Source organism: Canis lupus, chromosome 27 (genome assembly GCF_003254725.2).
Source record: "Canis lupus dingo isolate Sandy chromosome 27, ASM325472v2, whole genome shotgun sequence".
Taxonomy (NCBI): domain Eukaryota; kingdom Metazoa; phylum Chordata; class Mammalia; order Carnivora; family Canidae; genus Canis; species Canis lupus.
In genome coordinates, this window is record NC_064269.1 from 6,129,841 (window position 1) to 6,201,929 (window position 72,089).

The 72,089-nt window shown below is 38.0% G+C and overlaps 1 protein-coding gene and 2 pseudogenes across 3 annotated transcripts; all 3 read right to left on the reverse strand.

Moving 5' to 3' along the window:
• Nucleotides 1–1,410: 1,410 nt before the first annotated feature.
• LOC112678169 (olfactory receptor 8S1-like) lies at nucleotides 1,411–2,885 on the reverse strand (annotated as a pseudogene).
• A 17,423-nt stretch (nucleotides 2,886–20,308) lies between these two features.
• LOC112678167 (glutamate dehydrogenase 1, mitochondrial-like) lies at nucleotides 20,309–23,862 on the reverse strand (annotated as a pseudogene).
• Nucleotides 23,863–29,633: 5,771 nt separating this feature from the next.
• On the reverse strand, nucleotides 29,634–56,404 carry C27H12orf54 (chromosome 27 C12orf54 homolog). 3 transcript variants are annotated; one of them, XM_025477446.3, is made up of 9 exons: nucleotides 56,274–56,404; nucleotides 55,510–55,619; nucleotides 49,604–49,634; nucleotides 49,094–49,132; nucleotides 45,648–45,680; nucleotides 43,554–43,578; nucleotides 41,833–41,881; nucleotides 30,914–31,084; nucleotides 29,634–29,838 (listed from the first exon to the last, which is right to left on the reverse strand). In XM_025477446.3, the coding sequence occupies exons 2-8, from the start codon at nucleotides 55,560–55,562 to the stop codon at nucleotides 30,991–30,993; spliced, it is 324 nt and encodes a 107-aa protein (XP_025333231.1). In that variant the 5' UTR covers nucleotides 55,563–55,619; nucleotides 56,274–56,404; the 3' UTR covers nucleotides 29,634–29,838; nucleotides 30,914–30,990. The 3 variants fall into 3 exon arrangements, with proteins under 3 accessions (XP_025333231.1, XP_025333230.1, XP_025333232.1); XM_025477445.3 differs by having other exon boundaries at nucleotides 56,016–56,399; XM_025477447.3 differs by lacking the exon at nucleotides 49,094–49,132 and having other exon boundaries at nucleotides 56,016–56,402.
• Nucleotides 56,405–72,089: the final 15,685 nt, after the last annotated feature.

The window sequence follows — 72,089 nt, forward strand, 5'->3', positions numbered from 1 at the left end:
ACTGAATATTTACCAATGACTTCCAGCTTTGGCCTTATACCCCAAAGTCTGACCTTGGATCACTCATAGGACTTACTAGGGTTGCCCAGCCAGTTTCTTGTCCTGACCATTCCCAGTAAGTCCAGAGGTCAGCCAAGGGAAAGTTCTGATTCCATACTTAGTAACTCCTTAGCCATAAACCCAGCCCAAAATCCTTCCCATACACTAAATGCACGTTACCTGTATATCCTGTTCAATAGGGCAATCTGTTCTCCAACTTGGCTGTAGATTCATTTAGGGAGAAGGAAGATGACCTGGAGAAAGCATTTCTACATCTGGTGTCTTGGCAAAATTTATAAAATCCTATTGATGATAGAAAGCTTTACTGAATCTACACTAATAAATTTATATAGCCACAGGAAAGTTCTTTTTTTCAGAGTCTCACATACTTAGTTTTTCTTGTTTCTAACATCATATCTGTTACACAAAGCATTGTTTGGTTTTAATGAGTCCACAGAGCAGCCATGTTTAGGCAGCTGGAGGGTGTGATTCCCTGACCTTGGCAGGCTAGGCATGGTGAGGGCAACACCTTTTATATTCTATGGTCATAACCTGAAGTCATACTTAGTAGTAAAAATTTTTTTCAACATTGATTTTTATAAAGATGAGTGGGGATCAGTTAGGTGTGGCCTTCGGAACATTGAGGTGATGCAATGACCTTTAATCATTAATTCTAAACTCTTCTGAGTCTCTTGGGAGTTGAAAATAGAAAGAGTGGCCAAAGGGGTATTTGCCTGATTTCATAAGCAGGAAGAATAGTTTTCAATTGATAATCTAAGAGCTCTGTCTTCTCTTTGGGACTTCTCAGGCAAAATCAAGTCTACTCAAATTTGGTGTGTAAAAGTGATTTGTTATCAAAGAAGTAAAAAGGCTAAATAGAACAAGCACAGTTCTCTGCTTAAACTGTCTATCCAAATCCATTTCCTTTAGGTATGCATCTAGAGGCCTATACTTGGTCCTGTTACAGTTTGAATACTCCCATTTAGGAGTATTTAGGGAAGCATTGTGTAAAAGTTTATAATATTCTTAAGTACAAATAGACTGTTACAAAAATCAAAATTTTTATTTATTTATTTATAATTAACTATTAGAATTTTAGTCAAAGTAGACTGTTCTGGTCCCCCATTGTTACTTGTCAAATAAATAACCAAAGGAAACATAATTCAAGGATGTTTGGAATAATTAAGAACACTTTTCTAAAAGAAAGTTTGCTTTCTTTGTTAACCTATATGTATTCTAAAGTATTTTGTTTTTAATTATTGTTATGATCATAACATCCATTCACACATGTAGCTAAGAAATTATACATATATGAAATTATATATACACATATATGAACACACATATACATGTTTAAGGGTTCTATAAAAAGATTATAGCAAGAAACAATAGGGTTTTGGAAGGTTTACTTGAGTCTGTCCTCTGTCTCAGTATATAAACTCACTTTCTTCAGCATCTTCAGTTCTTTTTTACCTACATCCAAGAATCACTCAGCTCAAGTTCATTATTTTCCTGCCACATAGCTGAAGTCTATTACTGTTTTTACTCAATCATCGAGAACCATCACTTAAGAGTAAAATATGGCTTTGCCTTTTCCTAAACTCAATTACTAATGATTGAAGACACTTTTTACATTTATTTTACTAATAAAAAGACTAAGGTAAATATTTGGGGAGTGGTGAGAATAATGAATGAACACTTTTATGACCACATTTTCTGAATTGAGATAGTTATTTAACCCATTGTTTCCTTCTATTTAGACTAAAGTAACACCTTTCTAATACTTCTATGTTCATTTCCTATGCACTGCTTACTTATAACATCTCACATAGTATAGACCTAGAAAGTTTTTTTTATTAAAGTCAGCTCATACAATGTGTGGCTGGTATCATATTATCCTCTAGCTTTCCTTTTGCACCTAGAATATGGCAAATAGGTTGCAATTTCCTTCTCACAGCTGCCTTCACCTCCTTGTTCTTCAGGCTGTAGATGAGAGGATTCAGCATGGGAATGACCACACCATACTGTATAGAGATCAACTCTAGGGGGTATCCAGAATTTGGCATGAGATAGCTGAGAAAAGCAGATCCATAGAAGAAGCTCACCACAATGAGGTGAGAGGGGCAGGTGGAGAAGGCTTTGCTTCTGCCTGAGGAGGAGCTGATGCTCAGGATGGTGGAGACAATGCAGGCATAGGATGAAATGATTGGGAAGAAGGTCCCAACCCCATGAAGCAGAGTGGAGCAGAACAGCACTATGAGGTTGGTGAAGACATCAGAGCAAGACAAAGGGAAGAGAGAGGGCACCTCATAGCTGTAGTGGCTGGTGGTATGGCTCTCACAGAAGTCCAAGTTGGTAGCTCGGAGGATGTTGATGAGCGTATTCAAACCACCCACGACCCATGAGACCCACACAAGCTGTACACACAGCTGTTTCCTCATCATCTGTCCATAGAGCAGAGGATGGCGGATGTCAGCAAAGTGGTCATAGGCCATCACTGAGAGTAGAAAGCCCTCAGTTCCTGCAGGGATAAACACAAAGAAACCTTGAGCCAGGCAGCCCCTTACTGAGATGGTTTTTATCTCTGCTAGGAGGTCTTTCAGCATCTTAGGCACAATAACTGAAGATAAACAAAAGCCCAGGAAAGAGAGATGACAAGGAAAAAGTACACGGGCACGTGGAGGTGAGAGTCAGCTCTGATCACCATCAGCAGCAGCAGGTTCCCCATGATGGTCAGCAGGTAAATGTTCAGGAACAGCACAAAGAGTGCAGCCTGGGCATGGGGGGTCAGTAGATAGCCCAAGGAGAAGGAATTGGGTGATGGTTCTGTGGTTCCACAAGCCCATTTATGAAGGCTTTTTCCTAAAAAGTATATGAAAAATCATGACGGTGAAGTTTTTTCTTTTTCTTATTTTTAAAAATTTTATGTGGGGAATGAACTCAAGACCCTGAGGTCAAAACCTGAGCTGAGATAAGTGAAGTTTCTTCTATCTTCTAATTAGATTTCACATTGGACTGATTCTCTTATATTATCACTATTAATCAGAAAATAAATTTTTAGCTTCTACACTAGGCTATAAGTTTTATGTCAGTCACTTTAAACGTAATGGGGAATAAGGCATGGTCTCTCTCATTTTAAAGGTCCCGTTTCAGTGAGATGTATATGTAAAGACAAGCAATTAGAAACCATGGTGATGGTGCAATGGCAGTTCTAAAAACGAATTTTGGAAGATTCAGTAATGAGTTAATATTGAGGTATTTGAACCAAGATTTTAAAATGTAAGTTTTCTCTAAAGAGACATGTAAATATACAGAAAAGTATGCTCAAAGGACAAGAATTAGGAAACTGGATAGTTCTTTATAGCTGTACCCTAGAGTATGATTGAGCAGCATAGGTCGTCACAGGTGAGTATCAGCCCAGGTTCATCCTAGCTCCACCACTAATTAACTATGAGACCTTATACAAGTGACATAATTGTTCTGTACCTCAGTTTTACTGTCTATAAAGTAAGCTCATAACAGTAACAACCTTATAAGGTTTTGCAATGATAAATAGAATATATGTATTTAGAAACATGCCTACACAGAAAGCTCATGTATTATTTTTATCAGTATCATTACCATGGGCTACAACTGTAGGAAGAAGTCAGATAGCAAATCACTCTCACAAGGTGATGTGCTATCAGGAATTAAGTTTTTGCTGTAATAATCACTGCACTTGTTTCCCAAAGGAGGTGTAAGAAAATCATCTAAAGATCACTAAAGTGGCTTAACATTGACATTTTGAAATCACTCTGGTATTGTTCCCTCCAAAGTTAAACCATTTTACAATTGCAAGGGCAATTTCACTCAGAAGTGGGAGGGTATTGTGACTGCTTTCAAAAGGAAGAGCAGCTGTAAATGAGACAGGAAATATTAGGGACTCTGGGTATAAATTTGGTACTTGCACTTACATTATTCTCTGGGATAGATGCATATGTCAGTTGGGCAGAGAACTCTGGAAAAAGAAGAAACCAAAGTATGTGAATGGAAAATCATGCTAGTGCTTGAAAGAACACCTAGAAAAGGAGACCCTCCCTAGAACAACACTCTCTGAACAATTCCCCTAGACAGAGTAGGACAGAGAGAAGGAGAAGAAGATTGGAGCTTATCCTCTCAATTCTGTGACAGCTTGAGCTTGACAGGGCCCTGTGTTCAGTTGAAATCATCAGTTGCTGCTCACTCCTGCCCCAAAGGATGTAGATTTCACCTTTCTTGTCCAGTCTAGAAGAGCTGCTTATAAACATTCAGTCCGGTATATACCACAGTACCACAGTTGTGTACCTCTTTGATCTTGATCCTTAAACACTTTGTCAGTGTCTAAGTTCCAAGTCCCATTCTCACGCCCAGATTATGTTCCTGTATTTATATTCCACGTTTTTTCTAAGATTCTGTATCTAGTTTATAACTCAGGGAGTGCAGTTAAACAAACATTGCCTGTCCTTTAGGAAACTTTTAGGATTCACCATGGTTCCCCAGCCTGATTCCTGGTTTTAGCTAATATTGAGTTGCTTGGTGGATGATAATGCAAGGTCTAGCCCAGTCTTAATTTTCCAACAAGGGTGACTCAGGAGCCCATACTTATCAATTCTTCATCCATGATCCTAGCTGCAAAGCCCTTCCTAGAGCCCAAATCCTGATTACCTATAAATTCTGTCTAATAAAACAATCTGATGCTCAAGAAGGCTATAGGAGTATGATTTAAATCCAGCTTCTAAGAAGATGAATGAACTCAAAAAGGTAGTTTATGCATCCTGGAACATGGTTAAATTCATAAAGTCCTATTGATAACTAGATGCATTACTAGATTATGAACTAAAAATATGAAATAGTCACAATACAATTGCTTCTTTCAAATGATATTCAAATGCCCTCATCCAGGCATCTCTTCATTTGAATTTCCACATGTTACTTTATAACATGTCTCAGCCACTCATTCAGTTTTCTGGTCTAAGTCTCAGAACAGCTATGGTTAGACAGCCTGAGCATTAACTCCCTGGCTAAGAAGCTCAGGGGAATGACAACTCTGTTATTCCCAATAGTCACAATTTGAAGTCAATTTTATAGTCAAGAACTTTAGCAACTGTACTCAAGAATGTAGGCAAGTTTATCTGCAAATGACATATTTGATAAAGGGTTAGTATCCAAAGTCTATAAAGAACATATCAAACTCAATAAACTCAACACCCCAAAAAACAAATAATCAGGAAATGGGCAGAAGACATGAACAGACATTTTTCCAAAGAAGACACACAAATGGCTAAGAGAAAAGATGCTCAACATCACTCATCATCCGGAAATACAAATCCAAACCATGATGGGATACCACCTCACATCTGTCAGAATGGCTCAAATAAACAATACAAGAAACAACAGGTGTTGGCAAGGATGTGGAGAAAGGGCAACCCTCTTGACTCTTGGTGGGAATGCAAACTGGGGTAGCCACTCTGGCAAGTAGTTTGGAGCTTCCTCAAAAAGTTAAAAATAGAACTACCTTGTGACCCAGCAATTGAACTACCAGGTATTTACCCAAAGGATACAAAAATACAGATTCAAAGGGATATAGGAACCCTGATGTTTATAGCAGCACTATCTACAATAGCTGAATTATAGAGAAAGCCCAAATGTCCATCAACGAATGAATGGATAAAGAAGATGTTGGTGTGCCTGAGTGGCTCGGTTGGTTAAGTGTCCAAATCTTGGTCTTGGCTCAGGTAATGGTTTTGAGCTCTGCATTGGGCTCCATGCCCACCATGAGGCTTACTTAAAAAAAAGATGTGATATCTATATCTATATATCTGTATCTCCATTATATATATTGGAATATTACTCAGACATCAAAAAAATAAATCTTGCCATTTACAACAAACATGGATGGAACTAGAGATTATTATGCTAAGTGAAATAAGTCAGTCAGAGAAAGACAAAGATCACATGATTTCACTCATATGTGGAATTTAAGATGGTAAACAGATGAACATAGGGGAAGGGGGAAAAGAAAAAAAGGAGAGAGGTAAACAAGCCATAAAAAACTCTTAATGATAGAGAATAAAGTGAGGGTTGATGGAGGGAGGTGAGTCGGGGGCTGGAATGATGGGTGATGGGTATTAAAAAGAGCATGTGTTGTTATGAGCATTGGGTGTTGTATATAAGTGATGAATCACTGAATTCTACTCTAGGAAACAATATTGCACTAAATAAGATATGAACCAGCATTATTAGCATCATTTGGAGAGTGTTAGAAATATAGACTATTGGGGACACTTGGGTGGCTCAGAGGTTGAGCGTCTGCATTTGGCTCAGGGCGTGATCCAGGATCGGGTCCCACGTCGGGCTTCCTGTGAGAAGCCTGCTTCTCCCTCTGCCTTTGCCTCTACTTCTCTCTCTGTGTGTCTCTCATGAGAGAATAAATAAAAACTTAAAAAAAAAGATTTTTGAACTTCGCCACAGCAATTTCTTGCAAGATGCATCTACGAAGGCAAGGGAAACAAAAGCAAAAATGAATCATTGGGACTTCATCAAGATAAAAAGCTTCTGCAGAGCAAAAGAAACAGTAAACAAAACTAAAAGACAACCTACAGAATGGGAGAAGATATTTGCAAATGATATATCAGATAAAGGGCTAGTATCCAAGATCTAGAAAGAACTTATTAAACGCAACACCCAAGAAACAAACAATCCAAATCATGAAATGGGCAAAAGACATGAACAGAAATTTCACCAAAGGCATACACATGGCCAACAAGCACATGAGAAAATGCTCCGCATCACTTGCCATCATCAGGGAAATACAAATCAAAACCACAATGAGATACCACCTCACACCAGTGAGAATAGTGAAAATTAACAAGACAGGAAACAACAAATATTGGAGAGAATGTGGAGAAAGGGGAACCCTCTTGCACTGTTGGTGGGAATGTGAAATGGTACAGCCACTCTGGAAAACTATGTGAAGGTTCCTCAAAGAGTTAAAAATAGAACTACCCTATGACCCAGCAATTGCACTGCTGGGGATTTATCCCAAAGATACAGATGCAGTGAAATGGGAGGACACCTGCACCCCAGTGTTTATAGCAGCAATGTCCACAATAGCCAAACTGTGGAAGGAGCCTTGGTGCCCATCGAAAGATGAATGGATAAAGAAGATCTGGTATATATACAATGGAATATTACTCAGCCATTAGAAAAGACGAATACCCATCATTTGCTTCAATGTGGATAGAACTGGAGGGTATTATGCTGAGTGAAATAAGTCAATCGGAGAAGGACAATCATCATATGGTTTCATTCATTCAGGGAATATAAAAAATAGTAAAAGGGAATAAAGGGGAAAGGAAAGAAAATGAGTGGGAAAAATCAGAGAGGGTGACAGAACATGAGAGACTCCTAATTCTGGGAAATGAACAAGGGGTAGTGGAAGGGGAGGTGGGTGGGGGGATGGGATGACTGGGTGATGGGCACTGAGTGGCGCACTTGATGGGATGAGCACTGGGTATTATGCTATATGTTGGCAAATCAAACTCTAATAAAAAATATACAAAAAAAGAAAAGAAATATAGACTTAAGACCTGTGCCTGCCTTACTGAATTAGGATATATATTCAACCATATTTCCATTTGTACATAAAAGTTTGGTAAAGAGTGGATTAAATCCAAATATAGTTTAGTCACATTGTTCTTTTCTTTCTTTCTTCTTCTTCTCCTCCTCCTCCCCCTTCTCCTCCCCCTCCCCTTCTCCTTTCTCGTCTTCTTCTGGACACAGGGTTGGCAGCTCAAGAGGAGTGCTGAATTTTTACTGCACATGCTTAAAAATTCAGAGAGTAATGCTGAACTTAAGGGTTTAGATGTAGATTCTCTGGTCATTGAGCACATCCAGGTGGACAAAGCCCCCAAGATGCAACGTAGAACTTAACAGGGCTCATGGCCGGATTAACCCATACATTAACCTTGCCACATAGAGATGATTCTTACTGAAAAAGAGCAGACTGTTCCTAAACCAGAAAAGGAGGTTGCAAAGAAGAAAAAGAAGAAGAAACTGAAACTGAAGAAACAAAAACTTAGGCCCAGGAGTAAATTCTGCATAGAATAAATTCAAATAAAAATAAAACAATAAAAAATAAAGCATATGATTATACTTACTTTGTTAGATTTTCATCTATATTAAACATTAGTAGTATACTTTACCTTGCACATTTATTGGCTAAAAGTTAGATTTTATTTTATATTCACTAGTGTGAATAAATTTTGAATACTTACTAGACAATTCTATTTCTCCTATTGTGAAGTGCATACTTCATATTTTGCAAACATCTGATTGGTATGTCTGTATTTCTGAATGGTTTGTGAAATTTTCCTCAAAGTTTTCAATCCAAAACCAGAAAGGGCCAAACACAAAAAGGAACCTGAGCTGGAGAAGAGTTAAACATCAACTAAGAGTATTACAAAATAAATAGAAACAAATAGAATTTGAGTAGGTAAAATTAAATAAAAAATTTACTGAAATAAATCACATTTTAGAGTTTTAGAATAAAGTAAAGAATCTTTCTGGCATAGTGAAATTGAACTAGAGATCAATACAAGAAAGATAAATTGAAAAGTTTCCAAATACATTTCTAAATGTGCACAGGTAAAAAGAGACATTGCAAAGGAAATTAGAAAATATTTTGAATTGAAAGAAAATGAAAATAACATATCAAAATTTGTAAGGTGCAGCTACAAAAGTGCTAAAAGGGACAAGAAATCTTTTAATATACCTATTAGAAACAAAAAGATTGGGCAGCCCTGGTGGCTCAGCGGTTTAGTGCTGCCTTCAGCCCAGGGCCTGATCCTGGAGACCTGGGATGGAGTCCCACGTTGGGCTCCCTCCATGGAGCTTGCTTCTCCCTCTGCCTGTGTCTCTGCCTCTCTCTCTTTTTCTCTGTGTGTCTCTCTTGAATAAATAAATAAAATATTTAAAAAAAAAGAAACAAAAATTTTTCAATTTTTTGGAATTCAATTTTCTAAGCTTGCACCCCAAGAAGCTTGGAAATTCAATTCAATATTCTAAGCTTGCACTCCAAGAAGCTTGGAAAAAACTAGCAAATTATGTACAGAGAAAGTGGAAAGAGGAAAATAATCAAGAGCAGTAAACATAAAATAGAAAGCAGATGTACAACAGAGAAAATAAGCAAAGCCAAAGTTGATTTCTTTAAAAGATTAGTTTAAGTGATAAACTTGTAATACTGACACCCCGCCTCCCCGGGGGGCAAATTAGTGATACCTGAAATGAAAAGGAAGAATTACTACATTCTTAAAAGCATTAAAAAGTTATCAGAAGGATATCATACACAAATTTACCAAATACTCTTGAAAATATAAGTAGCAAACACTTATATTAAATATATAAATTCCTTGAGAAATACAACCTAGCAATTCTAACTTAAGAGGAAAATATGATTTGAATACTCCAATATCTATTAAATGGATTAAACATGTAATTACAAAATTTTCCATAAAGCAAACTCCAGCCCACATGGCTTCACTGGTGAAGAAATATTACCAGCTTTACACACAAATTCATTTAGAGAATAGAGATAGTAGGAGGAGTTCTCAACTTGTTTTATGAAGTTAATAATGATTCTGATACTAAAATCTGATGAAAATGTGACGAGAAAATAGTCCAATAATTATTATGAACATAGATGGAAAGATTGCAAACAAAATATAGCGAATATAGTCAAACAATTTATTAAAATATAATATACCATAATGAAGAGAGTTCATTTTGGGAATGCAAAATTAATCTAATGTCAAAAAACAATCAATGGAAAAGACAAGTCTAAATCACAATGAAATAATATTTTACACCCATTAACATAGCTATTATAACAACAGAAACAACTGCAAAAACCCAAAACAGAAAATAACAAGTATTGGTGAAGATGTGGAGAAATTGAAATCCTTGTATGTTGCTGGTAGAAATCTAAAATAGTGTAGCCACAGTGGAAGATAGTATGAATCATGTATGATAGTAACCATCATAGTATGATGGTTACTCAAAAAATTAAACACAGAATTACCATGTGGTCCAGCACTTCCACCTGACTATACCTGAAAAAATTGAAAGCAAGGACTCAAACAAGTGCTTGTACGTTACTATTCAAAGCAGCATTATTATTCACAACAGCCAAAAACTGGCAACAACCCATACCCCACCAAACCAAACAGATGAATGGATGACCAAAACATGGTCTATACCTACAATGAAAGATTATTCAGACTTAAAAAGGAAGGAAATTCTGATACATGCTACATTATGTTAAGTAAAATAAACCAGACACAATTATTATGTGATTCCACTTACATGAGACACCTAGAGTAATAAAATTCATAGGGACAGAAAATAGAATGGTGGTTTCTAGGGGTTTGGGGAAAGGGAAATGGGAGTTAGTGTTTAATAGATACAGAGTTTCAGTTTGGGAAGATGAAGATGTTCTGGAGATGGATGATACTCTAAATATTGTAGTCTCAACTGGTGAAATTCCAGACTGCAAATGGAGTAAGCCACTCCCAAAGGAAGTTCTTGGCAATTATAAAATTCTAGACGGTAAAGAGCTGGCCAAGGGTGAGATGGCTGACAGAGAGCTAAGCTCACTGAGACAGTCACTAGCACCCAAAGATGGCTGACAGAGAGACTCAGAGAGAACCATCCTTACAACCTGAAAATAACTGCCAGTGAGAGCAACACTTTAAACTGGACTTTATTAAAACTCATCCACTATATCCCAGCCTTTGCTGAAGATCTTATTTTGGAAATGCTCTTTTTCTAGAGTGCTATTTCTTTCCTAAATACTGTAAATCATAAAGGCACTTCTGTGGCAGGTTAAAAAAAATCATACTTGCAAATACTGATAAAAGATTAAAATAGCTAGAATTATAACTTCCACGAATAGCTAAGACTAAACACTACTGGAGGGAGTGCCTGGCTGGCTCAGTCAATAGAGCATGGGACTCTCCTCAGGGTGGTGAGTTTGAGCCCTGTGTTGGCTGTAGAAATTACTTAACAAAATCTCCAGTAGCAGAATCAGAATTACTGATCATATGACAGCTCTTTTTATAAAGTTTTGAGGAACTTCCATACTATTTTCCATAGTGGCTGTATCAACTTACATTCCCACCAACCATGCACAGAGATTCCTTTTTCTCCACATTCTTGCAAACACTTGTTTTTCTAGTTCTTTTTTTTTTTTTATTTTTTATTTTAGCCATCCTGACAGGTAAAAAGTGATATGTGGTTGTGGTTTCGGTTTTTGTTTCCCTGATGGTTGGTGATGCTGAGCATCTTTTCATTTGTCTTTTGGGCATCTGTATACCCCCTGTGGAAAAATGTCTATTCAAGTCCACTGCCCATTTTTTAACTGGATTATTTGTTTTTTTTTTTGTGTGTGTGTGTGTGTGTGTGTGTGTGTGTGTGTGTGTATTGAGTTGTGTGGGTCCTTCTCCCATTCTGTAGGTTGCTTTTTTATTTTGTTGATTTCCTATTTATCCATTTATTATTTTTTTATTGGACTTCAATCTGCCAACATATAGCATAACACCCAGTGCTCATCCCGTCAAGTGCTCCCCTCAGTGCCCGTCACCCATTCACCCCCAACCCCCACCCACCTCCCTTTCCACCACCCCTTGTTCGTTTCCCAGAGTTAGGAGTCTCTCATGTTCTGTCTCCTTTTCTGATATTTCCCATTCATTTTTTCTCCTTTCCCCCTGGAATATTTTTTATATTCCCCAAATGAATGAGACCATATAATGTTTGTCCTTCTCCGATTGACTTATTTCACTCAGCATAATACCCTCCAGTTCCATCCACGTTGAAGCAAATGCTGGGTATTTGTCATTTCTAATGGCTGAGTAATATTCCATTGTATACATAAACCACATCTTCTTTATCCATTCATCTTTCGATGGACACTGAGGCTCCTTCCACAGTTTGGCTATTGTGGACATTGCTGCTAGAAACATCGGGGTGCAGGTGTCCCGGCGTTTCATTGCATCTGTATCTTTGGGGTAAATCCCCAGCAGTGCAATTACTGGGTCATAGGGCACATCTATTTTTAAATCTTTGAGGAACCTCCACACAGTTTTCCAGAGTGGCTGCACCAGTTCACATTCCCACCAACAGAGCAAAAGGGTTCCCTTTTCTCCACATCCTCTCCACCATTTGTGGTTTCCTGCCTTGTTAATTTTCCCCATTCTCACTGGTGTGAGGTAGAATCTCATTGTGGTTTTGATTTGTATTTCCCTGATGGCAAGTGATGTGGAGCATTTCCTCATGTGCGTGTTGGCCATGTCTATGTCTTCCTCTGTGAGATTTCTGTTCAAGTCTTTTGCCCATTTCATGATTGGATTGTTTGTTTCTTTGGTGTTGAGTTTAATAAGTTCTTTATAGATCTTGGATACTAGCCCTTTATCTGATATGTCATTTGCAAATATCTTCTCCCATTCTGTAGGTTGTCTTTTAGTTTTGTTGACTGTATCCTTTGCTGTGCAAAAGCTTCTTATCTTGATGAAGTCCCAATAATTCATTTTTGCTTTTGTTTCTCTTGCCTTCATGGATGTATCTTGCAAGAAGTTACTGTGGCCAAGTTCAAAAAGGGTGTTGCAAAAAGGGTGTTGTGTTCTCCTCTAGGATTTTGATGGAATCTTGTCTCACATTTAGATCTTTCATCCATTTTGAGTTTATCACGATTTCCTTTTCTGTGCAAAAACTTTTTAGTTACATAAATTTGAAAAGATATATGCAAAAAACCCCACCCTTCCCATTAGATAAAAAAACTATATCCATCCATTACAAACCAACTTTACCAAATAAGTATTACTCTAGAGACTGAAGAGATGACTTAGTATTGGGAAATAAATTAATAAATATATGTTAATTAGTTAAAACAGAAAACGTGTAACAACAGATGAATAAAAATATTCAATAAAATTTTAAAACCAAAAGAAAATTTGAAAACCATTTCTCACATTGTCTAAGTATCTAAAACTAGAGGGCTACTTCGGTAGCACTTCCAAAATCCTTTCTCAACCACACATGATGTGCTTTATGTTCAAGTCAAGCACCATCAAAATACAGGTGTGATAGCTTAGTCTCAGAGAAATCAGAAAAGGTGTTCCACATCTCTTTGGTCACACAGTCCAAAACAAGCTGCATGACCTGTTCAAGAACAGAAACCAAGATAACAGAAACTATGTGCTGCAGGCCATTAATCCATATATTTTCCATAAACAATGCTGACAAACTGACCCAGGGTTCCCCTAGTATATTCTGAACTTAGCACAGATGGGGATTAAGGAGTGCTCCTCATGATGAGCATAGGGTAATATATGGGAGTGTTGAACTACTATATTATACACCTAAAATTAATATAATGGGGTATGTTAACTAACTGGAATTAAAAACTAAAAAAAAAAAAGAAACATAGGCTGAAAAAAATAACTTGGCACAGAAATACACCAATCATGGGTTAATATATTCCTTTTAGATTTGGTTAAGGGTCAGCACTTTTGCTCCAAGCACCCCTGGAAATAAGCACAGGGATGCAATATTCTAGCCATGATTAACTCTGAACTTATATACTGCATTATTATTTACATATTTGAAAATTCTCCTACACTTGAGGTAATTTACATTTGTGGTAGATATGAGTCATTACTGACAGCTCACCATTTTTTAACATCCTCTCTAAATTTTGATGATTTTTGAGTCTTGCCTTCCCAAATTGTAATATAAAAAACTATATTATCTAACCTCTTTTGAAGCTAGATAGGGATCTAACTTCGACCAATCATTTTGATTCAGAAATGAAGATGATGAAACCTGGGTACAAGTTCTAGCAGAGATAGTGTGTCAGAAATACTGTAAGGTGACCCCCAATAAGTCATTCCCTTGGATAATTTCTCCCCCTGAGTGGAGACAGAATGTACATGACTTCTGGAATATGGTAAAGGTAAGGGGTGTCACTTTCCTGATTTGGTAATGCTATAAAGCACAGTAAAGAGATTTTGCAGAGGTAATAACGGTTCAAAACTACCTGAGTTTGAATTAATCAAAAGGATGGTTATGCTGGGAGAGTCTGACTTAATCAGCCATTAAAAGGGGGGCTTGACCGTTTTGTGCAAAGAGATGATCTTCCACTGACATTGAGAAAGTAAAATGTCATGTTGTGGCAGGTCTCCAAAAGCTGAGTGCAGCCAAAGAAGCTGAGAGTAGCTACCAGTGACTAAAAAATCAGGGCCCTCCATCCTCCTCCTCCTGAAAATTTGAGTGAGCTTGGAAGAGGAATCTCATCCAGTAACCTCCAGATGAGGAGGCAGCCTGGCCAACATCACAAGGGCAGCAGAGGACCAGCTCAATTGTGACTTCACTTTTGACCAACAGAAATTGAGACTTATACAGTGTGGTACAATAAATGTGTATTGTGTTAAGCAGCTAAGTTTGTGGTAATATATCTTACAGCAAGAGAAAACTAAACTAAACGGTGCTGGCAGGAGAGGCAAAGTTGTGGGAATGGCAGTTGGGATGACTGCTTTTTGATGAGGGTAGAGTTGCAGATTAGTCCTAAAAGTTGTTTTGGAAGCTTAACTGTCTTAACCTGATTTTTCCAGTCAAGTGCCAGCTTCTATGAACTGGCTAATGAATGTTAATAGATTTCATTTCTGCTTCAACTAACCAGAGAGAATTCTGTAGTTTTACTAACACATTAACTACCACAGTTTACAAACGGATATCAATTATCCTTACAACCCAACTTCAAAACTCCTCATTGTTTCTAAATCTACAAATGTACTCAAATCCCACAATGATTTCAGCTTGGGGAGTGGGGCATTATAGAGTAAAATATGAAAGAAGAGGGCTTACAGTCAAAGGGAATGGCATGGTTTTGCAAATATACATGAAAGTAGACACTGATGATACAGGACCAGGGAGGGAGGGAGAATGTTAGATTAGGCTATGCTAATTGATATGGCACCTTTACCCAGGATTCTTTATTAAGAAAAAAAAATTTCTTTTCATTTTAACCATATGGCTTAAAAATTTATTTAAATTCAAGTTAGTTAACATACAGTGTATTATTAGTTTCAGTGGTAGAATTTAGGGATTCATCAGTTGCATATTAACACCCTCTCATTCTAACAAATGCCTTCCTTAATGCTTATCACCAGTTACCCCATCCACCCACCCACCTCCTCTCTAGCAACCCTTTTTGTTTGCCATAGTTAAGAAAGTCTTATGATTTGCCTCTCTCTCTGTTTTTATTTTTTCCTCCCTTCCCCTATGTTCATCTGTTCATTAAATTCCACATATGAGAGAAATCCTATAATTGTCTTTCTCTGATTGACTTATTTTGCTTAGCATAAAACCCTCTAGTTCCGCCCACATAGTTGCAAATGGCAAGGTTTCATTCTTTTTTTAAATTTTTTTTTGGATTTCATTCTTTTTTTAATGGCCGAGTAATATTCCACCGTGTGTGGGTATATAACTTCTTCTTTTTCCATTCATCTGTTGATGGATATCTAGGTTTTTTCCATATTTTGGCCATACTGGTTCTTGATGCTATAAATATTGGGGTGCATGTGCCCCTTCAAATCTCTGTATCCTCGAATAAATACCTAGCAGTACAATTGCTGGGTTATAGGGCAGTTCTATTTTTAGCTTTTTGAGGACCTCCCATCTTATTTTCCAGAGTGGCTAAACCAGTTTGAATTTCCACCAAGTGTAAGAGGGTTCCTCTTTTTCCACATTCTCACCAACATCTGTTGATTCCTGAGTTACTAAGTTTAGCCATTCTGACTGGCATGAGGTGGTATCTTATTGTGGTTTTGATTTATATTTCCCTGATGATGAGTGATATTAGCCATTTGTAGGTCTTCCTTAGAAAAATGTTTGTTCATGTCTTCTGTGCATTTCTTGACTGGATTGTTTGTCTTTTTGGGTGTTGAGTTTGATAAGTTCATTATAGATTTTGGATACTAACCCTTTATGTGATAAGACATTTGCAAGTATCTTTCATTCCATAGGTTGCGTTTTAGTTTTGTTGTTTCCTTTGTCGTTTAAAAGCTTTTTATCCTTATCAAGTCCCAATGGTTCATTTTTACTTTTGTTTCCCTTGCCTCTGGAGATGTGTCTAGCAAGAATTTGCTGTGGCTGAGGTCAAAGAGGTTGCTGCCTGTGTTCTCTTCTAGGATTTCGATGGATCTTTGTCTCACATTTAGGTCTTACATCCAATTTGAGTTTATTTTTCTGTATGGTGTAAGAAAGTAGTCCCACTTCATTCTTCTGCACATGGCTGTCCAGTTTTCCCAACACCCTTTCTAAAAAGATTTATTCATTTATTTTTTAGAAAGAGAGAGCAGAGGGTGGAGGGGGAGAGGGAGAGAGAATCCTATGCAGGGCTTGATGTCAGATCACCATCTAAGCCAGAACCAAGAGTCTGATGCTTAACTAATTGAGCCTCCCAGGCACCCCTTGTCTTGGAAACTCTTTATTTCTCTTTCTATTCTGAATGACAGCCTTGCTGGATAAAGTATTCTTGGATTTATATTTTTCCCATTTAGCACATTGAATATATCATGCCAGTCCTTTCTGGCCTGCCAGGTCTCTGTGAGCAGGCCTGCTGCTAGCCTTATGTGTCTACCCTTGTAGTTTAAAGAACTTTTCTTCCTAGCTACTTTAAGAATTCTCTCTTTATCTTTTATTTGGCAAGTTTCACTATGCTATGTTGTGGTATTGACCTATTTTTGTTGATTTTGAGGGGAATTCTCTGTGCCTCTTGGCCTTGAATGCCTGTTTCCTTCTGCAGATTAGGAAAGTTCTCAGCTATAATATATTCAAATAAACCTCCTGCCCCTTTCCCACTCTTCTTCTTCTGGGACTTCTAGGATACAGATTTTTTTTTTCAGACAAATGCCTCTAATTTATTTGCCACACTGTAAGTCAAAGTGACCTTTAGGATACAGATATTAATGCACTTTGTGGAATCGCTGAGTTCCCTAAGTCTATATTCGTGATATAATAGTTTTTTCCCTCTCTTTTCAGCTTCATTGTTTTCTATAATTTTATCTTCTATATAACCTATCCTCTCTCCTGCTTCTTCAGTCCTCATAGTGATTATATCCTGTTTGTTCTGCTTCTCAGTTATAGCATTTTAAAATTTCAGCCTGACTAGTTTTTAGGTCTTTTATTTCTGCAGCAAGGGTTTCCCTGGTGTCTTCTATGTTTTTTTCAAGTCCAGCAAGTAGTCTTCTGTCGATCTAAGTTCTTCTTCAGATGTATTGCTTATATCTGCTTTGAGCTGATATATCCCTAGCTATGATATCTTCCTGGTCTTTCTTTTAGGAAGAATTACTCCATGTTGCCATTTTAACTAAGTTTCTATCTTTTGAGTGTTATGAAAGCTTGTTATGTTTCCTGTACATCAGAGTAATGATGGAATAAGAGATCATATACGGTCCAGGGCCTGGCACTAAGTGTTAATGGTATACGTTGTGTACACTTTTTGCTGCATTTTGGCTGCTCTTTCCCACTGCTCCATCCTCGGCAGACTTTCTCCTTGCATGAAGTGGGGTGTGTTTATAAGTGATCTGACTTTGGTACAGCTGTGTTACAGGGCTGGGGAAAGCCCAGAGTCCCCCTACTACTTTGCCATCTTAACTCCTCCATTAAAACATATGGTTGTTGAAGACAACTTGTCCTGGAAGATCTTATTATAGGCATGGAGAACTTCATTTCTAACCTTTTGGATCTCATCTTTTAGGTTTGTCCATGATTACTCTTACTTTAGTACCATCATAACCTCTACGCTTTTTAACACTGAAGACATTATTTTCCCTAGAGATTCTGGTACATGATGTCTATTATATTTGCAGGGAAATCAGAAAGCAACATTAAGGGGCTAAAAGTAAACCTTGTGGTGGTATGCTGATTCTATGGCAGAAGGTACCAAGATTAGGTAAAACTGTAGATAATCGAAAGAATGAGAGATATCCAGTGGAAGTATCATGTTGTCCCAAATATATATACAGAAGACAGACGATGCATGAATAGAGAGCATTGCTATTACCAGCTTGTAGCCAAATGTTGGGCAAAATCACCCTCTGCCTGGTTCTAATTACATGCTAAATGAGGTCCATTAGTATTGCCTGCACCCTCTTCTTAGTAATTAAGCAGTATCTGAGTACCAGAAGATAGTAAACCTCAACTCTTATTAAGAAAGCAGAATAGAGTGAAAGTATCCTCTAATTCTCTGTATAACATTCTGATATGGCTAATGAAAAAGCTTGCACAGATGACTGTTGACTACTCAATTTTTTTTTTGACTACTCAATTTTAAAAGGACTTCCATTGATAGCCTTTGCTAGGCCAGACATGAAGAAAACATTTCAAGAATTAAGCAAGTTAAAGAGGACCTATTTGCTAAAGTAAAGGTGACTTGGCTTTTGTATCCCATTCTGGAAAGCAGGTCAGGTACAGTTCATCTTCATGTGAGATGGACTCCATTTTGCAATTACTGTTCTTCTGTAAGGGTACCTGAATTCTCTGGCATACTGCCACAACCTGATAGGATGAGATTTAGATACGACCACTTTCAAAATACGTTGATTCATTACATTGATAATATGATAATTTACTCTTTGGAAGAGGAAGCCAAGGGTATTTGTTTGTTTGTTTGTTTTTTCCCCAAGGGTATTTGTAAATTACAATGTGCAGAAGTAGTCAAAGATAGGTGATTTAGGGCAGAGAACAATCAAATATCCAGGAATATCCCAAGTTGAGCCCTCTAGGGACATTTCACAAATAGTAAAGAACAAATTACTATCCTTCTGGGTCCCACTAATGAGAAAAGGACACAAGGTCTTATGGAGCAATACAGATTCTGGTAGATACATATACTGAATTTGGGTATCCTATCCTCTCTAATACAGAGTGACTAGGAAAGAAAAGACTAAATTCAAATGAGCTGGAAACAAAGGAAGTCTCTGAGGATCTGCCAAGGGTAAGAGTATAAGCAGACTATATAATCCTAACAGACCAATGATTTTATATGGGTATATTACTAAAACTCAGACAGACTGGAGTTATTAGTTTTTAGCTGACACCAAAAGGCAGTTACTGGTATTCTGAATTAGAAAACTATGCTATGACTAAGTACAAACCACTTGAGATACAATTACTAAGACACTTTATTTTATTTTGTTTTTATTTTTTTTACTAGTACACTTTTAAGCTCTAGTGGAAACAGCCCATATGACTGGCTGAAAGACAAACAATTACCAATATATATATATTTTGATATGAGTGATGTCAAAAGACATTCAATTAAAGAACTGTGCAGCAAAGTTCTTTGGTAAAATGTAAATGTTATATACTCCGGAATATGCTGAAATGGAGTAAGTGCATTCTATTCATGAGCAGGTAGTCTCTCTCTCTCTACCTGTAGGTTCTAAGATAGAACACTTTCTCTTGTTGGTCTAAATTTTGTGTCTTCCCACTGAAGTAGTCTGCAAGTAGTCTGCTTGCTCCATGAGTAGGAGCTCCTGTATTGAAAAAGGATACTTCATATGGTAGTCTGCTGTTATGTGCCCAGCAGATAGGAAAGGCACAGACAATTTAATAAAATTTATTCTCCTAATCCATAGGTACAGAAGGTCTTTCCATTTCTTTGTTTAGTCTTCAATTTCTTTCATCAATGTTTTATAGTTTTCAGACTACAGGTCTTTTACTTCTTTGGTTAAGTTTATTCCTAGGTACTTTATTACTTTTGGTGTGCTTGTAAATGGAATTGTCTTTTTAATTTCTCTTTCTGCTACTATGTTATTAGTGTATAGGAATGCAATAGATTTCTGTATGTTGATATTGTATCCTGTGACTCTACTGAATTCATTTATTAATTCTAGTATTTTTTGGGAAAGGGTGTCTTTTGGATTTTCTATGTATAGTATCATGTCATCTGCAAATACTGAAAGTTTTACTTCTTTACCAATGTGGATGCTTTTTATTTCTTTTTGTTGTCTGATTGTTGTGGCTAGGACTTCCAATGCTATGCTGAATATAAGTCATAAGAGTGGACATTCCCTGCAATCCAGTAAATGCACTTCTAGTATTTACCCCCAAAATACAAAACACTATTTCAAATGGCTACATGCACCCTTATGTTTATTGCATTATTTATAATAGCCAAAAACTACAGAAGCAGTCCAGTGTTTATCGACAGATGAATGGGCAAAGAAGATGTGATAAATATATCACATCACATATATACTATTCAGCCACAAAAAAGAAGGAAATCTTGTCATTTGCAACAACATGGGTGGAGCTAGAGAGTACAAAGCTAAGCAAAATAAGTCAGTCAAAGAAAGACAAATACCACATGATTTTACTCGTATATGGAATTTAAGAAACAAAACAAAGGAGCAAAACTGAGTGAGTGAGACGTGTGCATAATCCTTAAGACATTATTGTTACTATACAGACCAATATTCTTAAACTCACGTTAAACTTTCAGTTGCTCTTAATTTATCCCTCTATTTCAATGTTTCCATTTAGGAACATATTCCCTCTATATAAGCAAATCCTTCCAGTATTTCTGTTGTGAAAGTATACCGGTGCTAAATGTACTTAGCTGCTGTTTCCCTGAAAATATTTCCCTTTCAATTTTTCTTGAAAAGGTAGACTTTTAACAACGTTTTTTATTACCAGGTTAAGTCATGAAGTTACAAAGTAGTTAGCAATTTCTGAAAGAGTATTATTGTTTTTTTTAAAAAGTCTCATTCATTACATACCTAATGTCTAATATTTCATTGGTATACCACTGTTCAATAGGTCTTGGGCAAAAAAATTGTAAACACTCAATCCAATGTTTTAAGCTCTACTTTGTTATTTAAGCTTTGTGAATTTGGAGCCTCTAAAAGAAAAGGGAGATGGAATAAGGCAGGGCTGGAGACATTGGCAATGCTTAAGCTGTCAGCCAGACTCCAGACACCAAGACCAAATAGTTTTTTCCTGGGTTATTCTACTTGAATTATTGTTCAATTACTTAGTGCAATAGATCCTTAAAGAAATGAAAAATTAACATGATAAGGAGATTATTGCATTATTTGGACTACATGTCATAATTATATTTAGCAAATTCAGATAGCCACAATAAAAATAGTCTCCATCATCTGTAGTTATGAAGATAATGATAATCCATCTGGATTTTTATTTTTGCTGTACAATAATACAGTATGGATGAACTACAAATGATACTATTTTATGTCATAAAATATGAGTTTTTCATTTATGTCTATAAGCACTTACTGCTTGAGTCAAGGTTAGGCTTTTTAAATGACGCAAGGCAATTTTATTACAGCGACATGTACTTCTATCATTCTAAAGGAATGAAATGCATATGAGAAACAGTTTTTATTTTTGTTTGTAATCTGTGAAATTGAGTTATTTTGCTGATATGAAATAACAATAAGTAATTTTAGGACAATACTACCTTCTGAAAATGCCACACATCCACTTCTTAAATTGTATAAAATTTATAGTATATCCAATCTCAGACTTGGCTGGAGCAAAATTATGTAAATGCTGAGCTGAAACAAAAGGTAATCAACATGTTGGGAACAGGCTATGGAGCAAGGAACCATATAGTTAGATGAAAAGACTTTTTATTTAAAGGCAAAATATCCAAAGTGGCCCTCTGGCACAGTCATTTCCACTTTCACACTCATCAACATGTATGTGATGACCCTTAATTTCTTTCTTCTTAAAAGGCTGATTTGGACGGAGTTATTGAGAATGATGTCCATAAAAGAAAAATCTTTCTGTAGTTACGTTTAACTTGTGATAAGTCAAAGGTAAAGAGGATAGTGAAGAAGTCAGCTATGATTCATTTATTTGAAGGTCAAACCAGCCTCACTGTACACATTGAAGACTTTCTCAGTGGTGCTGACACAGGCAGCTGTTCTCAGGTCCAATCTTAGATTATACGTTGTGGCTGTGTACATTATTTCCCTGGCAGAAAACTCTATAGTGTAAGCTAAACCAGAGAGTACACTGCCTTCTGGATATTGTTTTGGAACCCTGCTGTGGATACAATGGGGAAAGTTCGATGGTGTTTTATAAATTTTCTTTCTAAACTACCTTGGACAGACACGAGAAAGCAGTGGTTAGAATCTCTTTCATACTTGAAGATCAAACAGCCATAGATGATATGATTTATATTCTTTAGCCACTCAAAGTAAAATACTATCACTCCTTCAGCATTCAAGTGTAGATGAGGAATAACCATAATGTTCCTCTTCAGAAACAATGAGTATTCCTCAGCCATTAGAAACGACAAATACCCACCATTTGCTTCGATGTGGATGGAACTGAAGGGTATTATGCTGAGTGAAGTAAGCCAATCGGAGAAGGACAATCATTATATGGTCTCATTCATTTGGGGAATATAAAAAATAGTGAAAGGGAATAAAGGGAAAAGGAGAGAAAATGAGTGGGAAATATCAGAGAGGGAGACAGAACATGAGAGACTCCTAACTCTGGGAAACGAACAAGGAGTGGTGGAAAGGGAGGTGGGCGGGGGCGGGGGTGACTGGGTGACGGGCACTGAGGGGGGCACTTGATGGGATGAGCACTGGGTGTTATGCTATATGTTGGCAAACTGAACTCCAATTAAAAAAAAAAAAGAAAAATCTTATCAGTTTCTGGAGTTGTTAGCTTGTTCGCAGCTTCAGCAATAGTCTTGGCTTTGACTGGGTGCACTGGATTTGGTCACCTGCTTTTCTCATTGGCAACAGGGATGAATATTTTGCTCAAGGAAGTTGGCTTGCAGGATGCTTCTTTCCCAGGGTTTAGGCTTGGAGAAACTCAGGACTGACCCATGTTGCAATCTGAATTCCATATGCTCCCATTAGATTCAGCAACACCAACACATTTAGCAAAATTACACTGTAAGCAGAGAGTCCAAAGCTGCCAAATCCCTAAAAAGCAAATATTTTATCTCCAAACCCTGGTGTCATTCCTGAAATGCTCATTAAACAGTCTTCATTAAGGAAGTTTTCAATACCATGCAAAACATTATTGCCAGTAACAGAGGGACGTGGGTGGATGTGACCCAGATTTACCAGGATGGCAGGCATGTGTTTTAATTTACATGCCCTATGGTGCTGGCATAGGTGTCAGCAATCTTAGACACCTCTTGCTCACGTGTGCCCATGTCTGGGGAAGGCACATCAACGCCAGGACCAATAAAACGCCTTTTTGTCAGTTCCCTGATGATCCCCCTTGTGATCTTTTCCAATTCATTACTGGTGTGGTTCTTGGTATAAATCTTAACACCAGCACTCGCACCCCCCAAATGGCACATCAACCACAGCGCATTTAGATGTCACAAGGGAAACCAAAACTTTACTTTATCTTCACATCTTTGCTGTAAAGGGAGCATGCAGTGCTGGCTGTGTTGGGCCCCATAACCTCAGATGACCTCCCCGCCGCTGTTGTCACGTGAGACGGGGAAGCTCAGGCTCAGCAGGGGTTGCAGGACTTGAGGATTCGCAGGATGCCACGCCCCCCCGCTCAGCTTCTGCTCCTCACTCTCTTCGTTCTGGGCGTGTGCCACCAGCTTGTCCTCCAGGATGCTGGCCTCGTGGCGGAAGAAGCTTTCCACCACCTCGAGGATGGGGTTTCCTCCCAGAATACCACGCCGTCCTGCAGCAGCGGCATTTCCTCCCATCAGCACCCGCTCTTCCCCTCCCGCCTTCCCGGCAGTCTTCTCTCCAGGCACCACCCACCACCTGACTGGGAGGAGTCAGCTGCGTCGCGCAATGCCCTCTGGGACCACCGGGCAGGACCAGCATGCCCCGCGCGCCTGCTTCCGGACCACCGGAAGCTCGGGTCCGCTACTTCCGTGGGGCGCTGGGCGCAAGGTGCGGGGCGGCGGCGGAGCTCGCTCCATCATTGAGGTACGTTTTTCTTTCGTTGTGAGGTGCATTTTGCATTCATTTTCATCTGCATTTATTTTCTTTCATTTCCAGAATATCAACCCGTGCGTTGCCTTACGGCTGCCATCGTGTATGTTGGGAAGTTTTCAGTCTACTCGTTGTTCTTTCGAAGGCAGGCGCGTCCCTGCTTCTTTCCTAGGCCCCAACGTGGAGGCCCCTGACCCCAGGCCCCTTCTTGCCCCACCCTTGGGTGGTTCCTAAGAGGAGAGGGTGTCTGCTTGCTTAAGGAATTTGCCCGGCACCACCCCGCTCTGAGCACACTCAGACCTGGGGCGCGCCCTCTGCGGGACAGGGGGCTGTGCGCGGCGCTGGAGGTGGGCCTGAGGCTCTGTGCGCGGGGAATTCGAGGCCCCAGTTTGGAGTCCGAGTTACAGAGTGTGATGCCTGCAGGTGGGCAGATCAGCCAGACTGCAGGACCCGCCCCCCCCCCCCCGTCCCCCCCCCCTCCCCGTCCCCCACCTTGTGGAGAGTGACAGGTGGAAAGTGAAGTCCAGGCCAGAACCACAGCTGCCTGGGCTTAAAGGTGGTGCTGTTTAAAGGTATTTGTCTTTTGCCTCCCTCAGTTTTTAACATTTTCTATATCTTTGGTTTTCAGTCGTTTATTAATGAGGTGTGGTTTCTTTTATTTTCTATTTTTTTTAAAGTATTTATTTATTTATGAGAGAGGCAGAGACACAGGCAGAGGGAGAAGCAGGCTCCCTGCGGAGAGCCCACCATGTGACTCCATCCGGGGTCTCCGGGATCACGCCCTGGACTGAAGGTGGCGCTAAACTGCCGAGCCACACCGGCTGCCCTGGTTTCTTTTTATATTTATCCGGCTGGAGCTGTTAAACATCTCTCATCTTCAAACCCACCATTATGCTTTCTGATGTGCAGGTTCTGGGATACAAACACTGGTTCGAGGGGGCATGTGATTTTATGCTGTATTTCTCATTTTTTGTCTTTGTATTTCAGTGAGAATATTTTTTGTTGACCCCCTTCTAGTTTATTGATTCTTCTGTTCCTAATGTGTTTAATTTTGGTTATTATGCTTTTCAATTTTAGCATTTATGTTTGATTCTAATTCATAGATTCCAGTTCTCTGGAGAGATTCTCCATTTTGCCATCTATTTTCTTGAACACATTTATCAAAATCACTTTAAAATGTATGTCTAAAGAGTTCACAAGTGTTGCAAGAATATGGAGAAAAGAGAACTCTTGTGCACTGTTGGTGGGAATACAAATAAGCACAGTCATTATAGAAAACATTATGAGGATTCATTAAAAAATTAAAAATAGAACTGGCATATGACTCGGCAGTCCCACTTTTGGGTGTGTATTCAAAGGAATGAAATCACTATCTTGAAGAGATATGTGCATCTCATGTTCATTGCAGCATTATTCACAACAGCTAAGACATAGAAACAACCTAAGTGTCCTTCAACAAATGCGTGTGTGTGTACATATTCTCACTTATGTGTGGAACCTAGAAAAGCCAAACTCATAGAAACAGAGCTAGATGATGGTTGCCAGGGGCTAGGGGTTGGGGCAAATGAAGAGATGTTGGTCCAAGGGTACATACTTCCAATTCTAAATGAATAGTTCTGGGGATCTAATGTATAGCATACTAACTATAGATAGCAACGCTGTATGTTTTATATACTTTAAATTTGCTAAGATAGTAGATCTTTAACGTTCTTACCACACACACAAAATGGTAATTATGTGAGGTGATAAATATGTTAACTAGTCTTCTTGTGGTAATTATTTCATAAGATATACATATAACAAATCACCTTGTACATTTAAACTCACACAATTATCACAGTTATCACAAAATTCAATTATATCTTAATAAAGCTAGAGAAAGGCAGGTGTTTGAATAAATGCATGAATGAATGGACATGAGAAAAAAATAAAATGCGTATTTAGTCACTTCAATATGTAGGTCACCCATAAATCTTTCTATGGCCTTTTTTCATCTTTTTTTTGGTCATTTGACATTTTCAGAAATAAAACAGACTCTGGCTGATGTTATCCTACTCTAGAAAAGCATGGCTTTGCTTTGTGTAGGTACTTAGAGGTGAATCATCTTAATCCAATATAGGATTGAGCTGCTTCAAAATTGTGTTTCTGTTGTTGTGAGGACTGGTCTATTTCTTGTTTACTATTCTAGAGTGTAGTGCTTCTGTGACTTTCCATCTCTCTAACTAGAGAGGTCATTATCACTCATCTTTTCTTGACAGTCCCTGAGCTCCGGTTTTGAACTATAGGTCTGCTTGGCTTCTTAGCCTCATAGACACTACTTTCGGCTCAGCTTCTTTCTTTCTTTCTTTCTTTCTTTCTTTCTTTCTTTCTTTCTTTCTTTCTTTTCTTTCTTTCTTTTTTTTTTAAGATTTTTATTTATTTATTCATGAGAGACACAGAGGAGAGAGGCAGAGACATAGGCAGAGAGAGAAGTAGGCTCCATGCAGGGAGCCCGATGTGGGCAGATGCTCAACCACTGAGCCACCCAGGCATCCCTCTGCTCAACATGTACCACTTAGGAAATGGCAAAAATTAATGCAGAATGTTAGTCTCATCTTAAAACATTTTGCTGCTTCTGGGGATGTTGTCCCAACAAATCCTGGCTGCCTTAGTAATCCTGAATTTCATGTTTTGTGTCTATATACCTGTGAACTGCCAAAAGTTCAGTGAAGTTTCTCAGCCTCTTAGCTATCAGTTTCTGCTAGGCTTCTCAGTCCCTTGGCCATACACTACTTACAAATAGACAAATGCCTTGAGGATAGTTTAGGGTAATACAGAATTTCAGGCTCATTTCAGCACACTTCTCTTCCCTCCAAGGTCTTGGTCTCTGACTCTTGACACCCTTGTTAGACATTTCAGATGCTTTTTATGTTTCATTTATCTTCTGGTTCTCAAAAGGAATGTTGGACAAGCCAGTCCTACATGATCAGAAGTGAAGTGTCCATATACTTCATGATTAAGAAAAAGTGAAATTTCTAGAAAGATGGCCTAACATTGAAGGTAAAGCTTTTACTTTCCAAAATGTCTTAGTGTTGGCTGTCTCAAGTATTTATCATTTGGTTCTTTTTTTTTTCCTTTCAGAGAACCAGGTTTCTGCTCTCTTTGGCTCTTATCTGGTTCTCTCTGGTCATGCTCTGGCCTCTAAAGATTTTTTTTTTTTCATTCGTGATAGACATAGAGAGAGAGAGGGAGAGACACAGGCAGAGGGAGAAGCAGGCTCCATGCTGGGAGCCCGATGCGGGACCCGATCCCGGGACTCCAGGACCATGCCCTGGGCCAAAGGCAGGCACCAAACCTCCGAGCCACCCAGGGATCCCCCCCTATCATTTGGTTCTTAATAACCTTTCTCTGGATGCTCCACTTTGATCTCAATGATACTTAGGCATTGTTATTTTTTTTTTAAGATTTATTAATTTGGGAGAGAAAGTGTGTGTGCGTGAGTGGGGGGAGGGGCAGAAGGAGAAAGGAGGATCCTCAAGCAGACTCTCAGCTTACTATGGTATCTGACATGGAGTTCCATTTTAGGACCTTGAGATCATGATGTGACCCAAAATCAAGAGTCAGATGCTTAACCAAATGAGCCACCCAGGTGACCCTAAACATTGTTATTTTAATTTGCAGTTCCCAAATGACATTGATGTTGAGCATCTTTTCATATCCTTATTTGGTACCTGTATATCATCTTTAGTGAGGAATCTCTTACTTTGCCTATTTTTTTTAAAGGTTTTATTTATTCATGAGATTCATGAGAAACACAGAGACATAGGCAGAAGGAGAAGCAGGCTCCCTGCAGGGAGCCCAATGTGGGACTTGATGCTAGGACCCTGGGATCACGCCCTGAGCCAAAGGCAGAGGCTCAACCACTGAGCCACCTGGGCATTCCTGTTTTGCTCATTTTTTACTTTGGTGGTTCATTAACTTATTGTTGATTTTTAAGAGTTCTTTGTATATTTTGGTTTATCTGATGAATCTTTGTAAATATTTTCTCCCAATCCATGACTTGTCTTATTCTCTTGTCTTTGAGAAGTAAAACTTTGAAGATAACTCTATTAATACCTTTTCCTTTTTTTTTAAGTTTTGCCTATTCTGGATGTATCTTACTATTTTGTCAACCTCTATACATTTCTTACTGGAATTTTATATTTAACTGTTTTTGGAACTTGCAAAACCACTGAAAGTTTTGTTTTGTTTTTTGTTTTTTTTTTTTTTTTAATATTTGTGTGAGAGAGAGAGGAGTGGGTAGAGTGGGAGAGGAAGAGGGAAAGGAATCCTCAAGCAGGCTCTCCGCTGAATCCCAGGACCCTGAGATCATGACCTGAGCTGAAAACAAGAGTTGGACGCTTAACCAACTTAGTCACCCAGGCACCCCCCCCCCCCCGCCCCACACTGAAAGTTATTTTAATACCATTGAATTAGCATTAAAATAGAAGACATCCTTGTATAGTTTTGTTTTCAGTACAAGCCCCACATCGGGTGTAGAGCTTACTTAAAAAAAATTAAAATTGGCATTTTAATAAATACCAAGTCAGCATCTAATGATTTAATGTTTTTTAAAAAATGTAGTTTGTTGCTATAATGCATTCTGCTTATTTTACTGGTGTTATGATAAATTTTCACTTCTGGGGTTAAATTTTATGTTGTATAGTTTTTTGTTTTTTTTTTTTTAGATTTTATTTATTCATTCCTGAGAGGCAGAGACATAGGCAGAGGGAGAACAGGCTCCATGCAGGGAGCCCGATGTGGGACTCGATCACTGGACTCATGCCCTGGGCCGAAGACAGACGCTTAACTGCTGAGCCACCTAGGCATCCCTGTTGTATAGTTTTTGTATGTTATATTCAGTTGTTTAGATTTGTTTAGAATGGAAAGAATTTAAAAACCTTACCTTTCCTGTCATGTAATATATGCATTTGTATGTTCAAAGGTCACCATCTTTGATAAAATCCTAAATATTACTTCCTTGTAGGAAATATTTTTGGACAAGATGGCTTTTTTTTGTATATATTTTTTTATTGGAGTTCAATTTGCCAACATATAGCAACCCAGTGCTCATCCCGTCAAGTGCCCCCTTAGTGCCTGTCACCTAGTCACCCCATCCCCCCACCTACCTCCTTCTCCACCACCCCTTGTTCATTTCCCAGAGTTAGGAGTCTCTTATGTTCTGTCACCCTCACTAATATTTCCTACTCATTTTCTCTCCTTTCTCCTTTGTTCTCTTTCACTATTTTTTATATTCCCCAAATGAATGAGATGGTTTTTTCATAGTCTGGAGAAGAGCTATATACTGTGAGACAATTTAGATCACAAGATATTAAAAATGAAAGCTTTCAGTATTTTCCAGTTATGCCTCATTATTTGCAGAGGAGGAAACTGAGGCCCACTAAAGCAGAATAACTTAGACAAAGTCAAAATGGGTTTGTGACCTTATAATCCATATCTTTCCCTAATCTACAGTGTTGTTTTATGAACCAGCCTTGGACATCCAGTGTCTATATTCTATTACCCAGTAAAGATCAATAAAGTAAATTGTCTTTTGTATCACATTTATTTTATCAGTTGTTTGCTGGTTTCTTTGCTTGGTGATTGTGATGTGCTTGGGTTTCATTTGATTTCCAAGTTCCCAGGTGCAGCCATAGATCCTGGAGTCTCTGCCCATGAGTATCACTTTTACTTCTGGGCAGTGGTGATGTCTGCTAATGACTTCTCTTCTTCAGGTAACTAAAGCTGTGCCCTAGATGTCGTAGTCACATGAATGGAAATGAAAGAAATTTGGTTCACTAGGCAGGTGGCACTGCTTTGATGACCCTGTCCCAAGATATCCAACATGAGGCAAGGGATGAAGTATACTGGTTGTATACCATCTTTCTATGTAGTGTTCACTCTTTGCTGTCCTACATTGCTGCCTATGTTTTACTGGAGGAAAAGGAAGCTCCCTGCCTTAATTTCTGAACCAAATTGAATTTTGAATGATGACAGAGTTTTTGTACGTGTATGTGTTCTTTCAGAAAGCTGCATTCTTTTTTGCCAAAATATTGGAAACCTGTGTATTTTGCTGATATATGGGGGATAAATATGAGATAAAGTATTTAAAGGGGACTATTCAAGGAAATACAGTTACTGTATTTAGACACATGCAGATAAGCCCACTTTCTTCGTCACCCATCACTCAGGCTCTTTCTTGAAAGGAATTCCCAACACAGGCCATATAGAGAGTGTGGCTAGCTTAGTATATGCCACAGGTAAGTGTCTGAGAGTCACCTTCTCTAAATGATATTAGGTATCAGATGAAACTAGAGAGTAGGGAACTGTGTCATATGCACAGTATGTGTCATACGTCACTCAAGCAATGCCTTTGAGGGCACACTCAAGTACTTTAGTAATGAAAATCTTGGCAATGTAGTCTATTATGGACCTATTGTGTTTAACTCTTGAGTCTGAATTAAGCCACAGAGGTAATTCAGGATTCCAGAGTACTTTGCAGAAGGGAATAATATGCTGCACATTTCTTAGTAAGTTTTTAAACTTTCTTACCTTTCCATCTCTTTATCCCATACTTGTCTCTCCATGATTTTCCCTATATGGAACCATCCACACCTGACATACTTTGATCAGAGAGACAAGAAATCATGACTTGGCCCTGCCCTCAGCCTTCCACTCTTTTACTCCTTGTCCCTTGTATTGGAGCACACCTGCTTGGTTTGATGCTGCCCTGCCATGTTAGAGTGAAGATCCATGAAGCCTGGTTTCCTGACTATGTAAGAATGGACAGAGTGGAGCTCACGGGAAAGATCATGTGGGTGAAACACCTGGCAGAAGCAGAAGAGGCTTTCCTCTCTTGATTGTAGGGTTAGGGTCCAGGGTAGCAAGCTGATCTATCAGAGAACTATCTTCTTAGGTTGTGGGGGTGGACCCTTGATGGCAGCTCTCCAGTGCTTCTCAAATTTAGGGTCATCCCAGAATTTGGAGGCCCGACACTTCTGTACCAAATAAGAGAAAGTTGTGAATATATGAGAGAGGGAGAGATCCCATCCTTTCCCACCATTCCCCCCTGCCCTGGCCTCCACTGTCCTTAGGGATTTTATTATCACATTTCACAGAAATGGGCATTACTAATGCTCTGGGAGTTGCAATTCTCTGATGATCATGTGTCCCACAGGAAATAGCCCTTGCCAGGTCTTAGAAAATGTAGTGTCATAGCTTATCAGAGCTTGTGTCTTCATCAAGAAAGGACAATTCTTCATGCTTGCCTCAGAGAAATATTAAAATTAAGTAAAAACCTAGGTCAAATATGTTTTTTGAAAGATTTATTTATTTGAGAGAAGGAGAGAGAGAAAGAGAGAGACAGTGCATGGGGAGGGGTAAAGGGAGGGGAAGAGAAGCAGACTCCACTAAGCATGGAGTCTGGCATGGGGCTTGATCTGATGACCCTGAGATCATGACCTGAACCAAAATCAAAAGTTGGATGCCCAATGAACTGAGCCAGCCAGGCACCCTGAATATGGTTATGACCAAACTAAAGTGCCCCTCATATGTAAAGGTTTATAATAATTACATTTAAAATGTATGTGAGTAGAGATTACCTGTCAGTTATTCCTCTCAGGTTTTTAATACTTTTTTTAAAAAAAGATTTTATTTATTTATTTGACACACAGAGAGAGGTAGCTAGAGAGCACAAGCAGAGGGAATAGCAGAGGGAGAAGGAGAATAGTGGGGAGCCTGATACGGGACTTGATCCCAGGACCCTGGGATCATGACCTGAGCTGAAGGCAGACGCTTCACGGACTGAGCCACCCAGGTGCCCCCCATTTCCTGGTTTTAGCACTGATAAGTTTAAAGTATAATGCTCTATCTCTTTAAGAGGAATTGTTTTTATTTCACTATAGCTAACTGAGAAAGGGCCAAAATGGTTCAAACAGAGATCAGGGAGGAAGTTCACCTTCATTTCCTGGTTCATGAAGGACCATATCTGAAACATATCCTACTGACTTTTAAAATAAAAGTGTGTCTGAACTCCTCTGCAAAACATGCTGCCATCTTTTTTGACTATCCAGTCCTCTTTTTTCTTAGTTGTCATTATTGAGAAGCTATTCCTAATGTCTAAATTAAACCTCTGTGTTGTAGCCTGATCTTTCCCTCCCCTAGTCTTTTTTGTCTTATCATCATAATATATATAGTTTTTAGTCCCCATCACCTATTTCATTCATCACCTCTGGTAACCTTCCGTATTTTTCTCTATAGCTAAGAATCAGATTCTTGGTTTGTCTTTCTCTCTCTTAGTCCTTTACTTGTTTGTTTTGTTTCTTAAATTCCATATATGAGCGAAATCATATGTCATTTGTCTTTCTCTGACTTATTTTGCTTAGTATTATAACTCCATCTATGTTCTTTTTTAAAGATTTATTTATTTATTTATTCAGAGAGAGAGAGAGAGAGAGAGGCAGAGACACAGGCAGAGGAAGAAGCAGGCTCCATGCAGGAAGCCGGATGTGGGACTCGATCCCAGGTCTCCAGGATCACACCCCAGGCTGCAGGCGGCGCTAAACCGCTGCGCCACCGGGGCTGCCCTAACTCCATCTATGTTGTTGCAAATACCAAGATTTCATTTTTTGATGCTTAGTAATATTCCATTGTAGGTATATACACCACGTCTTCTTTATCCATTCATCAGTCAGTGGCCTTTTGGGCTCTTTTTGTAATTTGGCTGTTATTGATGATGCCGTTATAAACATCAGGGTGCATGTGCTCCTTTGCATCAGTATTTTTGGTTCTTTGGGTAAATACCTAGTAGTGCAATTGCTGGATCTAGGGCAGTTCTATTTTTAGCTTTTTGCAGAACCTCCATCCTGTTTTCCAAGTGGCTACACCAGTTTGTATTGCCACCAACAGTGTAAGAGGGTTCCCCTTTCTCCACATCTTCACCAACCTGTTGTTTCTCATCTTAGTTTTTAAAAATTTTTATTTAAATTCAATTTAGTTAACATATACTGTATGATTAGTTTCAGGGGTGTAGAATTTAGTGATTCATTAGCTGCATACAGTACCTAGTGCTCATTACTTCAAGTGCCCTCCTGAATGCCCATAACCCAGTTATCCCATCCCCCCACCCTCCTCCCTTCCAGTAACCCTCAGTATGTTTCCTATAGTTAAGAGTCTCTTATGGTTTGCCTCCCTCTCTGTTTTCATCTTCCTTTATTTTTACTTCCCTTCCCCTATGTTCACCTGTTTTGTTTCTTAAATTCCATGTATGAGTGAAATCATATGGTATTTATCTTTCTCTGAATGACTTATTTCACTTAGAGTAATACCCTCTAGTTCCATCCAGGTGTTTGCAAATGGCAATATTTCATTCCTTTCTGATGGTTAAGTAATACTCTATTGGGTGTGCATGCATGCGTGTGTGTGTATACCACATCTTCCTTATTCATCTGTTGATGGACATCTGGGCTCTTTCCATATTTTGGTAATTGTGGACATTTCTGCTATAAATATTGGGGTGCATGTGCCTCTTCAAATCACTCTAGTATGTATCCTTTGGATAAATACCTAGTAGTGCAATTGCTGGATCATAGGTAGTTCTATTTTTAACTTTTTGAGAAGCTTCCATGCTGTTTTCCAGAGTAAACCCACAATTATATGGGCTGAGTAGCTGGTAAGTTTGTATTCCCACGGACAGTGTAGGAGGGTTCCCCTTTTTCTACATCCTTGTTAACATCTGTTGTTTTCTGAATTGTTAATTTTAGAACTTTTCCCCAAAGATCAGGAACATGACAGGGATGTCCACTCTCACCACTGTTGTTCAACATAGTACTGGAAGGCCCAACCTCAGCAATCAGATGACAAAAAGAAATGAAAGGCATCCAGATCAACAAAGAAGAGCTCAAACTTTCACTCGTTGTGGACTACATGATACTCTATGTGGAAAACCCAAAAGACTCCACCCCAGCATTTCTAGAACTGATCCAAGAATTCAGCAAAGTCGCAAGATATAAAATCAATACACAGAAGTCAGTTGCATTGCCTCACTAACAATGAGGCAGAAGAAAGAGTAACCAAGGAATAAATCCCTTAAAATTGCACCAAAAAACACAAGATACTTAGGAATAAACCTAACCAAAGAGATGAAAGATCTGTACTTATTGTAGTTTTGATTTGTATTTTCCTGATGATGAGTGATGTTGAGCTTCTTTTCATGTGTCTGTTAGGCATCTGTATGTCTTCTTTAGAGATATATTTGTTCATGTCTTCTGCCCATTTTTAAATTGCATTATTTGTGTTTTTGGGTGTTGAGTTGTGTAAGTTCTTTATATATTTTATATAGTAACCTTTTGTCAGATGTGTCATTTACAAATATCTTCTCTCATTCCGTATGTTGCCTTTTAGTTTTATTGTTTCCTCCTTTGTGCAGAGCTTTTTATTTTGATGTAGTAACGATTGTTTTTGCTTTTATTTTCCTTGCCTTAGAAGACATATCTAGAAAAACATTGCTGTGGCCGATGTCAGAAGTAACTGCCTTTGCTCTCTTCAAGGACTTTTGTGGTAGATAAACTCAAAATGGTTGAAAGATCTTAATGTGAGACAAGATTCCATCAAAATCCTAGAGGAGAACACAGGCAACACCCTTTTTGAACTTGGCCACAGTAACTTCTTGCAAGATACATCCATGAAGGCAAGGGAAACAAAAGGAAAAATGAACTATTAGGACTTCATCAAGATAAGAAGCTTTTGCACAGTAAAAGATACAGTCAACAAAACTCAAAGACAACCTACAGAATGGGAGAAGATATTTGCAAATGACGTATCAGATAAAGGGCTGGTTTCCAAGATCTATAAAGAACTTATTAAACTCAACAGCAAAGAAACAAACAATCCAATCATGAAATGGGCAAAAGACTTGAACAGAAATCTCACAGAGGAAGACATAGACATGGCTAACAAGCACATGAGAAAATGCTCCACATCACTTGCCATCAGGGAAATACAAATCAAAACCACAATGAGATACCACGTCACACCAGTGAGAATGGGGAAAATTAACAAGGCAGGAAACCACAAATGTTGGAGAGGATGTAGAGAAAGGGGAACCCTCTTACACTGTTGGTGGGAACGTGAACTGGTGCAGCCACTCTGTAAAACGGTTTGGAGGTTCCTCAAAGATTTAAAAATAGATGTGCCCTATGACCCAGCAATTGCACTGCTGGAGATTTACCCCAAAGATACAGATGCAATGAAACACCGGGACACCTGCACCCCAATGTTTCTAGCAGCAATGTCCACAATAGCCAAACTGTGGAAGGAGCCTCGGTGTCCATCGAAAGATGAATGGATAAAGAAGATGTGGTTTATGTATACAATGGAATATTACTCAGCCATTAGAAACGACAAATACCCAGCATTTGCTTCAACGTGGATGGAACTGGAGGGTATTATGCTGAGTGAAATAAGTCAATCGGAGAAGGACAAACATTATATGGTCTCATTCATTTGGGGAATATAAAAAATAGTGAAAGGGAATAAAGGGGAAAGGAGAAAAAATGAGTGGGAAATATCAGAAAGGGAGACAGAACATGAGAGACTCCTAACTCTGGGAAACGAACTAGGGGGGGTGGAAGGGGAGGTGGGCAGGGGGTGGGGGTGACTGGGTGATGGGCACTGAGGGGGGCACTTGACGGGATGAGCACTGGGTGTTATTCTATATATTGGCAAATTGAACACCAATAAAAAATAAATTTATTAAAAAAAAAGGACTTTTGTGGTTTTAAGGCTCACATTTAGGTCTTTAATCCATTTTGTGGGGGTAGGGGCAGAGGGAGAGAGGGAATCTTAAGCAGGCTCCATGCCCAGCATGGAGCTCAAAGTATAGTTTAGTGTCACAACCTTAGATCATGACCTGAGCTGAAATCAAGAGTTGGATGCATAACCGACTGAGCCACCCAAGTGCCCCATAGATCTTCCCCATTTGGAGTCTTTTTTTGTGTGTGCATGGTGAAAGAAAGTGGTCTAGTTTCATTCCTTTAGATGTAGGTGTCCAGTTTTCCCAACACCATTTGTTGAAGAGACTCTTTTTTCCCATTGTATATTTATGCTCCTTTGTTGACGATTAATTGCCCATATAATTGTGGGTTTATTTCTGGGTTTTCTATTCTGTTGATCTATGTGTCTATTTTTGTTCCAGTACTACATTATTTGATAACTACAGCTTTGCAATTTAACTTCAAGTCTGGAATTGTGATGTTCCCAGCATTGCTTTTCTTTTTCAAGATTGCTTTGGCTATTTGGAGTCTTTTGCGGTTCTATACAAATTTTAGGATTGTTTGTTCTAGTTCTGTGAAAAATGCTGTTGGCATTTTGATAGGTGTTGCATTAAATATGTAGATTAAATGTGTAGAATTTTAAGAATATTCTTTTTTCTAACCCATGAACATGTAATGTCTTTCCATTTCTTTATCATCTTGAATTTCTTTTATCAGTGTTCTATAGTTTTCAGAGTGCAGGTTTTTCACCTCTTGTTAAGTTTATTCCTAGATATTTTCTTGTTTTTTGGTGCAATTGTAAAGGGGATTATTTTCTTAATTTCTTTCTGCTGCTTTATTATTAGTGTAGAGAAATGTATCAGATTTCTGTACATTGATTTTGTATCCTGAGACTTTACTGAATTCATGTATCAGTTCTATTTTTTTTTTTTTTTGGTGGAGTCTGTAAGGTTCTTTCTTATATGTCATTTACAAATAGTGAGAATTTTACTTCTTCCTTAGCAATCTGGATGCCTTTTATTTCTTTATGTTGTCTAATTGCTGTAGCTAGGACTTCCAGAACTATGTTGAATGGAAGCAGTGAGAATGGATATTTTTGTCTTGTTTCTGACATTTGGGGAAAAGCTCTCAGTTTTATCACCATAGAGTGAGATGTTGCCGTGGGTTTTTCATATTAGGCGCTTATTATGTTGAGTTATGTTTCCTTTAGACCTGCTTTGCAAAGGGTTTTGGCATGAACGGATGTTATCCTTCATCAAATGATTTTTCTGCATTTGTTAAAATGATAATATGGTTTTTATCCTTTCTTATTGATGTGACATATCACATGGATTGTTTTGTGAATACTGAACCAGCTTTGCATCCGGGAATAAATCCCATTTGATCATGGTGTGTAATTTTTAAAAATTTTTGTTGGATTCAGTTTGCTAATATTTTATTGAGGATTTTTGCATCTATATTCATGAGAGATATTTGCCTGTATTTTTTCTTTTTTTGTGGTGTCTTTATCTGGTTTTGGTATCAGGGTGATATTGACCTCTTGGAATGAATTTGAATTTTTTTTTTTTTTACTCTTCTATTTTTTTTGGAATAGTTGAAGAATAGTTAGCAACTCTTTTTTAAATATTTGGTAGAATTTACCCATGAAGCCATCTGTTCCTAGAATTTTGTTTTTGGGGAATTGATTACTGAATCAGTTTTATTGCTGGTAATTTGTTCAAATTTTCTATTTCTCTCTGCTTTAGTTTTGGTAGTTTGGTAGATTGTGTTTCTAGGAATTTATCCATTTCTTCTAAGTTGCCCATTTTGTTGATATATAGGTTTTCATAATCTGTTGCAATTGTTTGTATTTATGTGGTTGATGGTTGTTAATAGCTCCTCTTTCATTGGTGATTTTGTTTTTGAGTTTTCTTTTTTTCAGGAGCCTCGCTAGAGCTCTATCAATTTTGTTGATCTTTTCTAAGAATTAAGTCCTGGTTTCATTGATACGGTCCCTTTTTTTTTTTTTTTTTTTTTTTTTTTTTTTTTTTTTTTTTTTTTTTTTGATACGGTCCCTTTTTAAAAAAATTTTTTTTTTTTAGTTTCATATCATTTAGTTCTTCTGTAATCTTTTTTATTTCCTTCCTTATGCTGCTCTTAGATTTTATTTGTTGTTCTTGTTCTAGCTTCTTTAGGTGTAAGGTTAGGTTGTTTATTTGAGATTTTTCTTGCTTCTTGAAGTAGTCCTGTCTAAATTGCCCTTCTAGAATCAATTTTGCTGCATCCCAGAGGTTTTGGACTCTTGTGTTTTCATTTGCATTTGTTTCCATTTACTTTTGGATTTCTTGGTTAACCCATTCACTGTTTAGTAGCATGTTGTCTAAAGTCATGCTTTTGTGGTCTCTCAGATGTTTTCATGTGGTTGATATCTAGTTTCAGAGCATTGTAGTCAGAAAAGATGCATGTTATGACTTTGATCTTTTTGAATTTATTGGGACTTGTTTTGTGGCCTAATGTGTGATGTGTGTTTTGGAGAATATTCCATGTGCACTTGAAAAAAATGTATATTCTGCTGTTTTTAAATTTTTTTTTATTGGAGTTCAATTTGCCAACATATAGCATATCGCCCAGTGCTCATCCCGTCAAGTGCTCCCCACAGTGCCCATCACCTATTCTGCTTTTTGGATGGAATGTTCTGAATATGTTAAATCCACCTGGTCCAGTGTGTCATTCAAAGCCACTGTCTTCTTGCTGATACTCTGGATGATCTCTCTGTCAATGTAAATGGGGCGTTAAAGTCCCCTACTATCATTGTATTACTATTATTTCCTTTATCTTTGTTATTAACTGTTTTATATATGTGGATACTCTCATGTTAGGTGCCTAATATTTGCAGTTATTGTATCTTGTTGGATTGTCCCCTTTATTATTATATAGTGTCCTTCTTTGTCTCTTGTTATAGTCTTTGTTTTAAAGTCTAGTTTGTTTGAGGGATCCCTGGGTGGTGCAGCGGTTTGGCGCCTGCCTTTGGCCCAGGGCACGATCCTGGAGACCCGGGATTGAATCCCACGTCAGGCTCCCGGTGCATGGAGCCTGCTTCTCCCTCTGCCTATGTCTCTGCCTCTCTCTCTTTCTTTCTCTGTATGACTATCATAAATAAATTTTAAAAAATTAAAAAAAAAAATTAAAAAAAAGTCTAGTCTGTTTGATACAAGTATTGCTTCCTAGGCTTTCTTTTCATTTCCATTTGCATGGTAAATGTTTCTCCATCGCCCTACTTTCAATCTGTGGGTGTCTTTTAGTCTGAAATGAGCCTCTTGTAGGCAGCATGTAGTTAAGTCTTAATTTCTTTTTACCTACTCTGTCATCCTGTGTCTTTTGATTGGAGCATTTAGTCAATTAACATTCAAAGTAATTATTGATAGATATGTATTTGTTGCCATTTCATTACTTGTTTTGTGTTTGTTTCTATAGATTTACTCTGATCCTTCTTTTGTTTTCTTTCATGGTTTGTTTGCTTTCTTTAGTGATATGCTTGGATGTCTTTCTCTCTATTCTTTGCATATCTATTACTGGTTTTTGATTTGTGGTTAGGTTTGTATATAACATCTTTTGTATATAGCAATCTATATTAAGTTTATGATTACTTAAATTTGAACTATTCTCCACCACCATGTCTTAGGTATATGGTATTATATTTTACATTCTTTTATTTTATGAATCCTTTTTTACAGAAATACTTATTTTGTTGCTTTTGTGTCTTTTCATTCTCTCACATAATTATGTTCTTTCCACTCAAAGAGTCACCTTTAATATTTCTTGTAGGGCTAGTTTAGAGGTTATGAACTCCAGTAGGTTTTGTGTGTCTGAGAAACTCTTTATCTCTGCTTCCATTCTGAATGATATCCTTGCTGGATAGAATATTCTTGACTGCAGACTTTTCCCTTCAGCACTTTGAATATATCATGTTGCTCTCTTCTGGCTTGTAAGGTTTCTGCTGAAAAATCTGCTTATAGCCTTATGGAGCTGTATATAACTGTCTTCTTTGATCTTGCTGCTTTAAAATCTCTTTTCTTTATCACTACTTTTTGCCATTTTAATTACTATTTGTCTTGGTGTGGATGTCTTTGAATTGAATGTTTTAGGGAATCTCTGTGCTTCCTGGACCTGGATATCTGTTTCCTTTCCCAGGTTAGGGAAGTTTTTAGTTGTTTCTTCAAAAAATTTCTGCCCTTTTTCTCCCTTCGTCTGAGATCACTATACTCTGAATGTTACTACACTTGATGGAGTCACTGAGTTCTCTAAGATTATTCCCAATATGCATAATTTTCTTTTCTCTTCTTTGCTTAGCTAGATTACTTTTCATTACTCTGTCTTCCAGGTCATGAATTTGTTCCTGTGATTTATCTAGGTTGCTGTTTATTCTATCAAGTGCTTTTTAAATTTCATTTATTGTGTTCTTGATCTCTGATTGGTTCTTTTTTAAAAATATCAGAAAGGGAGACACAACATGAGAGACACCTAACTCTGGGAAACGAACAAGGGGTGGTGGAAAGGGAGGTAGGCGGGAGGTGGGGGGTGACTGGGTGACGGGCACTGAGGGGGGAACTTGATGGGGTAAGCAGTGGGTGTTATGCTATATGTTGGCAAATTGAACTCCAATAAAAAAAAAGAGAATAGCAAAAAAAAAAAATCTTTGTTAAGTGTCTCATTAATGACTTGCACATTTTTCTCAAATTCAGTGAGTATCTTTATGATCATTACCCTAAATTCTCTATCAGGCATATTACTTATATCTGTTTCCCTTAGGTCTCTTGCTGTGGTTTGGTCCTATTCTTTCATTTGGAACTTATTTCTCAGTCTCCTTTTGTCTCTCTGTATCTGGCGCCAATGCTAGTTCCCATAGATGACTGTTGTTTGTGCAGGGAGGGAGAAGTGGGGGAGGGAAATGGAGCCTGGTAGCTCCTTTGTTTCTGGATAGGTCTCTGTGATCTCTGTCTCTGCAAGCCATGTTGCTCTGAGATGAACAAGTTGCTCTCTTTCCCTTCTGCCCTGGCATTTTTCAAACTGATGGTTCTACACTATATCTGTACAGGCTGTTTGTCATGCTGTCTTTTTAAGAACATGGCTTCCTAACATCCTCTGGACTCTCCCAGAGCTTAGTTGGCTGATTTTTAAAATTCCAGGCTTTAAGTCCTGCTGGTTGTGAGAACTCATGGCATTCAGCCCCTCTTGCTTTCAAAGGCAAATATTATGGGAATTTATCCTCTCCATTCCTGGGCTGCCTTATGTTTTTTTCCCTTCTCAAGCTCCCTTCCCACCTGAACAGCCATGGTCTGTTTCACTTTCCAACTGTGTCTTAATCCTTTCTACCTTCTTTAATGTGGCCTCTTCTCTACCTTTAGTTGTGAAGTTTGTTCTACTAGTCTTCAGATCATTTTCTGGGTTATTTATGCTAATGTGCGTGTTACCTAGTTATATTCATGGGATGAGGTGAGCTTAGGGTTCTTCTACTCTGTTATCTTCCCAATCAATCCTAGTCTTTTTCTTTTGGAAAAGAAATTGACGTCTCCCAATGTTGGGGCATTGGACTTTCTAATTCTTATTGATTTTATTCTTCTAAGTCCTTCTTCTAACTCCTAATTTTTTATTCCTTCTTTAGTGCTTTCTTTTCTTACCTGACATTCTTTCTATATTCCCTTATTCCATCAACTGAATGATGAGACTCTCTCCACATCTATTATGGTGAGGCCAGGACTGTTCCTGAGATTACAGGTATTTCTAATGGGGCTGAGGATGGAGGAAGAAGCCCTGATTCTGTAGTTCACCACTACTTGATAGTGGGGGGCTACCTCCTGCCCCTTTAGGAGAGATGTATATTGTAAGTATAGGCTTCTGAAAGCTTAAGGCTCAGAGGCAGCTATATTCCTAGCCACTATACCCGTATCTTGGTGGTTGCCATCTCCTTTGGGGATTATCAAAAAAGAGCTACTTACCCAGTCCTAGCTGTAGATGACCTGGGTGTCATGGAGAAGTTGCTCATCCCTGAGGTGGACACATGAAGGAGTCATTCTCTTACAGGAGTTTAGAAATGTCTCCCTGAGGGCCCTGAACCCTGCTCACATCCTAACTTTGGACTATAGCCAAAGAAGGAGAAGTTAGAACTTAACTAGAAACTTACAAATCTGTCAGACAGTTGCAGAATGTGGCACCAGTCATCTGGTCACTTGCAAAACATAGTGAATCATAGCCATCAGATCTGTTTAACCAGGGCTGGGCATTAGGAGTTATCAAAATGTCTCAATTCCAGGGCACTTCCACTAGAGCCCAGGTCCTTGATTTCTCACTTCTTGTCTCCTTTTTTGTATGGACAATGTGTACAGTGAGGCTTGAATTCTCATCCTATTCTGAATCCCCTCCTCCCCCACTTTTAGGAAGCAGAAAACTAATAGCAGCAATAGTTAGGATCATAAATCAACATTTTTACATTCTAGGTCATCAGGTGGGTATTCCCAGAACCCTGCAGTGACCTCTTTGGAGGTCACTTGGATAAAGAAGAAGCTGAGGTAAGCTCAGCTCTTTTGACCTGTTGACCCTTAAGGATCAGCAGCCAAGACAAGTTTCCTTTGTATCTCATAATGGATGCTGCCTGGTCATATTTTCTTACATTCTGGAATGAGGTGATTGACTAGGCTTGGAGAAAGATCAGAGGGTTTTTTTCTGGACTGGCTATATTTAAAGATCAAAGAAATTTTGGACTCTTATGAGCTCTGTTTTGGGGAGGAGCTAGAAAAGCATAGGGTAGTTTTAATTCCCAGAGAGACCTCTAGACTAATCAGAAATTTCCTTTTGATTTCCTCCTCTCTCTGATTCCTCCACCCACATCTGAAGACTCCTCAATATTTCCATGGGACTTGGAAATCCCTGAAATAAATCTTATTTTATTCTGACATTGGAGGATATTTTACTGGGCTCAGTTACTTATATCCTCAATACTCAAAGTCTGATTCATGAATCAGCAGTTTTGGAATCACATGGTAGCCTGTTAGAAATATAGGATCTCCGGCCCATGCTAGACCTACAGAATTGGAATCTGCTTTTTAACAAGGTATACAGGTGGTTTGTATACATGTACAAAACAATGAGGTTTGAAAGCCCCGATTTATACATTCTTTCTTGAATGGGTGAAGGAAGGAGCTCCAGATATGGCTTTTATGCTATAATTCTAGGCTTTTGGATGTTTTGGTTATTTTTCTTAAACACTAGAATTTGCATCTGGACATTTGAGAATTTTAATTTGACTACTCTGAGTAAGCATTCTGTTCTGATCTCCCCACTATTTAATCCCAATGCCAGTCCTGCTAAGCCCATATAGCAGAGCTGGGAAGCTGCTTACCTCTATGCTTGCTGTCTCTCCTCTATTGAAAAAAGCCATGTCTTACTGAGGTCTGAGAGTATCCTCAGGTCCTCTGTTGCCATCCCATTGGGGTAAAGGATCCCTCTGAACCTGTCCAGCTAATTGGGTTGGACAGAGGAAAGACTAGCAGTGCTCATGGGAGTTCAAGGAAAGCCAATGTTTCACTTGGCTGAAGGGGGAAAAGAAAAGAACATCTCAACTCCAGCTCTTAGCCAAAGAGAAGATGAGACTTTGGGTTGAACTCCTCCTTATTCCCTCCCACCACTCTTGGCTTATCCAAACCTGGAATACTGCTTTTACCTCGAATCCGAGCATCTTCCTGCAGCTGAAAAATAATGAGAATTCAGAGATAATCAGAGACTTAGAGGCCAGTCTCCTCTGAAAATTTGGTGTAACAGCTATACACTTGGTCAAATGTAGGATGTCTATGTGGGAAATATGGGCTTTTAGGGAATGCAATTAAATTCTAAGTTTCCTAAAAGCAGAATTTGTATTGTTTTTGTATCCCTCATACCAAACCACCTAACATAATGCCCTGCATACAGCATCTGCTCAATAAATGTTTACTGAATAATGAATAAATAAATAAGATGAGGTGTGGCCTCTTTAAGGGTGGGAGACACATGATTCATTACTTGTAGTCATAATTGCTTATTTAGTGATCTCTCCTTTTAAATTTTTTTTTGGCTTTTCTGCTCTCCCTTTCCTGGCTGCATTTTTTTACCGTTTTATCCTCACTGCATCTCCAGTGGTTCTCTAAGGGGAGAACCTTTAAGTATCTGTGAAAGTCATTCAGAAAAATTCATACCCATCCTAGAGTAAACAACTGTTGATGATACACTTTGGGACCCATGAGCAAACAGGAGTCTGGTAGATCATCTTTCTCCATAACAGTGCTCTAGGCATGGGTCCTTATGTTTGTCTAATTAAAAAGAAAGCACGTTCTAATTCTACATCTTCCTACTATCTTTTGCTTGATATTCTTCTCTCAGTATTTAAGTACAAAAATTGTTCTTAACAAGTCTGTGACTAGGGTGTCTGTTTTGCCTACCAGCCTGGGGACCTTTGAAGGAAGGGACTTCTCTGGTGGACCCCATGATGAAGCACGAGAAGAGAGTTTCAGCATAGAGGACATCAGATGAGACTTTTAACTTCATATATAGGCCCTGAGAGGGTGGAAATCAACACACACAAGTCCCACTTATAGACAGGCTTCCTCCTCTTACTAGCTGAAATGTTGTCTGGAGGATACGCAGGCATCAGGGGACTAAAGTTTTAGGAGGGTGGAGACACCCTGACCCTCAGGCAAAACTTGGGTAAAAATATCAAGTTTCTGATCTCTACCCAGTGTCTCCTTTTACTTGCAGCCAGTTGGAGGCAAACACTGCTATAATTTTTCCCTAGAGTAAGTCCCAGACATAGCAGCAGGATACAAAGACATAGCTTCTTGGGACTATAGAAATATTTCATTTCTAAGGCCAAGAGTGGTTCAGATAGTGAATTAGAGGAAGTTTATTTTCAGTGTCCTCTCAATTAATTTATACATCATTTCTTGCCAACTAGGAAGAGAGAATTACTGTTTCTAAGATCATGGGAGGCTCATATTATATTTAGATGCTAATCTTAATGAAACTGTATCTTTACTCAGAGAAACAAAGGAAATCTGTCTAAAATTTTCTCATTTGCCTTGGTTTTATAATGTTAGTACTTGTTCTAAGGTGTGTGTTTACTTATAGAAGTAGCTACTGATAAGAAATTGTATAGATAGATAGTGCCTGTTCTTCACTCTAACAGACAGGAAAAAAAGGTGGGACGGCAGGCTCGGTAGGACCCAGATATATCAACACCTTGAGGAAGCTAATAAAATAACCCAGTGTCTGTGACAGGCCAATAATAATAGTACATGTTTGACTGTATTTTTAAAATATTTGATCATTGCATAGGAAAAAGACTGAAATCTGTATGGAGGAAGAGCAGAGGAAGAGGAATGTTTCTCTTTAGCAAAGACATTTAGCTCTGGCCTCTAATTTGTGCTTCTTTACAGTTAGTAGACATCCTTGCCCAATAAGGAAATTTACTATGTCACTTGGTGACTCCTCTTAACTAAGTTACTTATCAGTGTTTTGTATGACCATACAGAGTATTCTTGCTGAGAGAAGTTCTGATAGATACAGCTTTCTCTGTTATCCTATTTCCACAAGGAGATTGTTAAGCATTTTCTTCCCTAAGCTTCTTGAACTGACAAGTCCATGCTGCTCTTTAGGGAGAAGTCACTAGATAAAGGGATGAAACTAAAACCTTAATCAGGGTCAACATCACAGTAGGGTATAGTAAAATGGGAGCAAAGGAAAATGATATGGTCAGGAAATTTAGAGAATTGAAATTTAATCTCACCTCCTTTTGTATATCCCTAAAAGCCATTCGTACCTGAAAGAAGACACAAAAATTTTGAAAAATTAGTATTATAGGCTTTATTATAAAGGAACTATATATGTGTGTGTGTGTGTGTGTGTGTGTGTGTATAAAATCTTGCAGCTATCAGGCTGTAGTGTGTGTGGCTTCCTAGCTTTAGCAATAAATCCCAGTGACTTCTACTCTACATATAGAGTAGACTTCTGGGCCACCATTTTTCCATGTGATAAATGAGTGAAACACAGGAAGTTATTTAAAGAAGTCTCGAGGATCCCTGGGTGGCGCAGCGGTTTGGCGCCTGCCTTTGGCCCAGGGCGTGATCCTGGAGACCCGGGATCGAATACCACGTCGGGCTCCCGGTGCATGGATCCTGCTTCTCCCTCTCCCTCTGCCTATGTCTCTGCCTCTATCTCTTTCTGTGTGTGACTATCATTAAAAAAAAATAAAGAAGTCTGAGTTGTGAAAAGAATATAAATGAAACCCACTATTATATTTCATTTGTTTAATTGGTCATTGTTCTGAAGCAATAATAGCTGTTAAAATCAACACATATTTGTATTTAGATTATAATACACAGGAGGACAACACCAAATATTGGTAAGTGTACAGAACAGCTAGAGTTCATACGTTGTTGGAAGGAGTATAGAATTGTATAATCACTTTGGAAAAAGATCTGGCAGTCTTGTAAAACTAAATATATATTTCCACTTGCACCTAGCTATGGGTGGATATAATGACTATTGGAAATCTGAGTTGCTTCATTTTGGGGAAGGGATGAGGATTTTGAGATGGATAGTTGTATCTTGTTTGGTGGAAATATAGAATTCAGGAGTTTCAACGTGTGTATTGGTGCACATGGAAGCTGAATAGTCAATGGGATGGACTGTGCCAGTTATCAATTTACTGCCTTTGTTCATTCTTTGTTGTATCACTGTCATCCTTTTTAATGTCATAGGTATCCAATTATGTACTGGTTCCCAACAGTATGGTTTTCTGATGCTTACATAAGCAATTTACTCTATCTAATATGATAATTTTAAGAACATTAAATAGTTATTCTACCCATTTTTAGTTAAGAAGATTGCTTTCTTCTGTAAAATTTATAGAAGAGTCATCGAAAATCATAGAGTAAAAAAGTTGATTACATTATTCATTTCATATAATATTCAATAGGAGCTTGCAGGAGAGACTATGGAGACTTTTACTCATTTAAAAAAATTTTATATTTTAAAATTTTTAATAAAAAAAATCCAGGCATTAATTTAATAGTCTTTTCTTGCTTGGCTCCATAGGGAAACTTATAGATTCAAAGTGATCAATTGTCTTCTAATTCCCATCTCTATCTAAGAATTTAAGTATACATGAATGTATACTTAATGTATACTAGAATGTCAAGAATGGGAAGCTAAAGTAGTTGATATTTTGGGGAAGTCATCAGAAACTCCAAATAATGTCTATGTTCTATAAACATAACAACTTGCTCTGGCTATCTAATGGGCATAGTTAGCTTCTGCACTAATATACCATTCAAATATAAAGTGAAATTTGACATTTTCATGTTTGAGAATTGGCCACTTTGTTATTTTTATATAGCTAGGAAACCAAGGGCATTTTGTGAAAATAGAAAAGACACCAGTTTTTAGAGAATAAAAAGAAGCTACTCTCAAATTCTTTAAATTTAAGTCTGTTATAAAGCAATTTCAAAATCAAGGCTGAATAATCTAGATTCTGAGACTTAGTGCTCATGGCATTGTTTTAGTAAGAAGACTGAAGGCAACAAATTCACACTGGTGACCTAGTGGACCTATTTTTTATTTTCAACTCATAGTTGTCAGATTCTAAAACACACTCGTAATTGGATTCAGCAGTTTCATTTATTATCAAACGTTTGACTTAACGAAGGATTTTTTTTTTTTACTGGATCTCTTTAAATCAGTTTCATGAAATGAGATTTAGCTATCTTTTCCCAACCACAAAAATGGCAATTATTCTTCACATCCAAAGTACAGACTTATATTCTTTTACTTCTCAACACTTTAGAAGTCTTCAACAAAAAGTAGGTCTGAGTCTAATAAATTTTAAGAACAGGAAAGTTCCAGGCATAGTTTTCTATTGTTAGCCATTATTCTCATTTAAACTACTGTCAATAAATTTGGGAATATGTAGGACATTTTGAAGCATAAAAAATTTTTGTTAGCAACCTCTGATCCCATGGAATGAATCTAGTATTCAAGCTCCTCCAGAATCTTTATTAAAATACTCTAAAGAAATTCACAACAGAAATGCCTTACTAAAGCAATTTCCTATTATAAATAATTCAAAGAAGAGTGGGATCCAAATATTAAAATTATGTTGAAATTATATCTGGAGGACAATCCAGTTTTGATGTCCTTTAATGTCTTAATATAGACCTACCAGCCATAACCAGTAGGAGAAAACAATCCTCCTCTGTGCTAATGATAAAATCCCATCATGTTCCAGGCAAGACCTTTAGAAGCAATGGAGATGTTACTCTGAAACTCACTAGCAATTATATGAAAATTAATTTTTTTGTATATTTTTCTGTTGGAGTTCAATTTGCCAACATATAGCATAATACCCAGTGCTCATCTCATTACGTGCCCCCCTCAGTGCCCGTCATTTTTAATGGACTTAGTTTGGCATTCAAATGAATACCTCTACTCTTCAGAGTGAGTCATTTATTTTTTGAGAGATTTATTTTGAAGCTAATTCATTCTGGGGGGGGGCGCGAATGTTTCAGAAAATTATGGTTTATGATATGTGAATCAAGGGCTACAGTCAAGTATTTGTTAGACAATTTGAGTAGCTCTGAAGGTAAAATAACTTCCTTTTGGATCAGCAATAGAATTAAGATATATAATTTTCATAACAAAATGGTAACTTTGCCTTCTTCTCATCCAAGATTTAAAGTATATGGATTTCTCAATAGTTGCCATAAGGTTGTTTGTGGATCAGATTTATTCATTCTATAGTTCTTTTTAAAAGGTTGGCAGAGAAAACATATTTGAGAGGGATTATCTAATGGACAGGTGGATATCTAGAAGGGTGCCAAGGTACACAAACATGAGTTTCTGATGATTTGGGACTGGATGAGTAATAGAACAAGACAAGAGAGGCATAGAGATCCTTCACTATCAATCTGCAATTACTTTTTTTAAAAGGTTTTATTTGTTTATTCATGATAGACACAGAGAGAAAAGGCAGATACATAGGCAGAGGGAGAAGCAGGCTCCATGCAGGAAGCCTAATGTGGGACTCGATCCCGGGACTTAGGAATCATGCCCTGAGCCAAAGGCAGACACTCAACCACTGAGCCACCCAGGCATCCCAGCAATTACTTTCTTAATTCCTCTCTCCTTTCTCCCATGTCTCAACATGCTGTCAAAAGATGACCCCTTTGTACTCACTTGGTCCCAAAGAGCTTCAGTGATTGTTAGCTGTATTTCCTGTTGAAATAAGAGATATATCTTGGGAACATTACCCTAACTCTTCCAGAGTCTGAAAAACATCATGAAACTGATAGAATACAGGGTATTTTTTTTGGAAATTGAGATGGACACTTGAAGTCACCCTATTTTTCAGGCAGTTCAAAGTCCCTTCAGTCTTATGGGGTCATTTTTAGGTGGTATCTCCTGTCATCTCTTGATCTAGCTAGTGGGTGACAGGTAGAAACAGACTCATATTTTATCCTTATAAATACCCAGATAGCCTGCCTGCTCCTAGAGTTATCTAGTGAAGTAGTAGCATTGAAAGTATTACCTAGATTCACTAGCTAGTTAAGAGCACCCTGAATTACAATGCCCAAGTCCTCCAAGCTATGGTCCTTACTAGGCAGCTTTCTTGCCTCCTGGCTGCAGTCCCTTCTGCATTTTCAGCAGGAACCAGGAGTCCCAAAGGAACTTGGAAGTCTTACCCACCTTTGGTCTCATTGTGTCATCAGTGGATTTTCTGGAAAGAAAAAGTGATATAAATCTGATGAGGCACCGAGTGTGTGATGTCAGCAAGATGGCAGAAAAGGAGAGTCCAGTCCTCATACCCCCTACACAAACATGAATTTTGACAACCATCATGGATGTGAATACTTCTGTGGGAAACCAGGAGTCTCACAAAGAGGTTCTAGCACCTCACTGAAACAAAATATCCATAAATAGATGCATTGAAGAGGGTAAGAAAAACAGTTTCACTTTGCCTATGTCATCCTTCCCCAAGGACAGCATAGTTCAGTGTCAGGAGAGACACTCCCAGCTTGTGACTTCTCCCATGGGAACCTTGTGAGACATTGCCCAAGAAGCCAACTTCTGTTTTGTCCCACCGAGGTCACTGAGATGATTGGCACAGCTAAATAGTCTTGGGGGGGATCTGGGAACAGAGAAAGGGAATGGATACTCCTAGAAACTATGATATGGATCTCAAAAATCAGCTACAGATCCTACTACTACCTGGTTTGTGAACTCTACCAAGAGAACTACTCATGAATTCCATGGGACTTCTTATCTGCAGATGTACCCCCTCAACTGGCTGACAGATGCCCCCAGAATTCTATATACACCCTGAGATGATGCATACAAGCCTCTGCAGATGGCAAGTGCAAGCATCTGCACAGTATGTAGATATCAGCAGCTGGCTCAATTAAGTAGGAATGAGAGAAGGAAAACAATCTTGAATGTTCCAGGACACCATCTTGGAGGAAATAAACAGGAGGCTCTCAGTACCTAGACTGACTTTATAGAATCAAGAGAAGACAGAAAATCTTAAATACTCCTGAAGAGGAAATAAAAGGATGGGGTTGAGTGCATCCATAAAAAAAAGTCTGAGGAACCCCTCACATTTTTAACTGGTCCAACTGGTGAAAGTCTTTCATTCCCAAAACCAGTCAGTAAAGATTGGCAGGAAGGACTGCTTCTTTAAATGCAAAGATGGCAATAGAAGAATTCAAAGAACAAAGAATCAAGGAAACCAGTGTCACTAAAGGAAAAAAATAAAACTGCAGCAGTGGGCCCCAAAGAAATAGAAATCTAGGAATTGCCTGGAAAATGGCTCAAAATAATCATACTAAAGAAGCTCAGTGAGCTTCAAGAGGATGCAACTAGTGGAAATCAGGAAAGCAATACATAAAGTTAAAAGATTAACAAAGAGATAAAAACCATTAAAAAAAAGAACCCAATAATTTCAGGAGCTGAAGAATATGATGACTGCACTGAAGGATTCAATAGAGAGCTTCAACAATAGACTCAAGCAGAAGAAAGAATCATTAAGCTTGAAGACAGATAACTTGAAATCCAAACAAACAAAAAGAAAAAGACAATGCAAAAGAGTGTAGAAAATATTTGTAACTTATGGAATACCATCAAATAACACAATATAGACATTTTGAGAACCCCATAAATCACAGGGAAGGAGAAAGGGGCAGAAAACGTATTTAACAAAATAATGCCCCAAAAAATCCCTAAGTCCAGGGAAGGAAATAAACATCCTGATTATGATGCTCAAAAATCACAAAGAGGCTGAATATTGAGAGATCTTCACTGAGACATAATCAAATTGTCTAAAGTCAAAGACAGAATTTGGAAAGCATCAAGAAAAAGTGAATTGCTATGTACAAGGCTACACCCAAAAGATTATCAGCTGACTTCTCAGCAGACACTTTGTGGGCCGGGAAGGAATAAGATGAAGTAGCCAAAGTATTACGAGAAAAAACCCTGCTAACCAAGAATACTTCGCCTGGCAAAACTATCCAGAAATGAATGAGAGGCAAAGACTTTCCCAGACAAACAAAAGCTAAGCAAGTTTATCACCACCAGACTTGGTGTGCAATAAGTGCTAAAGGGAGTTCTTCAAGTTGAAATGAAAAGATGGTGAACAGCAGAATGAAAACATCAAATGTAAATCTCCATAGAGAAGATAAGTATATAGTCTAATTCAGAATACTCCAGTGCTATTATGGTGGTGCTTTAATCATTTTTAATGCTAGCATAAAATTTAAAACCCAAGAGTACTAAGAGTAACTGTAGTTACAATAATTTGTTAATGGATACACATTACAAAAAGATGTAAATATCAGGGCACCTGGCTGGCTGTTAGTAGAGCATATGACTCTTGGTCTTGGGCATCACAATCCCTGATTTCAAGCTATATTACAAAAGTATAGTTATCAAACATTATGGTATTGGCATATAAACAGATACACAAACCACAAGAGAGAGAAATTAACACACACACACACACACACACATATATGTAGTTAATTAATGTTTGACTAGGGAGCCAAGGATACAAAATGGGAAAAATATGGTCTTTTCAAAAAAACTTGAGGAAGCAGGATTTCCACATGAATACGAATGAAATTGAGCCCTTATTTTACAGAATGTACAAAAATCAAGCCAGCATTGATTAAAGACTTAAGACAAACTGTAAAGCTCCTAGAAGAAAACAAATGGAAAAACTCAACATTATTTTTGGCAGTAGTTTTTTGGATATGACACCAAGAGCCCAGGCAACAAAAAGAAAAATAAACAAGTGGGAGTATATCAAACTAATAACTTTCTACACAACAAGGAAATCAACAAAATGAAAAGGCAGCCTCTAGAATGAGGGCCTAATATCCAAAACCTCTGATAAGGGGCTAATATCCAAAATATGTAAGAAACTCCTACAACTCAGTATCAAAAAAGCAAATAACCCAATGGTAAAATGGGCAAAGGATCTGAATAGACATTATTTCAAAGAAGACATACAAATAGCCAACAGGTACATGAAAAGTGCTCAACTTCATTAGTCATCAGGGAAATGCAAATCAAAACCACAGTGAACTGGAGGGTATTATGCTGAGTGAAGTAAGTCAGTCGGAGAAGGACAAACATTATATGTTCTCATTCATTTGGGGAATATAAATAATAGTGAAAGGGAATATAAGGGAAGGGAGAAGAAATGTGTGGGAAATAGCAGAAAGGGAGACAGAACGTAAAGACTGCTAACTCTGGGAAACGAACTAGGGGTGGTAGAAGGGGAGGAGGGCGGGGGGTGGGAGTGAATGGGTGACGGGCACTGGGGGTTATTCTGTATGTTAGTAAATTGAACACCAATAAAAAATAAATAAATAAAAATAAAATAAAAATCACACCCATACTTGAAAAAAAATAAAAAATAAATAAAAAATAAAAAATAAAAACAATAAAAATGCTGTAAAAGGAAAAAAAAACCACAATGAAAATGAAAATGATCATACGAGTTAGAATGATTATCAAAAAGACAAATAAGTGTTGGCAAGGTTGTGGAGAAAAGGGAACACTTGAGCGCTTTTGGTGGAATGTAAATTGGTGCAGCCATGATGGAAAACAGTATGGAGGTTCCTCAAAAAATTAGAAATAGAACCACCATATAAGCTAGCAATTCTGCTTCTTAATATTTACCCAAAGAAAATGAAAACACTAATTAAAAAGATATATGGACCTCCATGTTCATTGTAGCATTATTTAAAGTAGTCAAGATATGAAAACAACCTAAGTATCCATCAATGGGTGAATGGATAATGAAAATGTGATCTATATTGACATGGATATCTATATATAGATCTATACAATGGAGTATTAGTCATAAAAAAGGAAATCTTGTATTTGTGACATGGATGGAACTTGACATTATGATACATGAAATAAGTAAAAAAAAAAAAAAGATACAATATGATCTTATCTGTGAAATATCCCTCCCCCACAAAAAACCCCCAAACTGAACTCATAGATACAGAGAACAGATTGGTGATTGCCAGAGTGGGGGAAGATGGTGGGTGAAATGGATGAAGAGGTCAAAAGGTACAAATTTTCAGTTATAAAGTAAGTCATGGGGCTGTGTGTACATCATAATAACTAGTTAATGATACTGAATTGCATATTTGAAAGCTGCTGAGTAGATCTTAAAAGTTCTCTTTACAAAGAAAAACATTTTGTAACTATGTATGGGGACATATGTTAATTAGATATATTGTGGCAGTTATTTCACAATATATAAAATAACAAATCATTTTGTCCTACACCTGAAACCAATAAAATGTTATGTTGGTTATAACTCAATTTCAAAAAAGGTATCAAGTGTTGGTGAAGATGTAGATAAAAGGGAACCTTGGTACACTGTTGGTGGGAATGTAAATTGGTACAGACATTATGGTTAACAGTGTTAGAAAAAAATTTTTAGTGGAATTACCATGTAAGCCAGCAGTCCCACTATTGTGTATATGTGTGTGTGTGTGTGTGTATATATATGGAATATATATATACATATATGTGTAATATATATATGGAATATATGTATATATATGGATATATACACACACACACACACACATATACACAATGGAACTGAAATTATTTTTCTTTAATAGATACCTGCACTCCTATGTTCATTGCAGCATTATTTATAATAGCTAAGATATGGAAACAACCTATTGTCCATGACGGATGAGTGGTTAAAGAAAATGTGGCATATTCATACAATTGAATACTAAAAACAAGGAATAGGGGATCCCTGGGTGGCTCCACGATTTATCGCCTGCCTTTGGCCCAGGGCGCGATCCTGGAGTCCCAGGATCAAGTCCTGCGTCAGGCTCCCAGCACGGAGCCTGCTTCTCCCTCTGCCTGTGTGTCTCTGCCTCTCTCTCTCTCTCTCTCTCTCTCTCTCTCTCTATGTCTATGAATAAATAATAAATAAAATCTTTAAAAAAAAAAACAAGGAAATCCTGTCATTTATGACAACACAGATGGACCTGGAGGACATTATGCTAAGTGAAATAAGCCAGACAGAGAAAGGCAAGTATTATGTTATCTATATTATATGTGGAATCTAAAATCTAGAGATCTAATGTATAGCCTGCTGACTATAAATAATACTGTATTGTATACTTGAAATTTGCTGAGAGGGTAGTTTGGAGTTGTATTATATGAAGGCCTTTGTAACTATAAAGTTCGTTTTAAATATTATTATTTCTGTTTTTCAGTGTCTTGCTCATTCCCACTGCCAGAACATCTATTGTCAGCTGAGAAGTCAGGTCTCTCATGTTTATGTGCTTTCTCATATAGAACTCTTAGAGACTCCAATATCTACTCATTATTTTCTCCTTATACTCCTGCAGCTGTCTGCAAGAGACATCATATCCTTAGAACAGGTTTCCATCTTCCTACAAGTTTCAGGCTTCTCAGTTTCTCACTGGCTCTCCGAGTTGAGATCCAGTTTACTATTCTGAGCACTTTAATTAAAGATAGCTTGAAGATACATTGACTCTCTTCCTGAATTCCTGCAAACTCTTTATCTCAAAACATCTGCATGCCTCAAAAACCCAAGCCAAGTCCTAATTCTTTGCTGAAGCTTTTGGCCCATAAGCTCACAGTAAGCCTCCTTTCTTTCAACTTTATGGATAACATTGCCGGGTCTCATACTCAGTCTCATGGGGCAGATTCCGGCCCTCCTCTCTACCCTAGTCCAAGGGACACATGGTTTTGGATGGATGGCCTTAATTTATTTATAGATGATATAAGGACTTCTAGCAAAAGTTTACACTGGGATAAATAAATGTCCCTAGGTTATATACCTAAATGACTCTAAGAGGTATTTCAGATTGATGCCCACCCTCTAAATTGGAATGACAAAGATCTACTAATGTTCCTTCCATTGAGGAGGTGGCAAAGAGAGAGGACACATGAAAGTCCCCATCTTTCTCTGTCAGATAATAGGTGCAGCCAGAAGGGGGTTGGGAGACAGGTGACAATGCCAGTTTGTGTCCCATACAGCATATCTAATCTAAAAACTTTTGAAGATCATCATTAGCTCCATTTACCTATTCTGCCCAGATGTCCTTTGCTCTTGATCTTGGAAGATATGCTGTGCCATTTGTCCTTGAACAGAAACCAGAAACTCTGGAGCTGAAGATGGAGATCTCTCTAGGCCCTGGGAAGGCACAAATGATAGAGGGGAGAGACAGGTGTATAGTGAGAAGAGGAGCACTTAGCTACTAGAGAACTGTCAGGGCAGAGGTCTCCGTAATTCCTGAAGCATCTGTGTTTTGAATGGGTCAGTGGGTATATGTGTGCACATATATGTAAAGAAAGATAAGGGTGAGAGTAAGAAAGTGTAACCCCAGGTAAGCCTCTCCCCTTTTTTTTCAGTAAGAACATAAATTCCAGTGAGCAAGTAGGTGAAAACAACCTGACTAAAAAATAAAGCTGGCTGAGATTGGGGCTAAGTTGCTGGCTAGAGACTCCTTGAGGTGAAGGTGGGCTCTAAGGCAAGGATAGGAAGTAGTGCATAATGAATTTAAGATAGGAAAATTCCCTCTCCCCCTACCTCACAGAATCTTCATGGTTAACTAAGGGTAGCTCTACAGGCTGGAAGTCTATCAGCTCTAGCCTTCAAGTGCTTTTGTAGAGGAGGGGAACCTTATAGTTGATGGTGTCAAAAAGACATGAAGCTGAGATGCTAAAGCTGTGACCTAGACAAGAGTTAAACCCTCCTCTGAAAAGTTGCCTCCTAGTTTCCCCCCTCCCATTCTTCTCCACTTCTAAACTCAAGTCAGAACTAGGCCAGTTATGCTCAGAAAGTTACCCAGCTGGGCTTCCCAAGTTGTACTTCACCCCACCCCTTTCCTCCTAGAATTTTTTCTATTTGAGCCCCATCTCACAACACCCTCATCTCATCTATTCCTTATCCATCTTGCCCTTTTCAACTCTCTGTGACTTCAGCTGTGACATCACAAATCTGACAGTTGGTTCTCCCCTCCTCATCTCAGCCCAGGCTCCATTCAATCCAAATGATAATGATAAAATAATGGGATAATATTATGAAATTTGAGTTTTAATTTCTAAGATTTTTTTCTTGCTTCATTGCCTTCCATTCATTGTATTAAACATCCAGTGCTTTTGAGAGACAGTAGGAATGATCTTCAAAAAATCCACCTTTAACTTTGAATTTCAAAAGAGGGTCCAAAAAATTTGGCTTTCAATTTCTTAAAAATTAAAAAAAAATCTAGTATACTTAACATACACTGATTTATATTAGTTTCAGGTGTACAGTATAGTGATTCAACAATTCTGTATATTATTCAGTGCTTGATAAGCAAGAGAAAAGATAAGTGAAGAAGATTAAGTACTCTTAATCTTCACTTATTTCATCCTTCCCTCTGCCATTTCCCCTCAGGCAACTACTAGTTGTTCTCTGTGTTTAAGGTTTCACTCATACATGAAATATAAGAAATAGTGAAAGGGATTATAAGGGAAAGGAGGAGAGCTGAGTGGAAAAAATTAAAGAGGGCGATAAACCATGAGAGACTCCTAACTCTGGGAAGCAAACAAAGGGTTGTAGAAGAGGAGGTAAATGGGGAGATGGGGTAACTGGGTGATGGACACTGAGGAAGGCACTTGATGGGATAAACACTGGGTGTTATACTATATGTTGGCAAATTGAATTTAAATTTTAAAATTCTAAATAAAACGTGGGGTTTTTTTGGTCTCTTTTTTCTTTGTTCATTTGTTTTATTTCCTAAATTATACATATGAGTGAAATCATATGGTGGTTGTCTTTCTCTGACTTATTTTGCATAGCATAATACCCTTTGGTTCCATCCACATGGTTGCAAATGGCAAGATTTCATTCTTCTTTATGATTAATATTCCATTGTATATATGTATACACACCACCTCTTCTTTTATCAATTTATATATCATTGGACATTTTTAATAATAAATTTATTTTTATTGGTGTTCAATTTGCCAACATACAGAATAACACCCAGTGCTCATCCTGTCAAGTGCCCCCCTCAGTGCCCGTCACCCATTCACCCCTACCCCCCGCCCTCCTCCCCTTCCACCCCCCCCAGTTCTTTCCCAGAGTTAGGAGAATTATATTTGCTGTGGGTTTTTCGTAGATGGCTTTTAAGATGTTGAGGATTGTTCCCTCTATCCCTACACTCTGAAGAGTTTTGATCAGGAATGGATGCTGTATTTTGTCAAATGCTTTCTCTGCATCTAATGAGAGGATCATATGGTTCTTGGTTTTTCTCTTGCTGATATGATGAATCACATTGATTGCTTTACGAGTGTTGAACCAGCCTTGTGTCCCAGGGATAAATCCTACTTGGTCATGGTGAATAATTTTCTTAATGTATTGTTGGATCCTATTAGCCAGTATCTTGTTGAGAATTTTTGCATCCATGTTCATCAGGGATATTGGTCTGTAATTCTCCTTTTTAGTGGGGTCTTTGTCTGGTTTTGGAATTAAGGTGATGCTGGCCTCATAGAACGAATTTGGAAGTACTCCATCTCTTTCTATCTTTCCAAACAGCTTTAGTAGAATAGGTATGGTTTCTTCTTTCAACGTTTGATAGAATTCCCCTGGGAAGCCATCTGGCCCTGGACTTTTGTGTCTTGGGAGGTTTTTGATGACTGCTTCAATTTCCTCCCTGGTTATTGGCCTGTTCAGGTTTTCTATTTCTTCCTGCTCCAGTTTTGGTAGTTTGTGGCTTTCCAGAAATGCGTCCATTTCTTCTAGATTGCCTAATTTATTGGCGTATAGCTGTTCATAATATGTTTTTAGAATCGTTTGTTTTCCTTGGTGTTGGTAGTGATCTCTGCTTTCTCATTCATGATTTTATTAATTTGAGCCTTCTCTCTCTTCTTTTTAATAAGGCTGGCTAATGGTTTATCTGTCTTATTAATTCTTTCAAAGAACCAACTCCTGGTTTTGTTGATCTGTTCCACAGTTCTTCTGGTCTCGATTTCGTTGAGTTCTGCTCGAATCTTTATTAACTCTCTTCTTCTGCTGGGTGTAGGATCTCTTTGCTGTTTTTTCTCTAGCTCCTTTAGGTGTAAGGTTAACTTTTGTATTTGAGTTCTTTCCAGTTTTTTGAGGGATGCTTGTATTGCGATGTATTTCCCCCTGAGGACTGCTTTTGCTGCATCCCAAAGATTTTGAACAGTTGTGTCTTCATTTTCATTAGTTTCCATGAATCTTTTTAATTCTTCCTTAATTTCCTGGTTGACCCTTTCATCTTTTAGCAGGATGGTGGTCCTTAACCTCCACGTGTTTGAAGTCCTTCCAAACTTCTTGTTGTGACTTGGTTCTAATTTCAAGGCATTATGGTCTGAGAATATGCAGGGGACAATCCCAATCTTTTGGTATCGGTTCAGACCCGATTTGTGACCCAGTATGTGGTCTAATTTATTTTTTTTTTAATTTTTATTTATTTATGATAGTTACAGAGAGAGAGAGAGGCAGAGACACAGGCAGAGGGAGAAGCAGGCTCCATGCACCGGGAGCCCGATGTGGGATTCGATCCTGGGTCTCCAGGATCGCGCCCTGGGCCAAAGGCAGGCGCCAAACTGCTGCGCCACCCAGGGATCCCGAGTATGTGGTCTATTCTGGAAAAAGTTCCATGTGCACTTGAGAAGAATGTGTATTCAGTTGAGTTTGGATGTAAAGTTCTGTAGATATCTGTGAAATCCATCTGGTCCAGTGTATCATTTAAAGCTCTCGTTTCTTTGGATATGTTGTGTTTAGAAGACCTATCGAGTGTAGAAAGCGCTAGATTGAAGTCACCAAGTATAAGTGTATTATTATCTAAGTATGTCTTAACTTTGGTTATTAATTGATTGATATATTTGGCAGCTCCCACATTCGGGGCATATATATTGAGGATTGTTAAGTCCTCTTGTTGGATAGATCCTTAAGTATGATATAGTGTCCCTCTTCATCTCTCACTACAGTCTTCAGGGTAAATTTTAGTTTATCTGATATAAGGATGGCTACCCCTGCTTTCTTTTGAGGACCATTTGAATGGTAAATGGTTCTCCAACCTTTTACTTTCAGGCTGTAGGTGTCCTTCTGTCTAAAATGAGTCTCTTGTAGACAGCAAATAGATGGGTCCTGCTTTTTTATCCAGTCTGAAACTCTGCGCCTTTTGATGGGGTCATTAAGCCCGTTCACGTTCAGAGTTACTATTGACAGATATGGGTTTAGTGTCATCGTGATATCTATTCAGTCCTTGTTTTTGTGCATTGTTCCACTGAACTTCTTCTTAAAGGGGAATTTTAAGAGTCCCCCTTAAAATTTCTTGTAGAGCTGGTTTGGAGATCACATATTCTTTCAGTTCCTGCCTGTCTTGGAAGCTCTTTATCTCTCCTTCCATTTTGAATGAGAGCCTTGCTGGATAAAGTATTCTTGGTTGCATGTTTTTCTCATTTAGGACCCTGAATATATCCTGCCAGCCCTTTCTGGCCTGCCAGGTCTCTGTGGAGAGGTCTGCTGTTACCCTAATACTCCTCCCCATAAAAGTCAGGGATTTCTTGTCTCTTGCTGCTTTAAGGATCTTCTCTTTATCTTTGGAATTTGCAAGCTTCACTATTAAATGTCGAGGTGTTTATTGATTTTAGGGGGGGATCTCTCTATTTCCTGGATCTGAATGCCTGTTTCCCTTCCCAGATTAGGAAAGTTTTCAGCTGTGATTTGTTCAAATACATATTCTGGCCCTCTGGCCCTTTCAGCGCCCTTGGGAACCCCAATTAAACGTAGGTTTTTCTTCCTCAGGCTGTCGTTTATTTCCCTTAATCTATCTTCATGGTCTTTTAATTGTTTGTGTCTTTTTTCCTCAGTTTCCCTCTTTGCCATCAACTTGTCTTGTATGTCACTCACTCGTTCTTCCACCTCGTTAACCCTCGTCATTAGGACTTCTAGTTTGGATTGCATCTCATTCAATTGATTTTTAATTTCTGCTTGATTAGATCTAAATTCTGCAGTCATGAAGTCTCTTGAGTCCTTATGCTTTTTTCTAGAGCTACCAGTAGCTGTATAATAGTGCTTCTGAATTGGCTTTCTGACATTGAATTGTAATCCAGATTTTGTAACTCTGTGGGAGAGAGGACTGTTTCTTTCTTTTGAGGTGAGGTTTTCCTTCTAGTCATTTTGCTCAGTGCAGAGTGGCCAAAAACAGGTTGTATTGGGAAAAGGAGAAAAAGAGAGGAGAGAAAGAAGGAAAGAAAAGAGAAAAAGAAAAAAGGAAAAAAAGAAGAAAAAGAGAAAGAAAAAAAGGGTGGGGGAAGCAAACAAATCAAAAAGAAAAAAAAACACGGGGGAGGGGGAGTATCTTCATTTAGGTTGCCTGCATATCTTGGCTATTATAAATAATGCTGCAATAAGTATTTGAGTGCATGTGTCATTTAAATTAGTGTTTTCCTTTTGAAGTCATGTGTACTGCTGGTAGGAGTGCAAACTGGTGGTACAGCCACTGTGGAAAACAGTATGGAGGTTACTAAAAAAATTAAAAATAGAATTATCATATGATCCCTTAGTTCTACCATTGGCTTTCGATTTCAGGAATTAGGTCTTTGAGAGAAATGGTTTTGTTTTGAATTCCAAAAGTCTTTGACTTGGAAGATCAGCAAATATTGGTGAATGATCCTGCCTGAACAGCCTTAGTGGGGATGGAAATGATTTTACTGCAGAAAAAAAAGACAAGTGTCAAAAAGAAAAGCAGGAAGTAAATATTAGAGATTTAGCGGTAGGTGTATAACTCTGAAAGGGGCCTGCTGGTTTTTGGTGATGGCACATATAAAATCTCCCAATATGTTTTAAAACTGTAACAACAGAGGCAACCAAAGACCTACTTCCTTCCTATAATTGAAACCCTAGAAGAAGCAGCCTCAGAGAAGATGCTTTGCCAATGTAGGGAGGTTATGGAAATCGTGGTATGGTTTATTTAAGCAGATATGACCTAAGATGGTAACTTCCAGTTCCCCACAACCTGTCCAGGTGATTGTGGGAGAGATCAAAATTATCTGTATGATTCCTCATACAGAAATGTAGAGCAAAGAGGGAAAGTTCTGATCTCTGAAGAGGACTCACAGCATATTCACCTGTGGCAAAAGATAAGGGTAGATAAGGGTATGGACATTTGCTTCACCTGTCTTCAGCAGGGTTTAAGGGAAGACATACTACCCATCTCTGGTTTTGAAGGGAGATTTTAGAGTTCTGGGTGCTGCCAGTGAGTCTACTATGGTCCCTTCCTGAACACTACCTTCTGTTATGAACTCCTTAGATCAGTCACCATAGGAGGTTCTGTTTAGAGCTTCCCCAGGGCCAGTCCCATCATGACCTACCTCCCTATTTGCTTTAGTTCAACAAAAAGTCTAAACTCTTCCCTCCCCATCATCCCTAATCACATTTTTATCCCCCCCACACACACTTTTTTTTTTGAGAGAGAGAGAGCACATTGGAGTCGGGGGAGAGAGCAGAGGGAGAGAGAAAATCTCAAGCAGGCTCTGCATCCAGCCTAGAGACCACACAGGGCTTCAGCCCTGGGATCATGACCTGAGCTGAAATTAAGAGTCAGGCACTTAACTGACTGAGCCATCCAGATGCCCATTTTCATCCTTTTATGGCCAGATACATCCCATAATCCAACTTTAGTCCTGCCTCTCTCTAACCACCCTAATCTTTCACTATCCAAAATTAACTTCTTGATTCTACCCATCTTGAAAGTCTCTTCTTCTCCATCACATTAAATGGTGGCACCAGGTATCCACTTGCCTAGGTCAGAAACCTTGGAAACAATAAGTCTCTCTTTTTCTTAAAAAATCCTACTGGCTATACCTATATTTTTTAAAAGATTTTTATTTATTTATTCATGAGAGAGAGAGAGAGAGAGAGAGGCAGAGACTCCGGCAGAGGGAGAAGCAGGCTCCATGCAGGAAGCCCGATGTGGGACTCGATCCAGGGACTCCAGGATCATGCCCTGAGCTGAAGGCAGCCACCAAACCGCTGAGCCACCCAGGGATCCCTGGCTACACCTTTAAAGTGTACCTCGAATCTGATCATTTTTCATTCAGGCAAGTCCATATCATTTATCTCCTGGACTGTTGCCAAAACCTCCTAATTGTTCCATTCTCATCTTCATGCAGTACCCAAAGTGATCATTGAAAAATGCATATGGATTACATCACTTTCCTGTACCCTGTGTTCCCTTTGCTTCGTGCTTAGAACAAAATACATAGTCTTTCCACGTCCAAGTGTATCCCTCAGACATTGTTCTCTATCCAGCTCCATCCTGATCATTCTGTTCTAGTTGCACTGTCTTTCTTGCCTTTTCCAAAGTGTGCCAAACATGCTTTTGTCCCAGGGTACTCTTCTAAACATTATTTGGCAACCTCAGCCACTTCCTGACTTTGTTCAAATAACATTTCCTAAGAGAAGTCTTTCTGTGTCACCTAAACCAGGGGCTGCCATCACTCTTACTAGCCCTTTATTTTGATTTATGTTTCTTTTCATCACCACTGGCCATTTTAATATAAATACCTGTTAGTTTTGTTTGTCTGTTTCATCTTACAGAATGTAAACTCCATGAGAGCTTTTGTCTTTATTCACTATACATTGTATTTACAGTGCCAAGAATTATGTCTGGAATATATAAGGAACTCAAATGTACATTGAATGAATAAGCCCATCAACAGTACAGATAATTCCCCCAAAGGCGTGGGTGGGAAGCCATTGTATTATTAGGCCAGGACAGTGATGAGGATATAAAAGATTTCTGGTAGAGCAGAGGCACACTGCCATGATATCACTCCCCTGCTGCAAAAAAGTCCCTTAGAGGGAGAAGGAGAGAAAAATCTGTTGTCACACTAAGACTAAATTCATATGACAGTTTTTAAAATTTTATTGAGAACGTGTTTGGTAAGTTTGAGCATTTGTATACACCCATAAAATCATACATCAATGACACAAGATAACATATCCGTGACTCAAAATGTTTTCTTGTGAATTTTTGTAAATTTTTATCTTGTTTTTCTCTGCCTATGTCACCTCCATCCTCAAGCAACCACATATACTTTCAGTTATTATGGTATACATTTTCTAGAATTTCACATAAATGATATATACTTTTTTACATGAACTCTTGCTCAGAATCTTATTTTGAAATTAATTTATGTTATTGTGTATTTCAACAGTTCCTTCTTAGTTGTAACAAGGGAATCCTGCCATTTGTGACAACATGCATGATCCTTGAGGGCATTATGCCACATGAAGTAAGTTAGACAGAAAAAGACATATATTGTATGATTTCACTTACATGTGGAATATAAAAAAAGCCAAACTCATAGAAACAGTAAAATGGTGGTTGCCGGGGGTGGGGTGGTGGTGGTGGTGGTGGTGGTGGGAGGGGAGATGTTAGTCAGCGGGTGCAAAATTCAAGTTAGAAGATGAATTAAGTTCTGGGGATCTAGTGTACAGCATAGTGGCTATAGTTAACAATACTGTATTGTATACTTGAAAATCGCTAAGAGTAGGTTTTAAATGTTAACTATGTGAGGTATATATACACAAAAAGTTAACTATGTGAGATAAAGGTATGTTAACCTTATTGTGGTCTTCATCATTTCATAATATATATGTCTATCAAATCATCATGTCATACACCGTCAGCTTACACGATGTTTTCATTCAATGTTCTCAATGCTGGAAAAAAATTGTTCATTTTTATTGCTGAGTAGTATTCCATCACGTGGTATATTAGTTTCTTAGGACTGCCCTAACAACTTACCACAAACTTTTAAAAAGATTTTATTTATTTATTCATAAGAGACACACAGAGAGAGGCAGAGACATAGACAGAGGGAGAAGCAGGCTCCCTGTAGGGAACCTGATGCGGGACTTAATCGCAGGACCCTGGGATCACAACCTGGGATGATGGCAGATGCTCAACTGCTGAGCCACCGAGGTGTGCCAAATTACCACAGACTTAATGGCTTAAAACAACAGAATGTATTCTCTCACAGTTCTGGAGCCCAGAAGCCTGAAATCAGATCCGCCCTGGGGGCTCTAAAGGAGAATCAGTTTCATGCCTCTCTCAGCTTTTGGTGGCTTCCAGCAGTCCTTGGAGTTCCTGGGCTTATAGATGTATTACTTCAGTCTGCCTCCATCTTCACATCACTTTTCTCCTCTGATGTGTCTGTCTCTCCCTTTCTTTTCTCTTACAAGAATACTCATCATTAGATTCAGGGCCCACCCCAATCTAGGATGATCTCATCCCAGGATCCTTAACCTAATTAATTACATCTGCAAAGACCATTTTCTTAACACATTTACGGGTTCTGAGTGGACATATCTTTTGGAGGGCCACCATACAATCCACTAATACGGATATACTACAGTTTGTCTATACAGTTTACTGGTTGGTGAACATTTGAGTTATTTTCAGTTTGGTTTTATTAATTTCCCTTTGTTTTCTGTTTACATGATGTCCACTATAATCTTTATTATTTCTTTCTCCTACTTACTTTCGATTTTATTTGCTCTTTTTTTACCTAGCTTCTTAAGCTGGAAGCTGATATCATTAATTTTAGGCCTTTTTCTTTTTTTTTTCAAAAAAGATTTTATTTATTTATTCACGACAGACACAGAGAGTGAGAGGCAGAGACATAGGCAGAGGAGGCCCTCCACAAGGAGCCTGATGTGGGACTCAATACCAGACCCTAGGATCATGCCCTGAGCCAAAGGCAGACACTCAACCGCTGAGCCACCCAGGTGTCCCTTTATTCTTATATAGACATTTAATGCTTTACATTTCCTTTTAATTACTGATTTAATTGTATCCCACAAATTTTGAAATATTATTTCCATTTTCATGTAGTTCAAAAAACTTTCTAATTTCTCTTTTCTTTTTTGACTTTTGTCAAAATGTGTGTTAGTTTGTCAGGTCTTTACAAATTTTGGAGCTGTTTCAGATATCTTTTTTTATTATTTATTTAGATACACACACATAAATATGTATATATATATATATATTTTGTTGAAGTTTGATTTGCCAACATAAAGTATAATACCCAGTGCTCATCCTGTCAAGTGCCCTTCTTAGTGCTTGTCACCCAATCACTCCATCCCCCCTGCCCGCCTTCCCTTCCACTACCCCTTGTTTGTTTCCCAGAGTTAGGAGTCTCTCATGGTTTGTTACCCTCTCTAATTTTTCCCACTCATTTTCCTTCCTTTCTCTTATAATCCCTTTCACTATTTCTTATATTCCCTGTATGAGTGAAACCATATAATGATTGTCCTTCTCCAACTGACTTACTTCACTCAGCATAATACCCTCCAGTTCCATCCACGTCGAAGCAAATGGTAGGTATTCATTCTTTCTAATGACTGAGTAATATTCCATTGTCAGACTATCTTTTTTTTGTCAGATTATCTTTTTGTCATTGATTTCTAATTTAATTCCATTATAGTCAGAAAATGCTTTTTCTTTTTTGAAGATTTTATTTATTTATTCATGAGAGACACACAGAGAGAAAGACATAGGCTGAGGGAGAAGCAGGCTTCCCAGAGGGAGCCTGATGCAGTACTTGATCTCAGTACCCCAGAACCACGACCTGAGCTGAAGGCAGATGCTCAGCTGCTGAGCCACCCAGGTGCCCCAGAAAAATGCTTTTATGACTTAAACTTTTTGTTATATTTTTGTTTTTTTCCAGTTTTATTGAAATATAATAGAAATACAATACTGTATGAGTTTAAGGTTTACAGCATAAGGTTTACAATGATTTACATATATTGTGAAATGATTACCACTATGAGGTTAGTATCTATCACCTTATATATATATAAAAAAAAAGAGAAAGCAAAAAAAAAGGAAAAATAATTTTTCCTTGGGATGAGAACTCCTAGGATTTACTTTAAAAAATATTTTCATATATATTTTACAGCAGAGTTAACTATAGTAATCATGCTGTATATCACGTCCATAGTATTTATTTATCTTGTAACTGAATGTTTGTACCTTTTACCACCTTTTTCCCATTCCCTTTTCCTCTCCCACCTTCCCATCTCTGGTAAACACAGATCTTTCATATGAGTTTGTTTTAGATTGCACATATCTTACATTATTTGTCTTTGACTTATTTTACTTAACATGATGCCCTCACAGTCCACCCATGTTGTTGCAAATGGCAGGATTTCCTCACATTTATGACTAAATAAGATTCCATTGGGTATATATACCACATTCTTTATCCATTCACCCACTGATGGGCATGTATATTGTTTCCATGTCTTGGCTATTGTAAATAATATAAGTAATGTAGGTAAATGATATTGTATTAGAACATGGGGATGCAGATATCTTTTTGAGTCAGTATTTTTATTTTCTTTGACTATATTCCTAGAAGTGGAATTTCTGAATCATATGATAGTTCTATTTTAATTATTTGAGGATCTTCCACACTGTTTTCCATAGTGGCTGTATCAGTTTACACTCCCACCAACAGTGCACAATAGTTCCCTTTTCTCCACATCATCACCAGCTTCGTTATCTCTTGTCTTTTTGATGGTGGCCATTCCACTAGGCATGCAATGAGACCTCATTGGGTTTTATTTTGCATTTCCCTGATGATTAGTGATTTTGAGCATCTTTTCATGTACCTGCTGGTCTTTTATTTGTTCTCTTTGAGAAGTGTCTATTCAAATATTTTGCCCATTTTTAATTGGTTTATTTGGGTTTTTGTTTTGTTTTTTGTTTTTTGTTTTTTTGCTTTTTGTTAGTCTGTTATAATGAATTTTATTTTTTATTTTTTGTTTCAACTTTTTATTTAAATTCTAGTTAGTTAACATATAGGGTAATATTGGTTTCAGATGTAAAATTTAGTGATTCATCACTTAATATAACACTCAGTGCCCTCCCTAATCTCCATCTCCCAGTTAGCACATCCCCTGCTGCCTCCCTTCCAGCAATTCTCAGTTTATTCTCTATAGTTAAGAATCATTTGTGGTTTATTTCCCTCTCTTTTTCCTCCCTTCCTTTATGTTCATCTGTTTTGTTTCTTAAATTCCACATGTGAGTGAAATCATATATTTGTGTTTCTCTGACTGATTTCACTTAGCATAGTACAGCCTAGCTCCATCCACGTCATAGCAAAGGGCCAGATTTTGTTCTTTCTGATGGCTGAGTAGTATTCCATTATATATACACCACATCTTTATCTATTCATCAGTCGATGGACATTTGGTTTCTTTCCATAATTTGGCTATTGTTGATAATGCTGCTATAGTAACATCAGGGTGCATGTGCTACTTTGAATCAGTGTTTTTATGTCCATTGGGTAAATACCTAGTAGTGCAATTTCTGGATCATAGGATAGTTCTATTTTTAGTTTTTTGAGGAATCTCCATGCTGTGTTCCAGAGTGGCTGCACCAGTTTGTAATGCCACCAATGGTGTAAGAGGGTTCTCCTTTCTCCACATCCTTACCAATACCTGTTGTGTCTTGTATTGGTAATTTTAGCCATTCTGGCAGGTGTGAGATAGTATCTCATCATAATTTTGATTGTATTTACCTAATGATGAGTGATGTTGAGCATCTTTTCATGTGTCTGTTAGCCATTTGTATATCTTCTTTGGAGAAATGTCTATTCATGTCTTCTGCCCATTTCTTAACTGGATTATTTATCTTTTTCTTTTTTGGATTATCTTTTTTGGATTATTTATCTTTGAAATGTTGAGTTTGGTAAGTTTCTAACCCTTTATCAGATATGTCATTTGCAGCTATTATCTCCCATTGTAAAGGTTGCCTTGTAGTTTATCAAAACTACACTTCACTGTGCAGAAACTTTTATCTTGATGAAGTCCCAAAGGTTCCATTTTTGCCTTTATTTCCCTTGCCTCCCAGAGATGTGTCTAGTAAGCAGTTGCTACAGCTGAGGTCAAAGAGGTTGCTGCTTGTATTCTCTAGGAGTGTATTTTTTTTTTTGGTGTTTTTCTTGCTGTTGAATTCTATAAGTTCTTTATTATTTTGAATATTAACTCATCAGATACCTTGTTTACAAATATTTTTTCACATTTTATAAGTTGTCTTACCATTTTGTTGATTTCTTTTGCTGTGCAAAGACTTTTTAATTTGATGTACCTCCACTTGTTTCTTTTTGACTTTATGCATGTACTTCAGGTGTCATATCCCAAAAATCTTTACCATACAGGACTTGAATTTTAAAAAAATGTATTGAGACATGGCTTATGGCCCAGAGTGTAGACTCTTTTGGAAGAGGTTCCATGTGCACTTGAAAAGAACATGTATATTATACCATTATTGGGGCAGTGTATATAAATTAGTTGGCTCATGTTGAGTCATAGCATATTTCAAATCTTCTATATGCTTACTGATTTTTAGTCTTCTTGTTCTACCAGTATTGAAAGAGGGTAAAGGGTATTTAAATCTCCAACTATAATGATAAATTTGTCTATTTCTCTGTAGTACTCTGTTTTTGTCATGTTATTTTGTAACATGCTCAGATATTTTATTTATGAATTAACCCGTTTATCATTATTAAATAACTTTCGTTAGCCCTAGTAATATTTTTTCTAGTAATATTTTTCCAAAATCTACTTTGTTTAATGTTAAAATGGATACTCCAAATTTTTAAAAAAATTTTTATTGAAGTTTGATTTGCCAAATACAGTATAACACCCAGTGTTAACATCAAGTGCCCTTCTCAGTACCCATCACCCAGATACTCCATCTCCCTGCCCGCCTGCCCTTTTACTACCCTTTGTTCGTTTCCCAGAATTGGAAGGCTCTCATGTTTTGTTACACTCTCTAATTTTTCCCACTCATTTTCCCTCCTTTCCCTTATAATCCCTTTCAGTATTTCTTGTATTCCCTGTATGATTGAAACCATATGATGATTGTCCTTCTCCGATTGACTTACTTCACTCAGCACAATACCCTCCAGTTCCATCCACGTCAAAACAAATGGTGGGTATTTGTCCTTTCTAATGGCTGAGTAGTATTCCATTGTATATATAGACCACATCTTCTTTATCCATTCATTTGTCGATAGACATTGAGGCTCCCTCCACAGTTTGGCTATTGTGGACATTGCTGCTATTAACATTGGGGTACAGGTGTCTCGGTTTCTCACTGCATCTGTATCTTTGGGGTAAATCCCCAGCAGTGCAATTGCTGGGTCATAGAGTAGCTCTATTTTTAACTCTTTGGGGAACCTCCACACAGTTTTCCAGAATGGCTGTACCAGTTCACATTCCCATCAACAGTGCAAGAGGGTCCCCTTTTCTCCACATCCTCTCTAACACTTGTTGTTTCCTGTCTTGTTAATTTTTGCCGTGTGAGGTTGTATCTCATTGTGGTTTTGATTTGTATTTCCCTGATGGCAAGTGATGTGGACCATTTTCTCATATGCTTGTTGGCCATGTGTATGTCTTTGGTGAAATTTCTGTTCGTGTCTTTTGCCCATTTCATGATTGGATTGTTTGTTTCTTTGCTGTTGAGTTTAATAACTTCTTTCTAGATCTTGGATACTAGCTCTTTCTCTGATATGTCATTTGCAGATATCTTCTCCCATTCCGTAGGTTGTCTTTTAGTTTTGTTGACTATTTCTTTTGCTGTGCAGAAGCTTTTTATCCTGATTAAGTCCAGTAGTTCATTTTTGCTGTTGTTTCCTTTGCCTTCATAGCTGTATCTTATAAGAAGTTAACTGTGGCCAAGTTCAAAAAGTATTGCCTATATTCTTCTCTAGGATTTTGATTGATTCTTGTCTGACATTTAGATCTTTCATCCTAAAACGGCTAACTCCAAATTGATTTTGACTCGTGCTAACATGGCACAGCACTTCCTTCACTTTTCTTTTGATATAGTTGTGTTTTTATATTTACAGTGGGATTCCAGGAGGCACGTAGTCAGATCTTGCTTTGTTCTTTAACTAAATTTGGTTATTTCTGCTGTTTGAGAAATTTATTTTACAGTTGATGTTATTCTTTTGTTCATTTTTTAAAAAAGATTTTATTTATTTATCATGGGAGAGGCAGAGAGATAGGCAGAGGGAGAAGCAGGCTCCCTGTAAGGAGCCCAATGCAGGACTTAATCCCAGGACCCTGGGATCATGACCTGAGCTAAAGGCAGACGCTCAACCGTTGAGCCACCCAGGTACCCCTGTTTTGTTTCTTAAATTTTTATTTAAATTCCGGTTAGTTAACATATCATGTAGTATTAGTTTCAGGTGTACAATATAATGATTCAATACTCGTACAACACCTGGTGCTCATTATAACAAGTGCACTCTTTAATCCCCACCACCTATTTATCCATTGCCCCACCTACCTCCCTTCTGGTAACCATCAATTTGTTCTCTGTAGTTAAGAGTCTGTTTCTTGGTTTGCCTCTCTCTTTTATTTTTCACTTTGCTTGCTTATTTTGTTTTGCAAATTCCACATATGAATGCGAAAATATGGTATTTACCTTTCTCTGACTTATTTTGCTTAGCATAATACTCTCTAGCTACATCCATGTTATTGTAAATGGCAAGATTTTGTTCCTTTTTATGGCTGAGTCATATTCCATTGTGTTTGTGTGTGTATGTATATACATACCTACATATATATGTATAGATATACCACCTCTTCTTTATCCATTTATCAATTGATGGACACTTGGGACTGTTTCCATAATTTGGCTATTGTTGATAATGCTGCTATAAATATCAGGGTGTGTGTGTCCCTTTGAATTAGTTTTTTTGTTTTCTTTTAGTAAATACCTAGCAGTGTAATTCCTGGATCATATTTTTAACTTTTTGATGAACCTCCTTACTGCTTTCTAGAGTGGCTCTACCAGTTTGCATTCCCACCAACAGTGCAAGAGGGTTCCCCTTTTTCCACATCCTTGCCAACAGCTGGTGTTTCTTGGGTTACGGATTTTAGCCTTTCTAACAGGTGTGAGGTGATAGCACATTGTAATTTTGATTTACGTTTCCCTGATGATGAGTGATAATGAACATTTTTTCATGTGTCTGTTAGACATCTGTATGTCTTCTTTGCAGAAATGTCTGTTCATGTCTTCTGTCCATTTTTAAATTGTATTATTCATTTTTTGGGTGTTGAATATTATGATATATATATATATATTTTTTTTTGAATACTAACCCTTTATCAGGTATTCCATTTGCAGTTATCTTCTTCCATTCTGTAGGTTGCCATTTAGCCTTGTTTTCTTTGCTGTGCAGAAGCTTTTAATCTTGATGAAGTCCCAATAGTTCATTTTTGCTTTTGTTTTCTTTGCCTCCAGGATGTGTCTAGTAAGAAGTTCCTACAGCTGAGATCAAAGAGATTGCTGCTTGTGTTCTCCTCTGGGATTTTTATAGTTTCAGGTTTCACATTTAGTTTCTTAATTCATTTTGAGTTTATTTTTGTATATTGTATAAGAAAATGGCCCAGTTTTATTCTTCTGCATCTTGCTGTCCTGTTTTCTATTTGATTTGATTTTTGATACATTTGATGTAAGTTTACCATCTTGTTCTTTGTTTCTATTTGTTCTAGCTATTCTTTGTTCCTTTGTTCCTCTTTTTCTGTGTCTTTGTGAATTGAGTATTTTAATGATTT

Bases quoted from the DNA above. Each gene is read 5' to 3' on its own strand.
- C27H12orf54 (XM_025477446.3), bottom strand. From the start codon at position 55,562: ATGGCACAGCATATCTTCCAAGATCAAGAGCAAAGGACATCTGGGCAG. The intron at 49,635-55,509 runs GTAAATGGAGCT...TTTTCTTTCCAG, and splicing joins AGGACATCTGGGCAGAATAG to AAAATCCACTGATGACACAA. The intron at 31,085-41,832 runs GTAAGTAGCTCT...TATTTGGTACAG, and splicing joins TCATCTACAGCTAGGACTGG to AAGTGTCGGGCCTCCAAATT.